The 72089-nt window shown below is 39.1% G+C and overlaps 2 protein-coding genes and 1 pseudogene across 2 annotated transcripts; all 3 read left to right on the top strand.

The window, feature by feature from the left end:
• Window positions 1–25667: 25667 nt before the first annotated feature.
• Window positions 25668–60785, top strand: LOC145769008 (disabled homolog 2-interacting protein-like). The gene is made up of 17 exons (XM_082580608.1): window positions 25668–25911; window positions 26654–26687; window positions 27948–28058; window positions 35643–35817; window positions 36150–36248; window positions 37653–37795; window positions 38008–38178; window positions 41262–41508; window positions 48051–48192; window positions 49337–49484; window positions 49571–49807; window positions 50035–50236; window positions 50479–50633; window positions 51321–51537; window positions 52206–52431; window positions 60497–60621; window positions 60681–60785. Exons 1-17 carry the CDS (start codon window positions 25668–25670, stop codon window positions 60783–60785), a joined length of 2781 nt encoding a protein of 926 aa, XP_082436734.1.
• On the top strand, window positions 43019–43840 carry LOC145768246 (uncharacterized; annotated as a pseudogene).
• Window positions 60786–60801: 16 nt separating the features above from the next.
• On the top strand, window positions 60802–71726 carry LOC145769670 (uncharacterized). The gene is made up of 3 exons (XM_082581344.1): window positions 60802–61279; window positions 61760–61935; window positions 71097–71726. The coding sequence occupies exons 1-3, from the start codon at window positions 60928–60930 to the stop codon at window positions 71220–71222; spliced, it is 654 nt and encodes a 217-aa protein (XP_082437470.1). The 5' UTR covers window positions 60802–60927; the 3' UTR covers window positions 71223–71726.
• Window positions 71727–72089: the final 363 nt, after the last annotated feature.

The raw sequence follows: 72089 nt of genomic DNA, 5'->3' as shown, positions 1-72089 counted from the left end.
TAATAGCTCTGTTTTTCATAATGTTGACACATCAACAACGTCTTGGTACACCGGCACTTTTGTGTATTGAAAGCGATCTACTCCGTAAGATTGACCTCCAAAAACTAGTTAACGCGTTTTTAATCGCAAAAACGCGCAAAGTTGCTATTTAGTTAGGCATATGACCAAGTTTTTGCACGGTACCCTGTGTTATGGTTGCTACAACGATCTTCGTGACAATGATTTGGCAATAGCCTACTAATAAATCTAATTTTTTTAGTTAGCAACCCTGATTTTTGGGCCACTTATAAAATGTGCCAGCAGGCCCTTAATCCTGCACTGCACGCAACATATTCTAACTTTACTCCCGTGACTTGTTTGTGAGAAAATATTGCCTTCATTAATTTAAAAAAATGCAAGTTGATTTCTGTGTGTCAGCTGGCCTAAAATAACACATTGTGCACAAACACAGGGCGGCCAATCAAAAACGTAGCGTCTCTTGTTCCCCGTATTGCGAGGTTTGGACGCCAGCGAAGAAATAAGAAACCATCATTGAAGTCCTTTTTCTAATCACAGACAGTGCAGCAATTTGTTAAAACAAAATAGACCACTGCACATCTGCAAGTGCGTAAATGCAGCAACACTTACGTCGAAGGTATGTTACTGTAACTGAATCCCAAAACACGTTAGTCACCTTCCCCCACAGAACTTCTGTAATTGACCTTCGGATATTAGACTTATTAAATAGCGCAGTAGGCTACGCAACCGAATGCGTCATCAAAACATTTAAATAATTTACGTCATTCTCAAGGACCGGAAGTGAAGATTGAGAGTTGGAAACAACGAAATCATTTCCTGTTGGAACTTAACAAACTCCTTAAACAAACAAACGCGCAAAAGCAACAATAACAACGATTGATTCGACGTTGTTGTGACTTCTCTTGGTTAGAAATGAATTGCCGGACGTGATGAATTATGACGTCACACGTCAATATTGTTTATTGGCGTTTGTTTCTTTCACTGTGAGCCGCATAGCAACATGATAAAGAAAGGAATGTTCAGGTCCAGAGTTAAGACATGTCCTAGTCAAATATCCGGGGATCCTATATCTGTGTCCTCCCATCAGAGTGGGGCTAGTCCCTTGAGGAGGAGGTTTACGTACTCCGAGAAGAGGTTAAGTGGAGATGCAGCTGCAATTCACAAACTACAAAGAAACTTAAAAAAGGTTGCTGAGCACTGTTGTTCTCAATGGTGTAGGGCTGTAGGCTATAAAATTTTTCACGCTAGTGGTAGGCTAATGTAGTTAAGATGTCATTCTGTTGACTTAAAGGTGCTTCAGTTTGTGAGGTTTGGCGACGCTTATTTGAACCTATCTTGTCTGATTTAGATTATAAACAGAGGTAACCCAGCAACAACATCACATTTAACATAATAAAAACAATAAGCTACATTTTCTAAAATTTTCAGCGCTGTTTGCCCGTCAAATTACAAATCTGCTTTAAGTGCCTTATATCGCGAGCTCGAGACATCGAACAATGACTGTTTTAACAATGAAATCGATAAATTACGCTTGTACAGTACTGTAGTGCTAATCATTACCCGACTTGGTTTTTCAATAAGGTTCTTAGAGGATTTGTGAATTCGGGTTCTACTACGTCTCCAGTTGAGGAGCCTTATTTCAAGAACTTTCTAACAATCCCGTTTATTGGTAAGGAATCCAAACGTTTTGCCACAAGTTTGTCCAGATTTATTGCCCTGAAGTTTAACGTTAAGATTTTTCCCGTCTATAAAACATTTAAAACTGGTTTCTATTTTCAGTTGAAGTCTAAAACTCCATTCCGTTTATGCTCAAATGTCGTTTATAAGTTCACTTGCTCGCATGATCGGCATGATGCGAGTTCGACATACATTGGTATGACCACGCGACATTTGGTGACAAGAGTGGGAGAGCATCTGAATTCAGCTAATTTGAATCAAAACAGTGCGATTAAAGATCATATTAGAAACTGTCAAACTTGTTCTAACAGTAAACCCTCATTGCAGTCCTTCGAAATTGTTCGTAAGTGGGTGTCTGAGTTCGACACCAAGATTCATGAGGCATTGATAATCAAATCTTTCAACCCAGGGTTCAACAGGCAATTATTTGCTGGCGGAGCTTCCTATCTTTTAACAGTTTTTGATTGATTTGTCACGTCTTGTGCTTCTCGTATTTTTACTTTGTTTGTGCCACTATCTCGTGCTGTGCTTCTGTCCATCTTGCGTAATCTGCTTGAGTCCTTTTCAAAACAATTAATTAATTTCACCTCTCAAATACTTGACCCGTCGTGCTGCGTAATTTTTAGTTATCTTATCAGTTTGTGTGAGCTAGTTAAGTAAGTTTTTCAAATGTTTAGATTTTTCCATATTTTGTTGCGATAGTGTATTATTCTTTAGTATTTCTTTTAAAAATATTTTTCTTATAGGCTTGAAAAGAGCTAGCCTATATGATTAGCCGAAAACGTTAGCTTATTGTTTTTGTTTTTATTTTGTTAAATGTAGTGTGGTTGCTGGGTTACGTCTGTTTATGGTTTAAAAAAGTTACTTCCCAAATTGTATGATTTAGATTAATTTTGTAAGAAACTTTGAGCTGACCATGCAACTAAACAAAATTTTATTACAAAAATAAGTTTGTTTTGGTGGGTAATTTGAACAAATAAGGTTTGGAAGATGTATAATAGGCTATCCCATTACCATGATTACCTGATAACAAATTTTCAAAAAGAAATTACTTCAAGTGAACCACAATGTGAAGGTGTAAAGTGACCATGACGGTATTAGAGCCAAGCAGTCACTCTTATAGCAGGCCCGTAATTATACATTTTAGCTTGGGGAGGCTCAAAAGCTGTTGCGAAGTAAAAGGCTATGCACATAACATTTGTAGTTGCAATGAGTCTAATTTGCGGTTTTTCGTGCAAAGGCACGGCATATGTTATAAGTCACAAGGTGCTAGATAGCAGTAATTTGGAATGATTGGGATAATTCCAACCAAAACATGGGTAATTCCAGCCAAAATGATTGCAGAATAGAATAGATGCAATATTTTTAACACACAACTTTGTCAGGAATGACCCTCGTGACTTTGTCTGGTACAGGTCTCCACCAAACCAATTTATCCCCTTTGGGGTGTAATATTTGGCAGTAAACGTCAAAACACACTAACAGCTATCCAAGCTGATACCAATAGGCTACCAATGTTGATGGATTTGTTTTTAAGAGATATTCATGGACAATATTTCCAAAACCAGCATCTTACTCCATTGTAATTGCTTTTACCTGAGATGCCTTGCCAAAAAAACTCACCCAAATTTAAAAATCATTATCGTGCAATCTGTCTGGAATAACCCTATAACTATTACCCTACCAGTACATAACAACCACAAAATTACAAGTGATTTTATTAAGGGGAAGAATTGAAGTAAGCGTTTTAGCTCAGTCTACAATATGTATCTCTTACTTTGAGCTTGGCCGCCCCCCCAAGCCCCTCCGGCAATTACGGGCCTGTTGGTCACAGCGGTAAACCATAATTCTTCGTGGGAAAATTGTAACATAAAGTTCCCGGATCCGTTTGTCTGTACGTAATGACCGAAAAATAAACACACCTTCGAAACGTCTATTCAAAGTGTATTCCAGTAAAATTAGCCGCGGCTATCGAAATGACTGGTGCAACGCCGTACACCTAAAAACTGTCACTACAATACAGATTACTTGGATAAAAGACGGAACCTTTGTCCAGCTAGCAAGCACTAAGCCAACAGTTAAATGTGCGGCCAACTTTCAAACAATCATTTTACGAATGACCAGAATAGATAGCAATATCTCAAATTCACGTATGCAGTACTGTGACGCAATAAATGAAAGACAATTATGAAGTCATTCCAACAGGTGTTTAAAGCTGATGTAATATTTCCTGTTTAAACAGGCCCAAACAAGTTTGACACAAGTCTATGAACGATGGTGCAATTTTGGCACATTTTCTAGCAACTTCCATGACGTAATATTCAGTAGACTTGAACGGTTTTATATGACGTTTGATTTGTACAGAGATTGGCCGTAACATAGCGGCCCCTAGTTATGACAGTCTAACATGGCATAACTAAAAAAGAATTGAAGGACAATCGTGAGCCAATGAATAAAACACACGATACACAAATTTTTTGAATCACTCACGTTTAAGTTAATACGCAAATACAAAGGGCATGCAAAGAATGAACAGCAATAAGAATAAACACGACGATACATGAAATTGGTACCATAGGTATTAGGTACACGCAAAAAATGACGCTATATACCATGGTTGCGATAATAACCGACTGTTCTGGGCTCAGACAAGGGTCGGCCACCGCAGACAAAACCAGGCTCAAACCCTAACACTTAGGTGTTCTTTACGGGGGCGAGGCACGAAATATCCCTCAACACGTAGTCTACTTTTACTTTCCCCGTACTCTCATCATAGTTGCAGACGGCAACTTTGGCTCTACGAACCACAGGCTTCCCTTTCCTAATTTGTGGAACTACCTCATGCACCCTCCCAAGTTGATACTTCCCACGTTTACCAATGTCTTGGAGAGAACCTACCACTACAAGTTGACCAGGCTCCAAATTCTCGGCCATTTTTAGCCATTTTTTCCGGCCCTGAAGACCTGGCAAGTAAAAATCGATCCATTTATTCCAAAACTGCTGAGAAAGTGACAAATTGAACCGATAATCCCTTCTTAATTGGTCACGATCATGTGGTTGCCCAACAGCACAGTATGGGTCTAAGTATGGGGTCAAAAGTGAGGCAGGGGTGATGACAGTAAAATCCCTAGGGTCGTCACTCAAGGGAACCAAAGGGCGTTCGTTCACGATCCGAACGGCACTGCTGGTGTACATAAGCAGTTCAATAAAATTGGGCTTACGAATTGAAGAGTCCAAAATGTGAAAAAAGTATTTGGTCACATCAGCCATGAAACCAAATCTTTCAAGCCGAAATCTAGCCAAGACATCTGCCAGAGGGTTTAACAAGTCAGACAATTCAGGACAAGAAGACATTACATCATTTACACAAGTTCCTCGGAATTCAGATTGTTTTAAAGCCTTCTTCTTTAAATCAGCAGCTCTATCTGACGCCAACACAAAATTGTTAGGTAAATCAATAACTTCCTTCAACGGAACAGGTATCTCAAATCGACCATCTTTCAACTCAATATTCGGTTCGACAAGTTCTCTAGCCAAAATATCATTGCGAGACAATTCACAGGTTTCATTTTGCAAAGTCAAATCCTGAATGATTTTATTCAGGTCTGCTATTTCCATATCGCGAGACTCAATTTTACGCTGAAAGCCAGAGATGACATCCGACTCTGAAGACGTCTGCACTCTGCACACTTTAGCAACGCTTTCAACTAAGGGTGACTTACCACCACAAGCCAACCAACCGAGAGGAGTGAGTAAAGCATGCGGTTCACTGCGATTTTCACCAACACGTTCTTCTTTTGTCCACATCAAATAAGCGTTGTCATTGCCAATCAGTACATCTACAGTACTACAATCATTCAAATGAAACATATTCACGTCATGAAAATGACGGAAACCACTTAAATCTTGTTTATGGGGTAAAGTTTTAACATCGTCAGCCCAAGCTGGGTTAACCACCGAGGTTATATCACAAAACAGTTCATTCGTCTCTAACGACTGGATGTTGAGTTTAACAAGGTCAGCACAAGTAGCTTTCTGACCAGCCAGAGTATCCATTTTAAACGACGCTTTATCATACGGTTTAAGACCAAGTTCGCACACCAAGTCACTCGAAACAAAGGTCAACTGCGAACCAGGATCATGCTGACAATACACCAACTTCGATTTGCCAGTCATTGGATTCAAAACACGAGCAGCAGTAACGCGGTTAAAGGCTGCTTTAACATTTCCAATCTTAACATTACGCACAGGAACTCTGGCACCATCCTCATCTTTACCGACCAAATCCAGAGAATCACGTGACGTCACATAAAAATCATGCAGAAGAAAATAGTGTTTCCTATCGTTGGTAGGTCCACACTTACGACAGTTATTTGCATGATTACAGTCTCTAACCATATGCTGGCGCAAACAATTCAAGCATTTGCCAGCTTTCACAATGACATCTCTCCGATCTTTAGGTGTCAAGCGCAAAAATTCTTTACAATTAGACAAAAAATGATATTCAACTTGACCACGTGACGAACAACAAAAACACGCCGGTATGTCACTATGTCTGGCCACACCGCCGCGCGGTGCGCCAACAGCAGTCGAGTACTGCGAACTCCCTGAAATCACATTATCATGGGGTTTTACCGACGTCTGCCTAACCGGACATGAAGGCAATTTTCCTTTGCCAAACTTTTTAAAATGCTGCGACTCACCAGAATCGCCCATTAGCATAATGCTAAAATCAGTCGACTTGCGCGTTTCCTCCCGTACTACAAAATCAAACAAACTCTGAAAAGTAGGTTCCTCAGTGCTACCATACTGATCACCTAAAAAGTCAAGATAACGCTGCTTAGCGTCAAACGGGAGTCGTTTAGCCAAATCCAAAACAAAACGTCCTTCTAATTTATCACGCTGACCATAAGCTTTCGCGTAAAGCAAACACTGCGACAATTCATCTTTAAACTCTTTCAAATCACTGGAAGAGATAGAAGTCAATTTGCTACCATAGCGATACTTTCTAATTTCTGGTTCTGCGAAAAGACCTCCACGAACTCCAAAACGTTGGGACAAGCGAGATAACGACATTTCTATCCTGTCTTCCTCTGACAAGCCAGGGGTGTCGGAAACCAAATTAGCAATCGTTTGTGCAGCTGTTCTAACACAAGCTGCTTGCAACAAAGTCAAACGAGTTCCCTTAAAGGGCGAAGCTGCCATCAAGGCCATAACACGATTTTTAAAGAAGACAAATGGCATATTATTACCATCGTAACCAATCAAGGCCGCCTTATCGAAGAACGTCCTACTATTTTGGTATTCAAAAAAGCAATCCTGCTGTTGAGAACTCGATTTAGCGGGAGAAGACAAGCTATATCCCTTAAGGGGCTGAGTGGGCTCAGTCACATGCACAGCCCGATCACGATCCTCACACACGTTAAAATCAGGAGACGCGATACGCCTCTCACAACCACCCAAATTACGTGTAGCTGGGCGATCAAAAACTAGCGGCGCTGAAAACTGTGAAGGGGGCAAAGCATTACTGCTAATGGCGGCCCCGTGACCTGTATGCTCTGGGGGAGGAGTTCGGTTGTAATTTGCAGGCCTTGGCTCTACAGCCTTCGGAAGACCCTTAGCCGCGGCCCCGAGACCTCCTGAAACAGCTGGAAAACATGTGGATTGTACAGGTCCACTTACGGATTGAACAGGCGTCTGGAAAAGGTTAGGTAAATTAAACTGTGATTGATGTTCACTTCTGGAATGCCTAGAAGAGCCCTTCCTAGAACTACGCCGGGAGCCCAACTCAGAACGATATTCAGCTAAAACTACCTCTTTACGTTGTTCGGCCCTCAACTGAGCGTCTTTGAGTGCGAACTCAGCAGCTCTAGCTTCGGCTCTCGCGGCGGCCTCAGCAGCTCTCGCTTCGGCCTCAGCTCTCGCGGCAGCCTCTGCTCGTGCGGCCTCAGCAGCTCTCGCGTCGGCCTCAGCTCTCGCGGCAGCCTCAGCTCGTATGGCTTCAGCAGCTCTCGCGTCGGCCTCAGCTCTCGCGGCAGCCTCAGCTCGTATGGCTTCAGCTCTTGCGATGGCCTCAGCAGCTCTTGCTTCGGCCTCAGCTTGGATCTGGAGCTCCTCTCGTCTTAACTGTAGGTTAATTTGTGCAACTATCCGTGACGAGCTCTCAGACATCCTAGTGCTTACATTTGAGGCGCTATCCTCAGGATGTATGTCAGCATCCAACCTATCTGAGAACTCACTTTCTTTTTGTTCGAAGTTATTTTTTAACGAGTTAAATTCGGGATCTACCCTATCACGAAGTTCTGCCAAGATTGCAGAGTTAACAATTTTACTCAAAAGAGCATGGAAATGCCTTAATTCCTCTTCTAAAGTAGATAAGTTAGATCTAAAAATTAACAGTTCCTGCTTATCACTCAAAGAACCTAGGGCCACAGAAAGTTTCCCAATTTGAGTCAAAATATCCCGTCTAAGATGCCGGGCCTCTCGAACTGACTTAGCCTCATCGTTAATGGGTCCCTCCCCAGAATGGCCTGCCCGACCGCAAAGAACATCATCAGGCTTAAACTCAGTCGAGTCGACGGCGGTCGAGTCCCTGTCACCACCGAGTGTAGACATATTAAATGTTAGGGCTAAATTTAACAATTAAAAAATTAAGTTACACAAACACACAAATTACAGTAGTTATAAAAAACTTAACTGCAAAGACCGTAAAAATACAAAAAAGAATTTAAATGCACGATACCGTAGCTGTACGAGTATGTGAAGTCCAAACGTCCACAAAACTTGCTTGGATTCTTCCACTTGAATCTTCAAGCACAGATGGATTGCCTTTAATCTTCTTTCTTGCCAATAAATGTCAAAGTTATTTTTCTTCTGTACCAAACTGAGAAGAAATGTCTTTACTTTTTAGCTTAAAGTTCTTCAGTTGCCTACCGAGAAGAAATGTCTTTAATTTTCTTTGCTTCTTTAGACTACCAACCAATAAGATCTTCTTTTATTATTTCTTTGCTTCTAAGTGCTTCTGTGCCAAACACTAGACAGAGAATCGTCTTTTATTTTTTTTATGCTTCTAAGTGCTTCTTGGCCTACCAGCTAACAAAATCGTCTTTTATTTTTTATGCTTCTAAGTGCTTCTTGGCCTACCAGCTAACAAAATCGTCTTTTATTTTTTATGGTCACAGCGGTAAACCATAATTCTTCGTGGGAAAATTGTAACATAAAGTTCCCGGATCCGTTTGTCTGTACGTAATGACCGAAAAATAAACACACCTTCGAAACGTCTATTCAAAGTGTATTCCAGTAAAATTAGCCGCGGCTATCGAAATGACTGGTGCAACGCCGTACACCTAAAAACTGTCACTACAATACAGATTACTTGGATAAAAGACGGAACCTTTGTCCAGCTAGCAAGCACTAAGCCAACAGTTAAATGTGCGGCCAACTTTCAAACAATCATTTTACGAATGACCAGAATAGATAGCAATATCTCAAATTCACGTATGCAGTACTGTGACGCAATAAATGAAAGACAATTATGAAGTCATTCCAACAGGTGTTTAAAGCTGATGTAATATTTCCTGTTTAAACAGGCCCAAACAAGTTTGACACAAGTCTATGAACGATGGTGCAATTTTGGCACATTTTCTAGCAACTTCCATGACGTAATATTCAGTAGACTTGAACGGTTTTATATGACGTTTGATTTGTACAGAGATTGGCCGTAACACCTGTCTTATAGTCAAGTCGATGAGAAACTTTTAATGTTGGCTACCTTATACAGAGAAGCTTAGAACACCATAATTGCTAGCGATTGCATCAGATCAGTCACATAATCATTATCATACTAAAATATCTACACAAGCAATCAAAGTCAAAACTAACAAATTTGCTCTTTATAATAAATTCATAATCTGTCAAAATACAAAGCTCTATTATATTTAGCTTCTGAGGCCGAGGGTCTATCCTTTTATCACCCCAGGGCCCAGATTCACGATGTTCCTGGACTGCACTGGAAGGCTATTACAAAACAGCCTGTTTTTTGTTTCATTATCCAAGACGCGCAGACTGTCCATTCTCTTAGGTGACTTGATTACGGTACAGTCGATAATGATGTGGTCTGCGGTCTGTTCTTAGGCACCACATTCAGAAGAGGCCATTCCCCATTGGTGCATGATTGAGCGAATAAGTCCGACACCCGTGCGAAGACGGTTGAGGCGCACCCACTTCTGTCTTTGTAGTGTCAGGCCGATGCGACGTGTGTCGGGGATGAACGAATGGAGTCTGGTGCTCTTGACTTTCATTCAGAATTCTATTAGCGGTCCACTCAATTAGCCGCAGAGATGTCTTGTCCATCAGCTTCGTTAATCAGAAATTTCTGTGTCTTGATTTTAGTTGACGAAGGTGCTCGTTTGAAGAAGGAGAGACCTTGGAGTAAAGAAGATGGTTGAGCTCCAATGCCTTCGACCGAAAAACAGAGTGGCTTCTTCGCGTCGAAGCTCACCAGGTTGGATGCCAGCAAGAATGAGGAGATTGTTCAATGGTGTGAGACGCAGGCATCCAGTTACTGTGCGTAGGGAGCAGTTGATGGAAATGTCGATATTGCAGTGAGCACGGTGGCACCAAACAGATGTACAGTACTTTGCTGAAGAGTACACAAGGGCTAAGATTGCTATATGCAAAGCGCCAACCCTCACTTCCAGCTGGATGCCGTCGAAGGCTTGAGTAGCGCAGGTTTTTATTTAGGTTTTATTACGACTTTGAAGAGTGGAGAATTGCCAGGTCGTCTATGTATACATATTTTGCGGAGACTGTGGTTGACAGGTCGTGAATGTAAATGTTGAAAGGACGTCAACCATAATGAATGGACCATATGTCGGTCTGGAAGCAACTTGCAAGTAAAGCCGCGGTTCCATATGGACATGGTGTCGCAGGATGCTGTAAGACCAAAATAACAGCGCCGGCCTCCTTTTTTGTCTCAAAGCGATACTCGATGTCTTGGATCAAGAGTGTGACCTAATCTATGGTGGATTTTCCCCGCGGGAATCCAGTTTGATCCTTTAGAAAAAAGGATCGATAATTGGGTTGACGCCAGCATTGACCAGCCTTTCGAGGATTTTGAAAGGAACATAAAAGAGGGATATCGGACGATCACTCCTTGGGTTCACTGGTGGTGGCTTGTGAGGCTTAGGGATCGCAACTACTAAAGCTTTTCTCCAGATTTTTGGGATTGTGAGGTGGTTCAAACAGGAAGAAAGGAATCTACGAAACTAGGCTTTAAGGACAGGGCCAGCATGGAGCACAAGCTCAGGGCAGATCTTATCCTGCCAAAGAGACTTGTGTGGTTTCACTAGGCGAAGGGCGACGAAATCTTCAGAGATTGTTTCTTTTTGTAGTGTTTCCACTCGTTACAGGGCAGATAGTTCCTTGGTGATAAAGCGGATGCCTTGCGGTCTGTTGTCTTGTAAACCCCAGTCTGCACTGGCTGAAAAGCGATGGCATTTGCAAAAATGAGGCACTGGCGAGAAGAGTTTGCTGAGCGCCAGTGAGATTGTTAATGATGCTCTATGCTTTGCTACTTAAGTGTGAGAAGTCGATGGCTCGGGCAGCTTCGTTCCATTGCTTAAGCGTCTTTGCGTCCAATCGCTCAAGTAATCTGGGGGCGGCGGTACTAGAAGCAGTACCAGGTGTGGCGTTTAGGCCTAAGTAGGAGCGATAGTCTTACACTCAGAGTTCCAGCATTGACGATTTTGTAGTATGAGATGCACACCCACTCAATTTCGCATGTCGGAGATTGATCAACAAAGGTCCACTTTAGGCTTTGCACAAACGTGGCAATGCCATGCTTCCTGCTGAGGGTGGACCCTGCTAAGAACGTAGTTAAAAATTGCCAGCCTAGGTGCAGAGGTGCCGTGTGTCTCTTGGAGGAGGATGACGAGTGCCCGGTTGGTATGGGCAAGCTGCAGCACAACTTTGAGGTGCAAGATGGTGGGGCGTCTGAACTTGTCCATTGCTCCCTGTAGCTGTGCCGTCCGGGTGGAGGCTTTAGGTAGACAAGTTTTATTTCTCATCTTGCTTGGATACAGATGTTACTCATAAGATGGGGCATGGGTAACCACTTGTCGTCCGTTCATTCATAACAATGAAAAGTTCAAAGAGCATAAGTCCACATCAGCAAATTACACTAAAATCATCTCTAATATTTTGCAATTAGATAATTTTTTTTAAAGCTTCTTCAGTTCAGTTTTTAGACCACAGTCCTAAAAAGGGCCGTAGGCATTTCTTTCTAGTGCAGCGTACCACTTATAGCCTAATCATGAAATAAATCAAGGGCTATAGTTAAAGGGTGCCATTTCGCAATCGACGGCATGCCGTGTCTTGCCATAGACACAGCCTCAAGCTCTTAAAGCGGTGTCAAATCGGCGGCCTTTCGAACGTCGAAACATGGCTCTCACCACTCGACTATGCAGCCGACTTTCAAGTTTCTTAAATGTATGATATTAAAACAGAATTTTTTATATTTAGCGGATTGAGTTCCATGTTTTAATTCTACACAACTACACTTCCAATTTTTGTGTCAATTTCTTTCATAGAAAATCTGTCATCCAATCATGGGAATCCGAGATATAGCCTATCACATATCAGCATAAATGCGAGTTTTACCACCACTCTCTGCAAACCGTAGCCTACAGTTCAACAAACATTAACTTGAAAAAGCTGTAAAACTTGCAGCCTAACTTAAAAAGTAAGTTCAGCGCTTCTGAAAGCTGGACCTAAGGCGGCTGCCTAGTTCGCGCAATGGAAGCGCCGGCCCTGAATATCGTAACCCATTAATGGCTATGCCCATAATAAGCAATATTTCAGTAAAGTAACTTTGATCACATTATGTTTGCAATCACAGCAGGGATGGCATTGTGTTTTGGTTTTCCATTTGGCTAATAGACTAATTGCAAAGTTTATTTCTAGTTTTTCACCGAGGATTCGACCTACTCTCCTAAGGCAGAGGACGAAGTATTTCATTACATCTCCTTCAACGAGGAGTTTAATGGTGAGTGCTACACAACATCATAACACAACTACATAACCTAACAACCTGATTATGGTCACAAAACACGACGCATTTAATATTCATTTAACATATTGACGCAATATTTTCAACCTACAATGTACAATTGTAGCCTACATGTTTGACCCGCCAATACTCAGGGAGTCTATTATCCAAAGTTGAACTTGCTTTTTATTATCATCCACTCACAATCGTTTGAAAAAGGACCAATAATACATCAAACTATATGCTCTCCTGCAACATTTTTTTATTAATGTAAATATCTTATGTGTCACTGATGTTGTTGGAAAGCGATGGTGCAAGGAAAACCGCTTTTTAAACGTAAATAACTTTTTATGAGAAAGTTTCTACAAAATATTAAAAATTGCAACAGATATGGGTTAAGCCTAACTAGACTAAATTGATTGATTGTGGCAATCTTTATCCTCGGACAGAAAGTTTCTTTGAAAGGTTAATTCTGCAGTTTTGCATCCTTGTATAGAGGCTTTGAACTACTGACGCAGGCCGGTCACCGAGAGTTTAACAGAGTAAAGTTTCTGATTAACAGCTGTCGTCTGTGAACTTGTTCTTCCGCTAGATGCCGCTGAAGGAGGGCAGTGCTTGAAATACGTTGCTTGAGCACGCACGACAGAGATTCGAACCAAGGCCGCTTGATCTTAAAGTTTCTTCGTTCGTAAGTCAAGCGCCAACTGAGCTATTGAAGCTTCAAAATATTCTCTGAAGATTCTTACCCAAGATATGACTAAGATGTTCGTTAGCTCGGTGGTTAAGCGCCGGACTCAAGATCACGCGGTGCTGTTCAGCTCTCGGGGTGTGCGTTTGAGCAACGCATATTCAAGGACTGCTCTCCATACAGCGGCACCTAGTGGGTGGAATAATTCCCTGGCAACAACACTTCAACAATCGGAAACTTGACTCTGTCAATCTCGGTAACCGATCCGGCGTCAAAACATTTAGGCTACAAGTATACAAAACTACCAGTAATAACCTATCAAGGCCTTGTCAGTGCGAGGATAAAGATTCAAGACCAAGCCAAGTGGCGACTGAAGTTCAGCAACATTAAAAGGGTGTCGACTGCTTTTCATCTGAACAACAGAGAAGTAAAGCATGAACTGAGATGTGGTAAAGTTCAATGTTGGTAAATTTCAAGCCTATCAAGTTCGTCATTTATAGGCACACAAATTTGTTGTCTGCTTTATCCAAAGTTTTATGTTTCATCTGTCAGTTTGTTGCTGTACGTTACAATTTTGCCATTTGTTTTACCTTATCGAGAATTTGAAAGATGTGCTTTTTAAGTCACAGTAGGTCTATATGGTTATACATTTGCGTCAGTCAAGCTTTCCATATCAAACCAAAAAAGAAGTATAAAGTCATAGTGATAAAATGGAACGTATTGTTTTTATCTATTTGAACTTGTCAAAGTAGGGGAGATAATTTTAATTTCAATTTTGATTTTAGAATACAACAGTATATTATAACTAAGACCTCTGGTATAATATTTTTGAAATTTTTGTTTACCCCCCTTTACTACCCTGCATCCTGTTAATTGCATTTCGAGTTAAATTGCCTTGTATTGCATGGACGTCATTTTTTGTTTATGGGATAGGTTCAAATATTGTTTGCTACTCTACTAAATCACGTTAAAAATGTTGCAAAACAGCGGTAAAATTTTTTTTTGGTGTTGGTTTTTTCGTAAAACATGTTAAAGTGGTCATTTTAATTTGTGCGCATGACTGTACGCGCCTGCGCAAAAGTGTAGTCGTAGGCTACCGAAAATGCAGATAAGCTATTAAGGATATAGAGAGTAGGCTGCCACAGTAAATTAATCCAATGGTGTTGCACAACTTTTGCCACACAACAATGACTTCATCAGTCTGTATCATTCTTACAAAAGCATATCCGTTTTCGGTTTACTCCAAGGATGTGGTCGGGCGAAAAACATTTTACTCCAACTCCTCAGTTTATTACTGACCAACTCCACAGCCCTGATACAGCTGTGGAATCGAAAAAAATATAGCCTAGCTACGACTCCGACTTCTCGATTTATAACTGGGAGAATCCAACTCTGGACACATCAATATCCCTCCGGTTTCACGACTCCGACTCCACAGCCCTAGTTTTCTTGAGTAAAAATTCTCGTTTTTTTCAACCAGGATGAGAACAACCAAATCCAGCTGGTTCACTACAATCAAATATGTGATGGCCATTCTGAAAGGCTTCAAGCACATATTCCTAGGCATTCCCCAGACTCACACATAGTCAATAATGATAGAAGGGGCCGACAAAATGATAAAGCAAGATATAAGATTCTTGGAAGCTGCTGAACAGAACAAACTGGAGCAGCCTTTCAATGTTTTATTAAGCTTTCCACCAACTTCAGAGAAGGCAGAACGAGCATTTTCTGCTGAAGGATTGTTCGCCACGAAGCTGCAATCACGGCTAAGTAAAAAATCTATCAATGCTCTGTATTTTTCAAGCAGTCATTAGCCTTCATAAAAATTAATTAAAACAAGCTTGGGTGCAGTTTTCGTTTTATTGATTCGATATTCTACGCCCTAGGCTAACTGTTTATATTTTCACATTGTTGATTTACTGGTATCAGTTGTTTACCTCGGTAAAACCTCAGGAGGCGGGGTGACCCAGTTTCAACATTGTATTTACTCTGTAGGCCATTTCTGGTCATAATAGGATACACTGGTAGATTAAAGAAACAACGCAAATTGAACGAAACAGCATTTTTTATAGGCTACTTCATGGCCACCTGGAGATGCGGCCTGATTTGTCACATTTTGCAGATTTTGATTACAGCTACTGCTAGTGCTTGACTGACATTTTTTGAGATGTTTTCACTTTTTGCGGTTTCCTCATGGCATAAAACTTTTTTGTTGCCTTGGGGAAGCATTAGCAAATGAGAAAAAGTAAGTTGAAAAACGCTAAATCAGACTGTTATTGAAAATTAACAGTCTGACTAAAATCTTCGAAACCAAAATTTCTTTGTTTTTCAACATCTGATGATGTTAAAACCTATTGTGTCATCTGGGAAAAACAGTAAAGAAAGTGTAAAAATCTAATTTAAAAAAAAATTATTTAAACGTTCGCCCAAAGTTAGAAAAACCTGGAAATTTCTGCAAAATGTGACAAATCAGGCCCTATCTTTAGGTGGCCATGGCTACTTTTATGTTATTGAATAAGCATCGTTGCGGATGCCTACTCTCTATTTCTTTGATTAGTTGTTTATCGCAATACGCACAAAAGAAGAACGTTCATTTACGTAGTTTTGTTTTCAAAATTTTGTATTGAGCTGACTAAATTAACAAATAGCCTATGGAAAGTTAAAATAGGCCTACATGTAGGCTAACCAGGAAATGGAATGGAATGGAGTGGAAGGCAGATTTTGGGACGTAAGATGGAAAATGTCAAGGATGGAAAGGAATGGAAGATTTGGATGATTGGATGGAAGACAATCTTCCGTCATTCCATCCTATTTCTATTACAAACTTTTTAGTACCTACGAAAAGTTCAAAATTTGTTACCAAGGGTCTTAAAATATACTGTTGTATCCTAAAATCAGGGCTAAAGTTGAATGTGAAAAAAGCCGATTAACCTCCCCACCCCCTTACTCAAAAACATATTTAACATATATGACGTTTTTAGCCTAAACATAGACTTGGTGTGAACCTTTGTGACTTAAATCGATAGATAGTTATTAGATAATAATGATGATAATAAATAAGTTTTTTGGGTCATCGTTAAATTTCGTTTTAGAACAAACGAGAGATAAACCAACAGGATATGCAGAAAAGACTCTCAGCTCGGCCAAAGATGACCTTCCGGTGAGTTGGATTTATCACTCCATTTTTATTAATGCAAACGCCACAACAACAGAGATTAAAGGCTCGTTACAAACTTACAATTAGCAGATCATTCAAAAGTTTCGTTCTGTATTGTTAACTTATTAGGAATCTTATTAAATAAGCTTATAAACCCTGGGAGATGGTATGATAAATGCTCAAACATATACATTTCTGTGGCGGTGAAAGTTTTCCCTCGAAAATTTTCAGCTCGTAGGCTACTTGATGGGAGTTGTCGTCAATTCTCTGATTAAATTGAAAGCGATTTCGAGATTGATGGATTAACAACATTCAGCTCCGTTCAATTTTTTTCTGGCTATTACAACGAAAACAATACACACGGAACAAAGTAGAGGTCTAGAAAACCGTAAAAGCGACAAAACGGGAACATTACACGACGCTTCAGACCAAAATAGTATATTAGTTCGAAATTTGGCAGGGTCGCAACACCTTGATTGATTGAATCTTTATCCTCGTCATAACACATGACTAGGGAACTGTGTTCCGAAAGCTAGTGCAAGCCACCACGTACAGCGAACCAGCAGCATCAAGCTAAAACAGTTCATTTGTATCTACATTTCAAGTTAATACTGTACATGTTAACTAAACAATGACTAGTTATCCGCCTATCATTTGAAAACGATGATCAGAAAAAGGAAGGTTGAATATATAAACATCAAACAATGTAAAAAGTTTAACGTTCGTGCTTTTTTTCATAAAAGTGTTTGAAAGGCATCTGTTGGTATGCTTTAGCATAATATTTGCATTCATTTAGTGTAACTTGGTGATGCAATAACGTACATGTAGAGAATTTTTCTATTCTCGCTGTTGACCAAGCGAAAAGCATTGAAATCTATTACTGGCTTTAATTGCTTCCTGTTCCTGTGTATTCTCAATGGAACCTGATTATCATTCTGTGTCAATAGCTGCTCTTTTATTTTAGCTTGCTTTTTCAAGGATGATCCAACGTAAAGTGAGGCAAAATTTAGGAAAGCCATCTGTCCATGTTGCGTTCAATAAATTGCTGAGGCTGCTCACCAAGTTCCGGGCATGTATAAACACAGATTGTGAAAATAAGTTGCGACCTCATTTGAAGACGTAAAGTGTAATTTTGGGCCGCTAAACAAATTCAAAGCCATGGCTTGATTTATTAAAAATAAAAGTTTTGACACCTTCACAAGCAAAATTACAAGTATAGGGGTGTAGTGAAATTATTTTCAATTTTTAGTTTTTTCAGTTCTTCAGTTTTTAGAAGAAATCCCGTTTTAATGTTGTCAGTTATTTACTCACAGTCAGTTAGCCCAGGCCAGTTCAAATACATTTTTAAACACAAAAAGCGCGATACTTAGGGTTAGTAGATCTTGGTGTTCTGATCAAAAAAGGTCATTTTTAAGTTTATATGAATGTGTGTGCTAAAAAATGTCCTAAAAGTTTCCCAAAACTTACCTTAGACTTGGGACCAGATATCTGAAAATAAACATTTTTTACCGCATTAGTATTTGTTGAAACTCTTCCCATAAGCAGTGATGCAAGCTTATCGTAGCTGGTAGTTAACTTCTTCATCGTGTGCCTTCTTCTGCCCTACAAGTGGGGCAAAGTGGTAAATAAGAGAACCTGACCATAGAATCGACACGAATGAAAGTATAAAGTATGAGATGTAAGGAAAAAAAGTGTGGGTTTCGAAAGGGAAATCATTACACGATTATTAGAGAAGAAAGAGAAGCGTGAGCTGTAAAAAAAAAAAGTGTGGGCTTTGAAAACTGGAAATTAAAATTTCTTCCTTGTCGATTGCATTGTCAGGTTCTAGTTTTACCGAGTAAAGTAGGAAAAAGAGTGCTTCTCCAATTTGTTTTAATATTTAAATAAACATTTTTTCTTTTCTTTTATTGTTTGATATGTGTGGTTATGTAGTATGATGACCGGCCTTTCTGAAAAAAAATGTTGTTATTGAACAAGCATTTTACGTTTTATGACTGTCTTGGCGTAGAAGTAGGCTATCCAGTTTAGATTAAAAGCAAACGATGGGGTCAAAGATTCAAAAAGTAAGTTGAAAAAAGAGATTTAGAGGTGGAATTGAATGGAATATAAGGCGAAGCAAAGCGGAGAAACTCCGATTTGCATCGCGACCAAACGTGAGAACAAAGTCAGAAGAAGAAGTTGTTGCGTCACAATAATTGACTTGTAAGAGCAATAGAGATTAGAGAGTTTGATGTTTCAAGTTCATACAGTTTAATTTTATAAAACAAGAAGTTTGTGTGGACGTAGGAAAATCGCTAAAGTTAACTGTGCGTCATCCCACATCTGTTAACAGGATATCATTTTTACGTTTCATTTGGACGTAACGCGCACCCAGAACTCTTCTTTCGAGAAGTGTCAACTTGTACAATATTTAAATTTCAGTATAGTGGTTAAAACTTTTCAAAAGGACATTTCCAGTGTTAATTCTTTAATTTAATTCATTTTAATATAAAATTTGCTTTTTTTCCGAATTTCCGGTTGAAGTCAGCATGAGTAACTTCACGCCGTGGAAGTATTCAAGAAATATTTTTGGTCTTTTCTTGTCCCGTGACATCCTGTTTAGAGGGCATATCTGGTGCCTGTTTAGTCCAGTATTTCAAAAAATGACCATAACCTCTTGTTCCATTAATCGAGAGTTTCCATAATACACATAAGAATAAAGCTGCCTAATCAGAAATGGTTATCGAAAAAATAAGTTTTATCGCAGTACTAATGCGTGTATAAGCAGCACCAGGATTGTGAAAGTAGATTTGAAGGATTTTTCTTTTATGGGCAGAAAACATCGACGAAAACCGGTTGATTAATTTAGACTGGAATATTTTTCAGCGTTGTTGTGTGATCTTCTAAGCATGATGTGACGTCGCTTTGTTGAAAGGACTTGGGTGCTCTTTTACTGAGATAAAACATAAACGCCTGTTATGCCGCTAATTGTAATTTTATGTTAATGGAAAAACTTCCGGGTCTGTGAATAGAACAGCATCGAATATTGAAGTTTGTAGGCTACAGTGGAGATAGCCTTTAAGCGGCTTCTGTGATACGAAGGCATTCATGACATCAAATTTTGCAATAACCTTATTCATGTCATGCCTTGTTTCATCACTGCCTGTTTATGACTAATCTTTGCGCTTGTAATAGGCTATATTGCTAGCTCAGCAAGCACCAAACCAAAAACCCTTCTGCTTATTGGATCTTGTTATTAGGCTACTTATGGCAATTCTAAGGCGTGGAGACAGAGTTGATAAATTTTCCAGGATAACGTCTGGCTACTCTCTAGCAATGCGAAAAATCTAATTGTTACCAAGGAAGCAGAAAAAGAAGGAGCTAGCTTTGACACTTTAACTAAAAGGGTTGTTACCTATCTGGGCTGGGGAAGGAAGGGGTGTTCAATATATACGCACAGCAAGCAGCATTACTAATGTTATATTTAATAAAATCGACAATAAATATTAGAGTTTATGTTAGAAATCTGGTTTCAAAATTGTTTACGTGTCGCAATTGAGAAGCATTGTCGAATATTATGTGAAGAGCTATGGCGATGATAGTTGGTCAGATTAATGTTACAAGATTTTAGTGTTCTTTTTGATTTGGGGTTCTTTGCAAGCTTGTGATTTGATGGTGGATCCTTTGGTAGACGTCCGATCAGGAAGGTTTCCTAGCGTTTTTTTGGAAGCCCTGTCAGCGTCTAGTTGTGCCGTAGTATGCTGGCTGTACAAGTAGTAGGAATACAAAAATATGCATTTCCTTCAATATGCTTTGATACATGGAGGCTACACCAGTCAGTAAACTGTTATAGTGACACAGTGATAGTGAGACTTAAACGTGACATTACTAGGAAACAAACTGTTAAAAAATGGAAGTATGCAAAGATAAACGTGTTTCAAGTTGGCATGGATGAGCTGATGTAGAACAAAAAAACTGGTACATGCACACATATGCTTTGGGCTAAAGTTATCTGATGGTGATGGGCGCCTTGGGGTTTTGATTTTAACAGGTGTAGCGGTCTAGGAGTTACATCAGATCTGGTAGCTACTTTACATTTACAGCAAAAGAGTTTAGAGATGTAAGCGAACAACTTGTAAAAGCGATTTGATCGTGACTAGACGCAAGGAATTAAAGCAATGTACGGTTTTGTGTTGTAATGATGCATAATTATATTTGCGATGTTGGGTTTAAGTATATTATTAAATATATATAATATAATTATTTTTTACGAAAATATATTAAATAAAACATTCGGCAACTTCAGCAACTTCGAGACTTGTTAGAAGAATCCTGGACCGTGATACCAGTAATTTCTGCACAGGCGATCGACATTGGAATATTAATTATAGGCCTACACTGTAAAAGCGCTTTCAAATGTAGCAAAGGGAGCTACTCCTACCAACGTGTATATTATGTGCCTTGTAAATATTATGCCAGGATTTAGGATTTGGAGTCAACATGGCCACATTAGTCTAAGACTCTAAAGCAAACTTGAAACGAACAAGGAATAAAAAATAAGGTGTAAAATGATGCCAAATGATTCAACTGATTTGACTTTTAACAGTTGTTGAAGAAGAATATTATGATTTCTAAGGTGATAAAGACTCCTATTTCCAAGGTTTCAGTCTTGTATAAAAACTTTGTATAGGCCTACACGCAAGAAGTTGCAGGGGTAGTCAGAGCGTCTGAGAGAAATTTTCACTAGGGATACGAAGAGTCATTCCGGGCCCCCCTCTCACTCCGGGCCCTCTTTGTCTTGGGCAAAACGCGTGATGTTTGCTTAGGCGTATTGCACACCATATAACATTTTACTGCAGAATTGGATATACAGTATGTGCGCAATAATGGTATCAGGCTGCAATAAAACTATTATTTAGTGTTTTGTGTTGTGCATATTATGTGATCTGTCCTTCTCCAATTTGCGTATCCTGCATTGAATTCATGTGTCAGTTGTTGATGGTGCTGTTGAGAGGTGTCGCTTGTACAGCTTTAATGTAAAATTTTCAAATTCATTTATTTATTTCTCTTAGATGTAGCCTATAATTATTCGTGATGGGGACACTATGTGGTGTCGAAAACGTTGGATTAAGTAGTTTTTTCTTGTTCTTTTATGTGTGTTTAATAAAAAATGTTAAATCCGTTAACCTTCCTGAGTGTTACAACAAGTCAAGCTTTCTACCAAGGCTCAAACACAATATCTTGTTCAAACATAATCAAATTAATCATCTGACCAATAACCTTTCTTCATTAACTTTTGCATTCACCACATGCCTAGCAAACCTAAACAAAGTCACTTTTTTTTAATTCCGACTGCGTTCCTGTTCCGAAAGTATTGACTCTGGCTCCTGCTCCAACTCCGAAATCCATTTTTAAGTGAAATATGCGTGAAACTACCTTTTTCAAATAGTGTCTAAAAAACACAAAAAGCCGGGCTTTTTTCAACCCTGCTTTAGCTACACTATACTTCCCCCCTGGATAGGAGAATAACCAACTTTTATGACTTAATTTAGGGTTCTTTCAACAGAACGTTTTTGCACGTAAAGCATTAAATCACCAATTTTTGTCCCTAATTTGCGCGCAATGCACTCAATTACCTTTCCGAGCCCTTTTGCTACATTATGGGCCTTCCAGGACTAAAGAATAACAACTACTGTATTATGTTTGAATTTAGTCGTTTAGGATGGTTTTAACCAAACATTTTTGCGCGTAAACTATAAAACCACAACTTCGAGTCCCCAACAATCACAGGCCTTGGCCCCCAAGGGTACGCCGTACCCTCTGAACCCCCCTCTCATAGACCCTGGGGGTAGTAAGTGTGATGCGATTTCTGATCGCTATAAAAAACATTTCTAGAATGTATGAATAGTTTATCATCATCATCGTGTTTCTGGAAGTCGGCTGCAAGATTCCAGCATTTTCTGAGTTGATCGCTATAAAAAGCATTTCTAGAATGTATGAATAGTTTATCATCATCATCGTGTTTCTGGAAGTCGGCTGCAAGATTCCAGCATGCTTCGCAATTGTAAAGGATAGATGGCCTACCTCACTTCAACTGTTTCTTTTTTATGTTCGGCAGCTAAATGTAGCAAGAATTGGACAGCGTTAGACTCCGGAGCGTTCGGTATTCGGCTGACCGTTAGAACTTCGTCCATCATATTGTTCACCAGAATTATGGTGTAAAAGTTGAGTCACTAACACCAAATAAAACTGAGTTGCAGAACTTCAATGTATTTTCTCTTTAAGTGAATATTTATGAAGATAACGCAATGTTGTTACCTCATGCATAGAAGTAATCAAAATGAACTTCTTTCTAATCACTATGAGCCTACTCTTTATGAAGTAACAAACAAGATATTCACGAGGCGAGACAGTTGGTGCATGAGGACTGTATTGGTGTACGGGGAGCATCATTTGTGGTTGTGTAACAAAGTCAATTCCGTGCCTTCCAATGGTGGTTATCTTCTTGAAAGATGCAATGAGCTGTTATAGCCTATACCACGTTTGGTGCCATTAGTCAAGAATAATGAGAGATCAGCCATTAATGCAGAGATCAGCCATTAATGCAAGCTAACAGCAGAACGGATTTTTAAAAAGAGACTTGTGACGTCGTATTCTTGTGCCAGTAATCTTTGTTCTTACTTTGTAATATTTTTTGCTGATATGCGACTGCTGCTAGTGTTGTTTGTTCTGTATAGCAAGGCTGTAGAAATATCTTTATAGAAATAGGAAGAACGCACAGTTCGTGCATTGACCTAGTCTTGCGTCACGTATCATTTTGTTTGAGATGATGGCTTCTTGCAGTAGGCTACCTTATTTATGGCTTTTGACGGATGGGGTGATAATGCAGCAGTGGACCTATTGTGTTTTGTTCTTGCATATCACGCTGCTCATATCAGCAACTTACTGTTGATGTCTATAGATTATCTAGTGTTAACGGCTTTTGAGTAGCATACATGCAGGTGGTGATTAGAGATTCTGTCATGTGACATTTCAGCTGATGCTAATGCAAATAAATACATTTCAGCCTTTATCAAATTTTTCTACGTCAGTTAGGCCTATGCCTTTGTTTGTAATATCTGTATATTCTCACAAGGTTTAAGGATTTTCGAAGAATGGTTAGGTTAAGCTCAAGTAGATTTACGTCTTTTAAAAGTTCTCACTAATGATAACACGCGAATCTAAAAAAACACACCAGTAGTGTGTTTGGGGGTCAATTGTCCATATGCCTTATGTGTTATAAGGGAATATGGAGATAGGCTACAATGTCGCACGAATTTTCAAAATTTTAATGCTCAGTCTAGCGGAAAATGAGGCAAAGTGAGACGCTGGGCAAAGTGGAATAGTCAAATGTTTTCACGTTTCGTTCCGTTTGGCTCCATCTAACTCAAGAGTTTTTAACCAAGGTGCAAGTACCACTAAGAGGTGAGAGACCTGTTTCCAGGGATACGTAGATACTTAAACTGGTTGTCAATTTCAAGGTGATAAGAACAAGAAAAAGTTATAAGAGCCACTGGCCAGAAGCATTAGTTAACCATGAACTATGCCTGCAGTAAAGAAACACCAGCAGCGCAAGGGCGTGTTTCGGGAAAGTAAAATCTCTTTTAGCATTATTTGTTCCAAAAAACATAGGGAAAAGTAGTTGCCACATGCGTTAACAAAAGCGACTTCTTAGTAGCTTGGTTTTAAGCAAACTTTTTAGCTACTTCTACAAAAATGTAGCTTTGATTTGTTTACTATTGTCATGTAGCCTAGCCCACAGCGCCAAGCTATACAATACATGCAGCAGGGTTTTTATACTACGGATAAATTGTAATGTTTTGTTATTTGATAAATATGATATGATCAAAACACAAATATGATCAAACACAAGGGTATAATATTGCTAAACAAGCAACATTATTTAGCCAAACTACGCAACAAGCGACCAAAACAAAATACATTTGTTAACAATTTCTAGGGGGCAACTCCCCAAACCCTTAACTAAAGTATTTGCTTCTTCGAAACGCAATTTTTACATTTTTGACTTATTACCAATTAGAATCTTTCTTTGTCGGAAGGTACGGTGCCTCCAATGTTTTTCTAGATAGTAAGAGAATAGACGACATACCAGTGATTTCCCAAGAGGTATTGAGATAGGACAGGTTATGGAACTGAAGGCATGTTTCGGCAAGAAATTGTACAGTAACAAACTAAGTTATAGTTTTTTTGTTTACTTTTGATCATTTTTGGTCTCTCACTAAAATCAAAACAAATTTCTGATGAGAGAGCATATGTTTGTGTGGTATTTTATATTAACACCTTGAAGGCTTCATCTCCAAGATCTACTATCGTATTGCATCAAAACATTAAATCTCCGTATGATCTTCGTCGATGTAAAAATACAACCACTAGATTATTTCGGCTGGCTATATGGTTCAAGGAAAATAATAAAAATGCTGTCAATTATAGACGAATATGCCACTCTAATTAACACAGAAGACCATTGAACAACTAAGTTAATTAAGTCAGCCGCCACCTTTCATAGCTTTTCATCACTAAAAAAACATTTTTCTATCAAACTCACAATTGGAGTAACTTGCTACATCTTGCGTAAACAAATTTCATTTTTTTGTTGATTTGAGGTAAAAATATAAAATATTTCTCGAGCGTAATGACATGATTAGCACAGTTTACTATCCAGTAATAAATAATGTTAGTGAGAGCGCATAAAAAATCAGTAAGAGTAACAAATTTCAAGTGGAGGAATTTCAGCAATAGTCTTCATAAAAGAAGATTTTCACCTGGTTTTTTTGAGAACACGGTAAACCAAATACAGAACAGTTTCCTTTACGCCAGTAATAACTTTTATTGAAAAGTTATGCCTTCCTGGATTATTTATAGATTGTAGAAACTTTGCTATCTTTTCGTTAGATGTAGCATGAACAGCATCTTAAAAAGGGAGAGCAAAATGTATAAAAAGCCGTGCTTATTGACAGCATTTGGGTTTGTGTTTTCAGAGATTTATTAGGAACTATTTTATATTACCAGTTTTGTGAAAAAATTGACTCTTCTGTTCTCACATGGCGTCCTCCTCCTCATATTCCCTGCAGCATACTAATCCTTTTAGTTCCTCCAACCACAAAGCAAAGTTAAGGAAGAAGAGCTTTGAAGACGACGACTCACCTATTTTGTACCGCTGCTACACTGCCCCCCAATCTAGTCATAAGCGTTACAGTCTAGCTGTCCCTGGCACCAGCAGCATTCCTGTCATCTGCGGATCATCCGTCAGTCTCATGGGTAACGATGATTTGAACTCGCTTGAAAGTATTAATCTGCCGCGCTGTGCATCGGAAAATAATTTCGCCACGCGCACCACGAAATCAACCATTGACTCGAAGCGTAACAGCTCTCTCAAGGTTTGTTCATCGGGAGTCGTTCGTTTCGAAGATTGTTGCCTTGAAAATAAGTTTAATGTTTTTTGCATGCGGTCTACATGGCATTGACCACACAGCGTTTAGATTTCTTTTCAGGAATAATAAATGACATCATAGAAACAATATTTTAAGTTTTCTCATGAATCATGATATACTCATAGTCATTTATAATTTTATGTAGAACTAACTGTCTGAAAATGAGCCATTGTGCGAACGAGTTTAGATAAACTAGAAATTTATTGGAAGAATTTTAACAATAATTTCTACAACTTGGTAGTCTGATTATAATCATAGGCTACTTGCACGTAAAGTGATAGGATGTCGCAAATAACAAGGCCCTCGTGTTCATGCGATTCTGGTTCGACACCCGGTTTAAGTTGGTTGTTGATGAAAAATCACCCCCTTTAGCCAGGATGTAAATAATTGGTGGGCATGCAGTAGTTGCTCTTCTTTCCCTTTACTTGCATGTACTCGCAACTCGTTCCTTGTGGTGCTACGTGTGATTACAGTAGGGCACTGACGGTCATTTGCGAGGATGGCTGGACGAAAACCCTCACTGAACTTGATACTTGAAACTTTAATGTATCATTGTTTATATCACTTTTGTACTGGTTGTATTATACTTTTTGCAGTCACCGTAGTCTATTTTATTTTGTCCAAACCACGGTGAGAAAAAATGCATGTTTGTGGTCATTTAGCTGCAAAATCGTATGCGCTGCAACCAAAGTATGATACGCTGGGTCGTGTGAACCGCCTCATACCCCAGTCGGGTGGCCACTACCATCTAAGAGCCCACTTATTCCTAGTCTTTCCAGTGCTTTTTAGCCATTTGAAAAAAATAGAATGACAATTTGAAATCAACATAACTACAAAATCTAAATGTTAGCCTATTTTGTTAGAAGAAAAATTAGTTTCAAAAGTGTTTTCATTGAGCTTTTTGTACCTCTAATCACTCGTGAAACAGCAAAGATTTTGAATATTGATATTCAGTAGCGTTGATAGAGATGGTCCATGGTAAAAAACAACTTCTGTTTTATTCCTTTTTCTTAATGTAGCTATGGCCACCTAAAGATACGGCCTGAATTGTCTCATTTTGCAGAAATTTTCAGGTTTTTCTAACTTTGGGCGAACGTTTAAATAAAATTTTCTAAAAATTATATTTTTACGCTTTCTTTACTCTCTTCCCCAGATGACACAATAGGTTTTAACATCCTCACATGTTGAAAAACAAAGAAAATTTGATTTCGACGATTTTAGTCAGACTGTCAATTTTTCAATAACAGTCTAATTTTGCGTTTTCAACTTACTTTTTCTCATTTGTTACTGCTTCCCCAAGGCAACAAAAAAGTTTTATGTCATTAGAAAACCGCAAAAAGTAAGAACATCTCAAAAAATGTCAGTCAAGCACTAGCAGTAGCTGTAATCAAAATCTGAAAAATTTGACAAATCAGGCCGCATCTCCAGGTGGCCATGATGTAGCCTACGTACTCTTTATTTTTGAGGATATTGCGATTGTAATTTTAAAAGCCCGGGCTTTTCATTGGCAAATATCCCAAATCCTTTGAAAACGTCCCTGTTGACACCTTTCTTTAAAACCTGACTGGTAAAAAGGATCAACTATTTTGAAAGAAGATGCAGAGTGCTATTTGAATAAGCTAATTATTAAATCCTTGAAACATCAATTTGATACAAGGTACAATGTAACTGATATTTTTGAATTTCTTTTTATCAATAAAAGTTTTTTGAAAGTAAGAGAACACATAATTTGTAGGCTACAATGCTTACTGAAATTACTATTGAAGGTCAAAAATTAAAAAGTTGAAGTTCTGTCATGTAATCACCCCACGCGAGGTGTTCGTTTGTTGCGTTTATTTCAATTGTGACGTCATTCCATTTGTATTTACGTGATCTACATTTGATTGACAGCTCGTTATCTGTGCAGACGTTCCTCCAGCGACGCATCCCTCCCTCCATGCGAAGAGTGAAGAGTTCGAAGATGAATCACGGAAAAGAGAACAGACCGGTTATGGACATAACGTAAGACACGTCACAACAACTTAGATGTGCATGCGAAAGCAGGAATTTTAAAAATAAATTCTATTTGACTATGGGTTGCTATAGAAACCCATAAAGAATATCACTCAACATAAATTATTATCCTCGGAATGACAAAGCCTTGATAGGTTATTCCTGGTAGCTTTGCATACTTGTAGGTAGAGGCTTTTGACGCAGGGCCGGTTACCGAGATTGGCAGAGTGAAGTTTCCCATTGTTGAAGTGTTGTTGCCGGGGAATTATTCTATTAACTAGGTTCCGCTGAATAGAGAGCAGTAGCCTACTTGGTATGCGTTGCTCAAGTGTACATCACGAGAATCGAACCAGCGCCGCTTGATATTGAAGCTTCTTCGTTCACGAAGTCACTCACTAACCAACTGAGCTATCGGGGCATGCATAATTTGCAATCCACCTTGAGAAATGAATACTGCAAATTTGATACTGTATGATTATCCTGCTCCATTCTAGGTTGTCCAGCATTACAAATGCAAGATTAAGTGTAAGAAACCAAACTTTTAAGTAATCTCCAATGAAACCCTTTTTCCAATGCTCTCACTAAACTTGAAAACTGGATCGGTCTATAGCTGGTGAAGTTGTGTATTAAACAACTGTTTTGGCTTTTGAACTTCCACAGATTATAAGAAATTGGTTTAGTGCTTTGCCGATTCCAATAAGTTAACAAACCAGTTAAGCGTTTTTTAACACAAGTGATGAAGCTGGAGACTTGTATTTAATTCGGTTTTCATTTTACGATCGACACACATTGTAATTAATTGAAGCAACATAAGTGTCCCCATCCCGTTAAAAACCTTATCGTGTTTATTAGCTTTTGCTTTGCTCTGATTGGCGCTTGTGGCGGTGATTTTTTACTTTTTTCTTTTTACTGATTTTTAAAGAGCCACCAATTATCAAAAAATTGAGAAGGATTCGCAATGCAAAATTTTGGAAAGTTTATAAATCGCTGTTCTGAACAAAAAAAACTTCATATTGCACATTCTTCAAACTTTAATAAAAAGAGCTTCACGGTTTTGTCAGTAGAAGCAAGACTGTCATCAAGTCCGCTGTGTTGCTTGGATGGCTTGAAATTTTAGCTCGTATATTATGCCAACAGTAGCGGATCTAGAAATAAAATCTGGAGAAAGGAGATCAACGTTCCGACAAATTAAAATTTTGTAAGAAAAATGGACAATATAAAAGTTGACGTTCCATAATAGCAAAGAGCTTAGTTGGAATGTAGGGCCTTGCCATGGATTGTTTGGAATGTAAGGCCTCAGAAAAATGTCACAAATTTTATTTCAGTTAGCTCACTTTTTGTGTATTTAATGGTCCATTGAGTTATGACACACACTTTGTGTTTGACTACACTTATCCCAGCCAGATTTCTGCCGAAGTTGAAGTTAAAAGTTTTAGTTCTAAAAATGAAGTTAAATTTCAAGTCATTTTATGACGGCATAAGGATTTCAATAGTTTAATTATTTTTTTAAGAAGTATGTGATCAGGGGAAGGTATGTATACTTTGAGCAGAGTGAGACGTCGGACACATGACATACTTATCTATTTTTGAATATGAATTTGTTGTTATTCATGAGATTATATTCTGTCATAGCATGCGTCACGCATCGATTGTGATGCATGAATAAGTGAATTACATCCGCCAGCCTGCCTCTGCTTCTCAATAGAAAGGCTTGCTGCCAGCGTGTGTTGTTCACGTTAGATTGTATTATCATTGTTCGACGTTGGATAGGTTTATACGTGCAGTTAAACAGTAATCTGCCTTCTTTGCTTCCTGGGATTGTGATAATACAGTAGAAATGTTAGGTTGTGTTTAGACTTCAGCGTAAGAGATGTTGAACGTAAAGTTTGTGATGAATGGTAGTTTTGCCTCTGTTCTTGTGGTTCAAAGGAGCTCTTGCGTTTTTCAAGGTTAATTGCACTGAAATGTGCGGTGCAACATCTGGGACTACAGGCACGCGAAAGTTTATTTGATACTTGAAATACTACGCAGGATACTAGAAATTATATTTAAAAGGTGGCTTTAGAAGAATTAGAATGTGTTTACCTTTTCACTAGCGCAATGTTGTGTCTTCAAGGTTCGACGGTAGAAGAAAATCTCTGCTTTTCACTATTAAACTGCTTTGGGTGAGTTTCGATCAATGTCCCTAGTTTCGATTCAGAGACAGCCTAGTAACCACCACTAGGTTGAAGAATCTATCACGTTTATGTATAGTCAAAAACGCTTTTATTGTTTGTTTTATTCAAGAAATCTTTGCTGTTCGTTGTTCATGCAGCCGCTGCTTTATCCTATATCATACTATAGGCTGCAATAGACGTTGCAGCAGCGCCAAGATTGATTGATTGATTTGTTTGCTTTTTTGAGAGCTTAATCCTGGCAGTTGGTTCATGGCATACTTGTAAAGGCTTTGAGCCACTGACGCAAGGCCGATCTCGAGTTAGACAAAGTGAAATTTCCGTTGGTTAAAGTGTTGTCTGTAATGTAAATTATTTCCCACCAGGTACCGCTGAACAGACCTCGTCCTTAAAATGCGTTGTTTAAGTGCAAATTGTTTGACTTCTTCAAATTATGAGTTAACAGCTATCGCGATACTTACAGCAGCCTAAACTCAAAAAAGCGTTTTTTGCATTGCTTTAAAAATTAACTGCTTTTTCTTCTTTCGTATGAGACAGGATTGTTTAGATTTTAGGGTAGGTGGTGGAAAGGCAGGTGAGTGTAGCTTCGTTTAGTTCTTGTATACCAGGGGCGTCCAACCCGTGGCCCGCGAGAAGATTCTGGGTGGCCCGCGTGATATTTTTCGAAATGACATATTATATAATCAACTCAATTGCCAACGTAATTTATGGCGAACTTACATTCCAATAAATTGGCATTTATTGTTTGCTTTCTTTCTCTATTACTCTATAATCCCTGGTGCATGGGGTGCTCAACTGTTCAAGTTAATTTTATTGTATCACAATGCACATTGGTTACGCATCACATTTTCCACATTGTTGCGTCCACCCTTTTCCACATAATAGTACTGGTGCTTCAAGAGTCAGTCAATCAGCAGTATTTCTTGCTTTTAGCGAGAGAAGTTCAAAACTTTCTATTGCTAGAATTTTACAAAAAAAATTGTTTCTTAAGAAAAAGATCAGAAGATTCATAGATTGGCAGTTTTCGTGACATCATTCGGCAGCACTTACTTGTGCGAGCAAGTTTTTCGTGGATGAACCTAGGGACAGCCGGACAATACATTACGGGACGCGCAACTCCGCTGTTCTGGCAACATCAGAAGGGTCAATTGCCAATTTGCCATTTTGTTAACTTTGCTGCTGGCTTGCTTTCAACTAAAAACCTTAAACCACTTTAAAACCAACTTCACTCTTCTTATATAACCCATAAAATTTACAAGCACATTTCTAAGATTAGAATTTGGGTGTGAGGGTTTTAATTAGAAATTATCAGACAGTCATTTTTAAGATTACAAATTAGCAGTAAATACTCAAGTGGCCCGCGCAACCATTCGTAAACTACATGTGGCCCTTTGGCCAAAAAGGTTGGACACCCCTGTTCTATACCATGCATTCCATTTGGTGCCTTGTAAATGGGACATTCAAGAATGACATGGTCAGCAGTTTATTCCACCGCGTCGCACTCGCAGGCCGATAAGAGAGCCAAATCCCGCTTGTAGATATTGGAATGGAAGCGGCCGACTTCTGTTTGAATTCTGTTGAGCTTGACCCAAGTCGGCCGGGGCACGTCCATACCAGCAGGGGGTGCGCCACCGGGTGAGGTTTAAAACCATAAAGTTTGGCATCGGTGGCACACAATGCAGTGTTCCAAATGTCTTCCATATAATGTGCTGCACTGGTGGTATGATCACTGAAAGGCTGTAATAACTCAAGAGCACTTAGTAAAAGGGGGTGTCTTGACTTTAATCGCCGGAAAGATTCCTGAAGTGGGACGCTGAGTTTTGCGCAGGGCAAGTGGTCAGGATTTTCTGCCCAGCAAACCAGGCATATAATCTCTCTTTCGGCAAAGCTCAGCAGGTTGAATGCCTTCAAAGGTTAGTAAGTACACTATTGGAGTAGGGAGCAGGCATCCAGTCTCATCCAGTACGCAACGCGTCGTTGATTGGCTGGTCGATGAGGTCGGTATGGGCACCAGGCAGGGGCGCAATATTTAGTGGTGGGGTGGACCTAAGCCAGGGTTGCAGTGCAATAGGTGTCAGCACTTGTACCCCAAGCTGCGCCTGCCAAACGACGCGAGATGATAGCTTTTTGCATAGTGATTTTAGAATGGTCACGGTGTGTGAGTCCATGTCGAGTGATACTCCGAGGTATGTAGGCTCTGGGCAAGACGGCAAAATCTTGCCGTTGATGGTCACTTTCAGACCACGTTTTGCCTTCCTGTTGTTGAGATGGAACCCTGCCGTCACTGTTTTACTTTCGTTGAGCTTCAGTTTCCATTCATGGAAGTATCTGTATAGTCGTAATGTATTGGTTCAACGTCGTTTCTAATGATTGCCAGTCTTTCGCAAAGTGCAAAATGGCCAGGTCATTAACGTATGAATATTTGTTAGATGTTGTAGATCGTGCATCGCAGGGATGGAGAAAACACGTGGGCCTCGTGGGCCTGGGCCCACCTACTTTATTTTCTGGGTGGGCCTGGCCCACCCACTTGTAAAAGCCAAATTTCTTTGAAAAGGTAGCGAAAACGGCAAATTAGAGAAGGAGTTCCAAAAAAAAGCTCTTCACTCATTTGATACACACTAGTTTGATTACACAGGTCAACAAAAACATTTTGGCACAAAAGGTGAGAGTCAATTTAGAGTATTTTAGGGCCCCTGATTCCAAACATGCACTTAGTTTTTTCGAATTTTCGAAACTACCAGGAATTGAATTTCGAACCAAGATTACGTTCTTCCTTAACAAGGATAAAATTTTAAGCAGCTACTTCATTGAAGAACACAACTTTGTATTCTGTAATTATATAAATGACCTTCGTACCTTGATGGGTGTTGCTCAGTATAAAAGGCCTACCATAATAAAGAATTGCGTTTGTTCATCGATGGCTTTGTTTTGCTTATTCGTCTAGTTTGTTAAGCAAAACAATGTATGCATTTTGTTGTTTGTACTTGGTAGCTTAGTTAGTAAGTCTGATACTGTTGAAGTCAACAATATATTAACACAAAGCACAAGTTATATATTCTACATCTTAATTGTGTCCTAAGGCTGGCTTTATGTCGTATTTTGATTGTTACTAGGCCAGTAAACGTTAAATAGCCGTTTGTTTGGGTTGTAATCAACGTGATTGGTTCCAAATAGCGTTTATAAAACTCAGAAACGCACCTGGGATTACTTTCAGTTTTGTCTATATAATAAACGACACGACGTTAAATCTATAGGGGCTCAAAATTGCAAAAAAAATGTTTTCGTTGTAGGCTATCTCAAAAATTAGAGCAAATTGGAAAAAATAAGTGCATTTTCGGAATCAGGGGCCTCGAAATACCCTAAAATGACTCTCACGTGCCGTGCCTTTTAAAAAAAAAAATTTTGTTGGCCTGTGAATGATGAAATCTAATCTTCAAACTTTTCTGTTGAGCCCAACTGTTGATGGGCAGCACATGTGGGTGTGGTTGCGTGTGTGATTGGTGGAGTAATCTATAAATGAATCTAATTGTTCTCTAAGGTTAAAACACTATTAACATTACAAATTATGCAGTGCATGCATGTAGGCCTACTGTATAATGCTGCAGATTATCTCTCCCAGGATGGTATTATAACTGTGTGTGTATTTTGCCTTTTTATTTGTGTGTACATCGCCATATTTTACACAGAGCTATAAAGCAATTTAATGATTTTGTAATTTGTTTGGCCAAATCGGGCATAAAAACGGAAATTTTTTGCTAGTTGGTACAAAAGGCAATCATGAAAACACAATGTATAAACGATTTGAAGTGTTAAAAATGCAGCAATGTTATGGGGGTCTGGGGGGCGAAGCCCCCCCAGAAGTTTGATTAACTTTGAATGCTACGCCTTTGGGCCCACCTACTTTTAAAATGGTTCCTCCATCCCTGGCATATAGGTGTAGAAAAGGAGGGGTGCCAAGACTGATCCTTGTGGGACATCGGTTTCGAGGCGTCATAGTCTACTAAGTTTTTCGCTTCCGGTGGTAAAGGTAAAACTTCTGTTGTGGATGAGTTCCATGATCATTTTAGCCAACTGCTATCAAACGGCTATGAATGAGAATAAAATTGAAAAAGTCCTACACACAACTGAAAAATGTTCTTTTGAAGCAATTCTATGCAAAAAATAAATTAAAAATACCCTATCCCTGAAAATACCCTACAAAAATTTTGTAATTATGCAGGTAAAACACAATTTCTTTGTTGAGCTCGCTTTTTATTGTTGCATTGTGACATCATAAAGCCACTGCAAATTTGATTGTTTTTTTAGAACATTTCCGCAGTTAAGGAGCAAAATGGTTGGAACGCGTGGTTAATCTAATCAAGAAATATAGAGCCCAAAATGTAGATGCTAAATTCACGTTCAGCTAAACAAGCGTTTCAAAAGCTATTGATTGATTGAATCTTTATCCTCGGACTGGGAAAGCTTCTTGCAGAGCTTAATCCTGGCAGTTTCGCATACTTGTAGAGGCTTTGAATCACTGACGCAGGCCCGGTCATCGAGATTGACAAAATGAAGTTTCCGATTGTTGAAGTCTTGTTGCCGGGAAATTATTCCATCCATTAGATGCCGCTAAATGGAGAGCAGTCCTTAGAATGCGTTGCTCAAGCGCACACCCCGAAAGTCGAACCAGCGCCGTTTGATCTTGAAGCTTCTTCGTTCCAGAAGTCACGCGCTAACCAACTGAGTTATCGGGGCGGACTAACTATACTGTCTTCATCTTCAGTGCTATAAATATAAGCATATTTATAGCCCAGCCGGGGGGGTTGAGAAGCAGTAAATACGGCCTTGCGTGATTTAAGCTATTGATTATTAAGCTTCTGTAACAGCTTTTTTCAACCATCAAAAACAATCAGCAGACTAAAATGAGTGGGTCTCTAAACAGTCGTGGTCCCCTCGGCCAGAGAGCACGTAAGGCGGTTAACACGACCCTCTCCTCCTGCTCCTAGCTTCAGATTAAACTGACAGAAGTACAATCATCCATAGCCTATGATACAAAAAAAATATTTTTTCTTAAACAAGACATTCATTTCTTTCAAGTTACATCTATCTAAAGAAATATCTTGAAAAAATGAACAAAAAACTCTACTTCAGGAAGATATCGATCAATGCTAATTAATCCATAATTGCCAATTCGACATTTAAGTCTATTAAAAAATTGTATCTTATTCATTGAAATTACTGCATGAAATATTTGACAACTCTGATAACTCCTGGATTGTTACAGAAGATAATTCATCAAGTTACTCAGTTAATGCCACAAAAAATATTTCTTGCTTTAAACATCACTTGCATTTGCTCTAAATGCATCTGAGATCACTGACATTGACTCCACTATCAAACTGAAATATCAGATAAAGTTGAACGAAAATTTATCTCGCAGGTCATTGATGGCCCAAAGCAGTAGTCTTCGTAACGCTGAGGTGGAACTCCCATTCTTCATGCCCGCCATTGAATCACCTGACGTCATTGATTTATCAAATTGTGCAACCGAATTTAAAGGAGCTCTCGTGCGCTCTTTACACCAAAGCATACTAGGAAAGGACCACTGTTTCGAGGTGATATCCTGCAAAGCGACTTCTTTATTTTGTCGTTGTCACGCATTGTGAAGTTTGCAAGAATTTTTTAGATCCGATTCCTACAAATGTAACCCACTTAACGTTGTTCAGTACTAACGCTGGTTACTCTAACGTTGGAATGAATAATTGTGATAGAATTTATTGTTAACGTTTCTATCCAATAACAGTGAAATGTGCTTCCTCAATGCATAACCTATGTAACTTCTTAGAGTTTACAATTCGCCTGTATCGTTGCACATCGCCATGTGATATTGCATACACTTTAAAGGCGCTTAGCTTTAAATTAGAACATTTATCAGATTAGTATGCAGATAATGCTTGGGGAGACTTCAAGATTTTTCGGGTGTGCCTCTGCTGGTGAACGGGAAGCGTGGATTGAAAAGATAAAGCGAGCAATTGACCCTACCTTGGTGAGGAAGGAACGTTATGCTGAATAGTTGGCTTGATTTGATGTCGTTGCAGTGACGATCGGTGAGGGAAAGCAAGGAAAGCAGTGCTTACCTTAGCAAAAACTATGCAAAATATAATGACTAACTTCTAGGTTTAACTTATTATTTTTATCACGTCTATTTTAACTTGAAAATTACTGTATTAGTGACTAGAATTACTCGTAACGGTTGTGAGTAGTCTAAGTCCTCACCAAACCGCATGTCTTGCCTATAAATGCCAATTGACGCAAACGCTTCTGTCAGAAACAATCATTGAGGCTCCAGGTAAGCAACTATCAAACTTGCTTTCCCAGATTCAAAAATGTCAAAAAACGCCTTCGTTTTAACCAATCCTCACCCGTTTTGCAAAACGTCACCAGCTGCTTAGCCAATCAGATGTGTTATGGTTATGGTAGGTTAGTTGTGCTTTCCCAGTGACGTCAATGCGTACATTCGCTAGAGCGACTAGACTAACTCGTCAGAATGGTATCTCGTCACGGTACACGCACAGCATCATAATGCCAATAAGCTTGTTGCTGTTTTTTGATGTCTCCTCGCCATGTACTTTAGCCTACTGTACTAGCTTTCATAGTCATGCCTTTGCCCTTTTTACAGCGTTGATATAACGTTACTTCGCCAATGAACGTTCAAGTGCGGATGCAATATTTAGTTTGTTAAGCTTCTATACGCAGGAGGCAAACTTATCCAGCTTTTTGTACAAATTGCTTGCGGTTGTAATGTTTAGGCCTAAGTGTTAGTTTTTGTAGTGTAGGCTTAACTGAATATCTGAGAATGAACATTCATGACGAATTAAACATTTAGACAACTATTATTCCATGTCTAACACAGGATTTTGGTCCTGCAACGTTAAAATTAAGATTGTTCATGACTTCTAAACATTAAATGGATGTATAATCACGGCATAGGCGAAGCACAATTTGAAAGATTTTTATTTTTGATTTGTTTTGGAAATGCTCTCAGAGCGCACCAAATTGGAAGTGTTTTTCAAAAATTTCTGGGGGAGGCCCTCCAGACCCCCCGCTGGAAGTGTTGCCTTCGGCAACACGCCTTCGGGCTTCGCCCAACGGTTACGCCCTTCGTGCCTACTACCTTGCTGCAGCATATTTCCAAGTTGCTTTCCCAACGGTTTAAGCCACCGAACGTCACTGTAGTCGTTGGCATGGCTTTGTTTTAACTACTTCCTTCAATTGCGCTTATCCCATGATCGAGTCACAATTATTCGATTAATCAGAGCAGAACGTTAATTATTTGAATAGTCGGTATGCGGCAATTGCTCTTTGGTTTGTGCCAGATGTGCTAAATACGTCAGTGAAAGTGGCTGAACAAAAAAATTCTGGTCATTTCGCTCACTTCATATCCTAACAGGACAATAGTCACCGCATGGAGTACCAGCTGACACTCTTTATCCAAGAGGCTAAAGGGGTTACAACCAAGAAGAAATATTTTGGAGAAATCTGTCTCGATAGAAAGCTCTGCGCCAAAACAACATCAAAGTCCAAAAATGACTGGTCGGTTGTTCTTTGTTTTTCGTCGAATTAGTAGCCTACTACTGCATGTTGATTTTGTGTTATCAGTTTTACTAGACATGGAATTTATAATGCGCATTATAATCTTAGTTTTTCTCTGTACCTAGATCGGCCTCAAGTCCTAGTCTTGCTCTCAAAAAGCTTTTAATGCTTCAGCTATATTATGTTTCATTGAATATTTATCTTCAACGCAGCACACTATTCTGGGGAGAACAATTCGAGTTTTCTTCTATGCCCAAAATCCAAGATGTAACTGTACATTTGTATAAAGACTCAGATAAGAAGAAAAAGAAAGACAAAGATTACATGGGGTTAGTGAACCTCCCGGCTGCATCCCTGACCGGTCAACAAACGCCTGAAAAGTGGTAAGTGCTGACTAGACTGCAATGTTTGCTTTTAGTTTTCATATTTTTATTTTAATAAAAAAAAAAACGATATTGTCGTCTGTTGCCCAATTGATGTGTGAAGCTTCAGTACTCCACAGTCTACATTGTGGACTTTTTGCTACCTAGTCTATTTTCGATCTATTGTTTGCATTTCATCCCGTTTGTGTTGGTTTGTGCCATTGAAACATATCAACACAGGTCATGCCAACGTGCAAGCTTTAAATATGACTTGAAGTTCATCTGTTGCACTTCAAAGAAGTCAGAGTCGATAGCATGTGTTAGTCTAAGAAGTAGTTGGTAAATATAGCCGTTGTGTATTGTAGACTACAATGTGTGTGATTTTACCTTGCTTTTGTAATACTGTTACCATGCAAATATTGAAATAGATTTTGGCACTTGTGCTTTGATTCCAAACAACATCTGGAAGTACTAATAACAGGAAAAGTTTTGTCATATTTTTAAAGCAAAACTTAGAGTTTTGTAGTGATTTGAATTCACTGACTATATTTTTGCAATTTTGTTTCTCAAGTTTACCGTATTTGAAAAAATATAAAGCATGTTTTGGCTAGAATTCTATCCCTCGTGGCCGCTCAAACAACTACAAGTCGTGTTGGGATTCAAGGTGTGAAATTTTATTCAGCTCCCATCTTCGCGCCGGATCAGGTGCTGCCTCCAATTCAGAAGCAACAACACTGCTTGATCGGTTGTACTCACGGAGGATAGAGCGATGGAAAGACACTGTCAACACTACCGACTTTACACACTTTGACCAGATGGCATGGAGCATTGTCAACAACCTTACAGGAACCTCAGCACACTCGCGCCGCCGATGTCTCGTCACTGCCAATAATATCGCATTAAAACTAGTGAAAAACGGGACCTATAGAACAGGCGACCGCAAGTTCTCCTAACTTGTAAAGAGGGAAGCGTCTGATCTCTGGAAAGTTCCAACACCAGACAAGGAAAGCATTTTCGGTGATTTCACATCGGAAGAGTTCACCGCTGTCCTCCAATCAAATAAGATCAGTAAGGTCCCTAACCCTGACAACATCTGCCTTAAATTTCTTCATACTGGCACTGCTATGAAGTCTTGACTGTGCAAATTCTTGTCTTCCTGCTGATGGCAACTCAAAATCCCCAAAATCTGGAGACGAGACAAAGTAGTCGCGATCCTTAAGCCTCACAAACCATAAAAGGATCTGAACAGCTACCGACCTATATGATGCTACATCTGTACTCTGCACCCCTTTTAAAATCCGATTGTCTCATCTACACTCGTCTAACCAATTGTAGATCCACTCCTGTCCCAGGAACAAGCTGATTTTCGACGTAGAAGATCTACAGTAGACCAAGTCACTCTCATGACTCAAGATATTGAAGACTGCTTTGAGGCAAAGAAAATGACCGGTTCTGTGTTTTACGACCTCACAGCCGCCTACGACACTGTATGGCACCAAGGCCTCACCTCCAAACTGCTCCTAGTCAGGCACATGGTCCGCATGATCATGGAGCTCGTTTACAACAGAAGCTTTACCCTCACCACCGGAAGTGGTAAACTAAGCAGGTTACGACGCCTTTAAAATGTCGTCCCTCAGGGATCTGTACTAGCTTTTCTTCTGTTTAATATCTACACCCATGACTTGCCAAACACAATATCCGCAAAGTAAGCCTATGCCAACGATGGTCATTCTACACTAGTGAAATGATTGAAAAATATTAGAAGGAACTCTAAACCAGGATATGTCGACACGTTAGGCATACCTCCAGAGATGGAGAATGAAGCTCAGAAAAACCAGAACAGTGACGACAGCTTTTCATTCAAACAACCGGGAACAGAAGCGTGAGCTCAAGATTTACACCGATGGAAAAACCCTGTCTTTCTTCCCAAACCCTAAACATCTGGGAGTAGTCCTGGACAGGTCTCCCACTTACCGTCAACTTGGAGTCACTACGCAAAAAGATCTCAACACGCACAGCATTGCTAAAGCGACTGGTCGGCTCTGGATGGAGAGCCGGTGTTGACACTCTGCGCATTGCCACCATCGCGCTAGTTCATGTTCCATAGCAAAATACTGCGCATCTGTTTGGAGCCGCAGTGTCCACTGTCATCAAATTGACACTACCATACAAAATGATGCCTTGCGTATCGTGATTGGATGTCTGCGACCTACACCACCGGGTAATCTTCCTGTCCGTGCAGGCATCCAACCACCAGAGCTTCGTGACGAAGAAGCCATCATGTCTCTTTCTCGCAGCGCTATAAACCCCAACCACTTGCTCCGCTCAAGTCTCTAGGAATATGTAAGCGAGCAACCCCGGCGACTAAAATCTAGACAGCCATTTGTACAGGCCTTACCACTCTTGATGAAAACTGTTAAAGACCAATCCATCAATGCGGCTACCTGGGCGGATTACCAATTGAGCTCGGAGTCAGATATCCCTGCTTGGAGTGTAAGAAGAACTCCTCAAAACTCCAAAGTTTCATCTCCGACACCGGCCCCCACCTAACCGCAATGCTCTTGCCAAGGAAGGCCTGGGTGCGGCTCAACCACTTGTGCACTGGTATTGGACTATGCCTCTCCAACATGCACACATGGGGAATGGCTCCATTCGTGATCTTTGTGCCAAGTGGGAACAAACCGCAGACCAGCACACCATCTGCTACTCCGCCATCTATCATTCGCCAAATGGTGTGAGTGGTCTGCGTGAACTGGACATCTGCTTCAGCTCGACATCCGCCCAAACATCTTGACCGAGCCGCCACCACTGCTCAAGAGCGGTAAAAGACCGAGCCCCTCGACCCTTAGAGTGGTGAAGAAGGTTCATACGCAGAAGAAGCAGAAGCCTAGAGTTCTAAATCAAAATTTCATCAGCCGCAGTCGTTACTTCAGGTTCACACGTTGGCAAGGCCTGTGTTTACAGTATATGTGCTATTGCAAGTGTATGCTTTTTTTCTACTTAGCCTATTTATGCCATTGTTTAGTTGCTAGTGCAAATGTGCAATATGAATTATCGGTGTTCGAACAGTTTATAAGCAAAGCTCTCAATACTTAATTTTTTAGGTATACATTATCAACACCTAGTGGAAATAACAAAACCAGAACCGGTGAGGCTCTTGCTTTACGAATTAAAGCCAACTACATGTCAGTAAAAGTCCTGCCTATTGATCAATATACGGCTCTCCAAGAATACATTTCCAAAAATTACTTGAACATATGCCGAACTTTGGGAAATCATATCTCCGTGGCACGCAAGGGCGAAGTAGCAAGGACATTGGTTCATATAATGCATGGCACTGGCCATATGAAGGTTCGTGACTAACAATATTGAAGACTGAGGTATCCCTTTAACATGTGCATAGATGATATAACTAATTTTTCACTTTAAATTTAAACGTCTTTTTGCTGTAGGCCTACTACCGCTCAAAATGTTTTGACACGTTTGTATGGTAACATGGCACAAAGAAAAACAGGAAAGTTCCCTTTTTGATATTTTTTTTATGTTTGTCGGCTAGCATCAGTCGTTAGTTGCTCTACAATGGACGTTATATATCAGGGGTTTTCAACTTAAGGGTCCATGGACCTCTAAGAGTCCATTGTGATTTATGGAAGAAGTCCACAAGGTTTTCCTGTTAAGTAATTCCTTCGCTGCTGACTGCGACTGGTGATAGCCTCTGGTGGAGCTTTGCACGATGTAGTCACGTTAATTTTTGTCTGCTTTTTAAAATAGAATTTGGCATCCAGCGATTCAAAAGATTAAAACATTGGCCTGGAAAACCACTGACTTAAATGCGTTGAGAGACCCTACTATAAAAGACCGTTGCATACCAAAAATATGTATAGGCTACTTAGCCTAGGTACCTTTCTTGCTTGCTGAATTAGTGCAAGCTTTGAATTTGTGTGTAGGCTATTGCCTATTGCATATTGCCTGTATTGTCAAAAAGTTTCATTGCAACAACCTTCGGAAATTCTAAGTGTAGCAGTTAGGGCACGTCATGGTCGAGCTCATAAAGCAGTGACCTTGTATTGATTATATCGTTATTCTAAAATCTTGATAGTTTTCAACCCTAGAGTTGTTGATGTCCCTGATTAACCCTACGCATCAAGCACATTGAAATCTAGCTATTTTTCAAAATAGACAAGTCTATCGGAATCCTCCATTCACAGGCCAACAAAATCTTCCTTTTTTTCAGAAGGCATGATATGTTGAATCAAATTAGGAAGTATATCAGGGGCCATGAGTCCAAAAATGCCATTGCTTTTGCTGAATTGGCTCTAGTTTTTGAGCTATTGCTTCTTCATACATACCATGAAAAGTTAGAAATGTATGCTATTGCTAGTGAGTAATATAGGTTAATAAAAACTGAAGCCATGTGAAGCAGCTATTTAGTTTTGCCCTAATGTTGAGTTGTCTGGCAAAAATTTCTCGCTTGGGAGGTAAATAAGGCCTTAGATTACTTTATCATCTTCCATCAAGCACTAATATCAGCATTATAGCGCACTGATAAGGCAATAATTAGTTTTATCCTGAAAATTATCAGTTAAAGGCTATTTTGCAGAATAGACAGCTTACGCTAATTTATCCTCCCACTTGACCTGAAAAATTATGTCAAATGACAGGTACCTCTTCACCGACGACGTAAGCTCAAAATTAACATGCTTTTTAAAGTCAGGATATACTTTAGAAAAGTTTACCGTAAGCCATGACTTATAAACCAGAATAATGGAGGTTATTCATTGACGGCTCCAAAATAAGTTTGCATGTGTTCCAATTGGCCACTCAGTCGTTTTAAAGGAACTCTACCAAACTGTAAAGATGGTCCTGAAGGAACTTTCTTATACTGAGCATTACTAGGAGATATTCTCTGATTTGAAAATGGCCAACTTTCTCTTGGGACAACCAGGCGGCTACACTAAGTATCCCTGCTTTATTTGTTATTGGGATAGTCAGGCCACTGATCAACACTGGATTAAAAAGGCATGGCCCATACGTGAACAGCTTGTGCACGGAGATAAAAAGATTGTAAATGAACCTTTGATAAGTTGTGATCGCATCATTTTACCCCCATTGCACATCAAATTCGATTTGATGAAACAATTTGTCAAGGCCTTAGATAAAGATGGTGCTTGTTTTGATTACCTGTGCAAAGTATTTCCTGGTCTGAGTATTGAAAAGCTGAAAGGAGGAATTTTTGATGGCTCACAAATATGAAAATTAATTAAAGATCAGGTTTATCCATCACATATGACTGAAGTTGAGAAGGCAGCCTGGCACTCTTTCGTTGCAGTTGCAAAAGGATTTCTTGGAAACACAAAAGCAAGCAACTATGAGGATCTCGTAGAAGTGATGCTTACGAACTTTCAAGCTCTTGGATCAAGGATGAGCATAACATTTCACTATCTATTCAGTTACTTGGGTCGCTTCCCTGAAAACCTCTGAAATATGAGTGAGGAACTAGGTGAAAGGTTTCACCAAGATATCAAAGTAATGGAAGAGAGATATCAAGGTAGATGGGATGCTGAGTTACTCACATGATGGCAGATTACTGCTGGTGCCTAATGCGAAGCTCTCCACAACGAGACTACAGGCGAAAGTCGCAAAGAGGACTTTCCTGCATATGACTTCAAGCAAATTTGAGTAGCCCAAATAAGTAGAGTCGCATCTAAGAACTTCACTAATGCACATCCTGAGATGAATATATTTCTTCTTAAAGTGTTTTGCTTTGAATACTCTGTGGTTTATGAAAAACATTGATTGCTTGTTCATTTCGTCTGTTTTTACAATTTGTCGTCTTTCTTCTGTAGGCTTAGGCATACTTGGTTTGTTATACCAAATTACTGCTATTTATTGTTCACTTCAAGCAAGTTTTAATGTGGTATTGATTGATTGATTTGAATTTTTATCCTCGGACTGGGAAAGCTTCTTGAAGAGCTTAATCCTGGCAGTTTCGCATGCTTGTAGAGGCTTTGAATCGCTGACGCAGGCCCGGTCGCGAAATTTTTTTTCCCACGAGATTTTTGTCTCATTGATTCTAGTCACTCTAAAAGTAAGATTTTCCGAATGTGTTTTGAGAGATTGGTTGATTCAGATTGCGAAATAACTATTTGCCAATGAAATTGTGCAATGATAATAAAATATAAGCTTTCCCTAACCCTACTTTTTTGAAAAGCTCTTGTGCACCGCAAAAATTAATTTAAAGAAAGAAAAAGTTTGACTACGACGGGCGTCGAACCCCCGTTCTCCCGATCAGTAGGCAGAGGATGAAACCACTGAACCAACCGTACCAACGAGAAAAATGTTGCATTCACACGGTTTTAATACAAACTTTTACCAAAATATGTAAATGAGACAGAAATCTGGTGGGAAAAAAAATTTTGCGGCCCGGTCACCGAGATTGACAGAGTGAAGTTTCCGATTGTTGAATTCTTATTACCGGGGAACTATTCCATCCATTGGATGCCGCTGAATGGAGAGCAGTCCTCAACGTGCGTTGCTCAAGCGCACACCCCAAGAGTCGAACCAGCGACGCTTGATCTTGAAGCTTCTTCGTTCCAGAAGTGACGCGCTAACCAATTGAGCTATCGGGGCGGACTTAAGAAGCTTAGTCTTAAGAAGCTTAGTCTTAAGAAGCTTGTTTCAGAAATTGCAATATGTTAGGAGAATCTGATGAAAATACGAATAAATGGAGCATTTTTGTATGGAATATATGGAAAAAAATAGATTTATGCAGCACTTCTTCATTTAGCTAATCTCATTGTGTCTTTAGCTTTTGCTAATTCTTGTGATTTTAGTGCAGACAGACTAACTACAACATTAGGATGTTCCTTGAGATAAAATGCAACCAAGCTTCAACTTGATATCTGATATCTTAAAAACTTGAGCCAATTTGCTAAAGCTGATGGCATTTTCGAGCTCAGCGCCCCTGATATGCTCTAAAATCGTTCTTACCTTCCATGCCAAAATTTTTTTGTTGACCTGTCATCTGTGGCAGGCATGTTACCGTTGCGGGCTGCGTCTGCCAGTCACGCATTAGACATTTTAGCTAGACGAGAGCCTGCAAATGACGTAACTTTGAAGTACACTTTTCATTTTGAAGTTGCCTACTGCCAGTGATGGGCATTATCGGCGATAATTCATCGGCGATGATTATCGGCGATAAATTTTTATCGCTTATCGTTATCGCTCAATTATTTTTTCAGCTATCGTTTATCGTTATCGCCAAAGGCAATGTTTGATTATCGCCGATAATTAATCGCCGATAAATTTTATTTCGGATCAACACAAGTGGAAAGACCATGAAAAGTAATATTTTTACTAGCCACCTAGTTAACAAAACTAAAATTAAAACCAGTTCTTCTTCAGTGCCTGAAGTGTGTGTGCACAGGTCGTTATCAGGGGAGGGGGCACGCCCCCCTGCAGCGACGGCCCTGACAACACAATAATTTTTAGAGTTGCAAATTGCAATGCAATGAAATGCATGCAACAAGTCACTTGTTGTTTTGCTGCAATGGGCGAGTGAATTTCGCAAGTTAAAATTCGCGAGTGAATTTTACAATTAAAATGTAAGCGCACAGGTGATTCCTTTGAAGCGAAAGAAATTGGCAAGTGGTTTGTGAAAGTGTCGCAATACGAGGCCGCTTTTACATCGGAAACATGGTCTTTCGCGCCACCTCACGATCAACTATTTTATTCTTGTGTTTTCTTTTTCGTTGGAGGTGTTAGTTTTTAGTAATTGTCGTAAAAAAATAAAATCTCTTTCGTCAAAACATGAAACTTACTGTTTTTTTTTTTTGGTTTTTTTTATTATCTTTATTCTGCATTGCGGGAAAGCGGACTTGAGCGCTATGCATCGGTGTACGCCTTCCGACGTACACCTGACCCACGCTGCAGCCGACGGCAATGTCTGTTTCCGGTTGTCTACTCTACTTATGACTTAAATTTGGTACTACCCATTACTCGAAATCGATCACTGGGTAGAGGCAATTATCGTAAAGTTTCTTGCCCAGAGAAACAACAGCAAGTGCGGGTGGCTGGAGTCGAACATGCAGGCTCTCGACTGCGAGCCCAACGCGCAACTAAAATTGCAAGAACTTGCCTTGAGACGTGCGGTTACGTCACAAACTCAGATTAAAAGACAAAATTCACACACAATAACAACACAAGATCGGTTGTAGACTGTAAGATCGATTTTTTTCTAGCTTGGCGATATAACTTTAATCCAAAAATAATAACCAAATGCATAAGTGCCATTTAACTCAAAAAGTTAACCCATTTGTGCCGAAAGTGAAAGTACTTAAAAAAGTTTTCGGAAAATATAAATATTGCATAATTATGACCTAAAAAACATATCACAATTATTTTTTTCCTAATTGTGTTTGTACTTTTTGAGAAAAAAGCCGTCCTATATATAAGACGCTAAGCAAATCAGTTATCAAATTTCACAAGTTTCTTGTGCGTAATGCTTAAGCGTTATTACATTTTACTTATCGCTCAAAGTGATAAACGGGAAATGTCTTGTTCATGTATTGTTATGTCATTATTGTCATCGAGCATTTTATTGAAATGAAAGTTCAAAAAATATGAAGATGAAAATTAGCAAAGTAACACAACATCACTGAAACAAGTCATTGCGGAATATGATATTGCTTGAAGCATTTGACATGCAGACCGACATCACATGTTTTGCATCTTGTAGTAGTTTTTGCATGACAATAGGCGCATCGAGTTGCGTGGTAAAATTATGCTGAATACAGTAGGCTATAACCTTTCTCATTTACTGTACCTATGCGACATAGCCTACCTCAATCAAATATTTTTATTCCCACTAATACAGTGCCTACATTGTAATTCTTATCTCAACAACTCAGCGTTCTGCCAATCCTTTAATGATGGTGTTCACAAAGAAAACAAAAAAAATTATCTGAAATTATCAGTAAATTACGATAATTATGTTATTGTTCTGAAACAAACACGACTAATTTGACAAGCTTGATGGATTTCACAGTATGCACATTTTTACTACCAATAACGCTTAAGATTACTGATAAATTTTCAAGCATTTTGCGTTTTTGGGAATTTTTTCAATTATTGCTGACTTTGTTGTAAACAGCCCTTTAAGCAGAAAGCAAAATACAAAGTTTGGAATTTTTTATGGTAGTTTTATTTGATTTAATTATTTTGCCTACTGCACGTAAGCGGCAGTGTAACTCAATTGATAAAAGCATCCAACTGGTATTTGAAGGTATAATTATAAGCACGGCGGTTACCTCAGTGGTTTGATTCTGGATCAAGAGGTTGAAGATTCGATACCCATTGCAGCTATTGCGATTCTATTTATGCATAACTTACAAAAAGTTTTGTCCCTTTACAGTATATTATGTTCGATTTTTCGTCATGTTAATGAAAACAGTTCGTGCTGTATGGGATGGGGCAGCGCTAATCAAGAAAAAAAAATTATCGTTATCGGACATTATCGGCGATAATTTATCGTTTATCGTTATCGCTTAACTTTTTTTTGATTTATCGTTTATCGTTATCGCTTTAGGCATTTTTCGTTTATCGATTATCGTTATCGCAACTGAAAAATGAGTTATCGCGCCCAACACTGCCTACTGCCATGTTATATTATTATGATATTATATTTTACGTTCATGTAGTTGCAGGCATTTTCTGAACTATGACCAGTAAATCTGCGGCCAAATTGAAATAAACTTAACAAAGCATTTTCGAAAACAAATTTTCGAATTGAACAATTGACGATTTGCACAGTTGTGCATCAATTTTGTTTTTGACTCTATCTATGAAAAAATTTATATCTTTGTATATTTTTGCAATATTGTAAACTTCTTCAGGAGTATATGACAGATGTCGTCATGGATGAGGTTCTAAAGGTTGAAGAAGAAAGTCTCATTTTTCGGGAAAACACGATCGGTACGAAGTCAGTTGAGGCGATGTTGCGTCTAGTTGGAATGAAGTATCTCTCCGATACTTTAGGTACAATCAACATTTTTTGATACGAGTTTCCTCTTAGAAATGACCAATTCATAGCATCAGTGGGTCTGCACCTTGATGGAAAAGTTTATTCTTGACTTGGTGTAAATAGATAACAATTGATGAAGACTTAGCCTACGCATTTATTTAATTTCCAAGCTGGTAAATCTATTGATGGAACGTTAATTTAATATTATGCGGTACTGGTAATAATTGAAAGAAGACGATATCAATTCATTGATTAAAACTTGGACAGACATAATAACATTTGCTTTGGTAATTTTATGTTTTCGTTGTTATTGACGACATTCCCATGGAGAGTAATGACCAAAATGTATTTTAGTATCTTAGGGTATTAAATGTTACCTTGATTTAGTCTGTTATCATAAAACCTTGAATTAATGTCTAGTGTCAAGAAGTATTATGTTATGACGTCGCACTCAACATTTGTAACTCTGGACAGACGTAACAGAATCTAACAGTAAAGGTTTAGCAAGTTTCTAACACGAGAAGCAACTTATGACATGTTTTCTTAAATTATGTACAGAACATTTGATGCACGCTTTTAAAGGGATACTAAAGGAAAAACCTGACTTGGTTTAACTTGCTACCATAAAACGATTTTCAATAAAATTTTGCCCCATTGCGGTCTGACCATCATTGCGCGCGTGCTTTTGTCAGAGCTTTCAAAACCAGAATGGGCCTGAGCAGCGAAGCGTGCGACTGTACAGTCTACGTAACAAAAGACGCGCAATCAGCTGATCACACAACAGTTGTTACTGCAGGCGATTTAACTGTAGGCTATGTAAGTATGTACATCAAAACATCAGATTTCAACGTCAAAACATCAGACAGTTTGCTCAAAACCTCAGATCTGATGTTAAAACATCAGATGTTGTAACGTGGCTTTTGTTATTGCTGCCTTTTGTGACGTATTCTCGAGCTGTGTTTGCCACTTTTTGGTCATTTTGAAAAAAAATGAAATTAAATGAAACATTGGACTTTGGGCCTTTCCAGCGCCATTAAAAACAAATTTTTTTCGGTAATTTTTTTTGAAATGTATCCTTGAATGTTCAGTTTACGCATTTTAATGCTTAATTCCCGTTTGAAAATTTCATTTAATATGCCTTTAAAACTTCATTTCCAGGCGACTTTGTTCACGCTCTTTTCAACATGGAGGAAGAGTGCGAGGTGGACGGTGGCCGACTTCCCCCTCAAGCTTCCCTAGTGGCCAATCAAAATAATCTACACATGAGCTGCGATGTCGCACTTGGAAAAATTACGGCATCAGCGAGGTTGGTGGCATAAACTTGTTCTTCAGTTTTACCATGGAAATCTTTTGCTTTTATTTGTAGTCATCAAATCTGTTTTGTTCCATCAGCACCCTCCCTTCTGAGCTCAGAGAGGTCATGTCGTCTTGGAGAGTAAAATGTGAAGAAGCAGGTAGACCTCGCATTGCAAACAGACTTGTTACTGCATCCCTGTTTCTTCGCCTTCTCTGTCCGGCCATCCTCAACCCGAGTCTCTTCGGACTCGCTAACGAAGTTCCAAACAAAAAAGTGTCCAGGAGTTTAACTCTCATTGCGAAAGTCATCCAAAACCTTGCAAACCGAAGCAGGTAAGGAGCTCTTTGATTGATTGTGACCACAAAAAACATTCTCGGGAATACGCGGTTGGTGATGGGAATGTTCTCAACGTTGCAGTGTGTTTGTGTAAAATGTTTAAATGTGGCGGCCGAATTCCTGTTTTGTTATTTTTGATTGAAGAAATTCTCACGTTATTTCTTTAATCTTATAAGCGAAGCTGGAATCGTCAAGGAAATAATTATGGCTGCCCTTCTCGTAGGTTTGGCAACAAGGAGGAGTATATGCAATTCATGGATGTGTTTGTGAGAGAGAAGTGGGACGACATGGGATCGTTTATCTCTAATGTTTGTGACCCATCGATTCCACACGTCCGCAAAGGATTTGAAGGGTTCATAGACTTGGGAAAAGAATTCGCTAAACTTCATGCGTTTTTCGTTGAAGTGCTTCCAGGGTTGGATCAGGTATTTTATTTTACTAGACTAAAGTTTTGCATTCTGTAAGTGTTGATTGATGATGATTAATCGATTGTTTTCTTGTTGTTCGCTTTCTTTGCTACTTTCAGAATTCTCAACAGACATAGGTATTTTGTGCTAGCATTTTGTGTACGCAACTGGGGAGTTTTGGCGACCTTACGTAGGATTGTACTGTTGAAATGTTTTCATGTTATCTAATGATTCTTTTTTTACGCCAATTAATTTTCTAGAAAGTGGTTGGTAAACTTGGAGATCTTCCATCAATTCTAAACGACATCAGCGCTGCATCCAACGAGCCCACAACAACGTGCGCCTCATTTACGCGTGATCACGTTGTTGAACAATCCGATGCAGCTCAAGTAGCCAAAAACCCTCAACTGTTGAAGTAAGTTATCGCTTAGTCAGGGCCGTGTGAGCACCATCTCGGGCCTCCCCCCACCGAAATCCACTAGTGGGCCACAATGTTTAGTGATTGCTTTTAAAAGTAGGATCAGAAAGCGTTTAGGGCCGCAAGCTCTTTCAATGTGGGAAAACGATTTACATTTATCCTTTTAGCAAAGAGTAGCTTTGAGTAGCGTAGCAAAGAGTAGCAAAAAACAGCTTTTAAGATTTTATAGAAAAAATAGTTAATACAGACAATGCAGTAGCGGATCTAGAAAAAAGTTGGAAAAGAACCAGAGTTCAAACTAAAACTTTTCATTCCCTTAATCCCCAGCTATGTTTGTCCAATATTGCCGAAATGAACGAAATGTGGTTGAGCGAGCGAAGCGAGCTAGAAAATTTTACAAAAATGTAAATTACAAGTCCGGAAAAACGTAGTTGAGACTCAGGGTAGTTTTTTTTTTCTTTCACATCAAATGGATTGTTCCGGCCTAAGATATTGCTCCAGCACAATAAATTCTCTCAGCCACTAAATCAGTTTTGTTTTACATCAATTTCAAAAAGACTCATTTTTTGGCTGGGTGTGTATGTATAATACTGTGACTAACGGAAGATAGTATAAATATATGAAAATGACTTGTTTTTCATTATTGTGTATCTGTTATAATATAAATACATTCTCATTAAACAGCTGTAGTGATTCGGAATTCTCAGCACATGTCACCTGCTGCAATAGCACCCCTACCATTGATGAGAGAAGTTTTCTCTCAACAGCTGGAGCATCTTCCTTGGTTGACCTGCGTGACTTCATCAACGCCCATGAAGATGCAGGGGATAGTAATGCTCCCACCTCTTCACTCTCTCAAGATTTTTTCCCTCTTCGCCAAAGCAGTAATCCAGCTCTTCCTGTAAGTCGACGCTCTTTAATTTTTTTTTTGTTTTTGCTAATGATGACAGTTTTTTGAATATGTTTGCAGAGTGCGGTTTGGTCAAATTTGATAAAAAGTAAATCTAATTTGATAAATAGTAAGGTGGCGCTGACGACAAAAACGGTTGCTTTACACTTCATAACGTAAGTAAAATCAAGGTAAAGGCGAGTCCCATACTTGATCCAAGCATCGGCGGATGAAAAGGTAAGGTTCTCATTATACAAAGTCTTCGGCACTAACGAGAGTAGGGTGGCTAGTTCCTTTTTCTCGGCCGCCTTTCCTTCAGCAACTACACCTGTCCAATTTATCCTGGATAGATGTGAACGGTGGTTTTCAACAACCAGCTGAAGCGGGGAGTAGAACCGGAGTTGCACCCGCTGCGCCATCCCACTTTATATCCTAGTTTGGTTTATTAGGCAATTTACCCAGATTTACGTTTGTTGTTATTTTGAAACAAAAAATAGTATGCGTAAGACATAATTGTTTTAGTTAATATTCATTGATGCTACTAAAACATGCATATACTTGTAGGCTTTGTGCATATGATATATAACATAAATAGTATTGTGTGTGAAACGTTTGCGCATCATGACTTCATGTTGCCTAAGCGGTCCTGGCAAAATTTGAGTTTGATATACTTGCTTTAGATCACTTGCAGCTTCAACAACAGCAACAATACTGATATCAGTTGGAACAAACTAGCCTTCACCTCGACCGAGAACATGATGTCTGGTGTTAACTACACTCCACAATCACAAAAAAGGTCCCCTCTCATGGTCAGCCAATCAGCTCATCGAGTTCTCAAACAATACTACTGTACGACGCATGACTTACTTTGTTCCAACAAAGCTCCGGTCCAACAAGATTCCAATGGTATGCCTATCTCTTTGTTCACTAGAAACGGTGACGCAATGTAGCAAACGTAATTTTTGAGACAACCAAAAGTCACCAAAGTGAAAACTTTAGGCTATTGCTTTGTTTTAAAGCTTATAAAACGCCTACGACTTAGGTTCATTGAAGGTCTTAAAGTTATTAGCCTACGTTAAAAAAAAACTCAAAGAATATTGTTAGGTCAGGATCTTTGTTTTATCACAGTTATCTCTTTTTCAATATTTTTTATAAGTTCAGCAAATTTCGATTTGTTGAAATTGCAGCATAACAATTCATTTGTAGCATCATTCCAGAAGCGCAATGGGTAGGCTATAAAGGTCACTTAACTTTGTTGTTGGTCACTGCTGATTTGGGAATATTGTACAATAAAGAAAACAATATCAACGAATGACAAGTGCATTGCAAACATTGGACACTTTGCCTCATTTTTACAGCTTTTTCAGGTGCACCAGCAACTTGCGTGCTCGCCCATGACTGTACTAGGCTATTGTATCAGAGATGACCGGCTATGTCACATTTTGAAACCAGGGATATCTATAACTACTTCTTCCATACAGAGCAATGTGTTTATGGGGATTGTTTGTTTGAAACCTAACTAAGTGGGCCAATGGTTTTGTAACACATCAGCAAAAAATCGTTATTTTTGTATTAAACCTCTGTAGACATGAATCACATGTTTGTCAACGTTGACACAATACAAGAAAGAAACTTTTGCAAATTAGGAGTTGAAATACTGCACAACCAGACATCTTTCTCACTAGAAACCAGGGATGGATTTCAGCCGGAGCGGTCCGGAGCGCCGCTCCGGAAACTCGATCAAAAAATTGACTTCTCCGGAACGGCGTTCCGGAAGCTCAAATATTTTATACTCTTATCATGCTTTGCCCTGTTCAGTAAAAGTATATATTATTCTTGATGAGTCGACCACGTTAAATCGGGTATTCACTCTGATAATATAATATCTTCGTACCAGTCTTGACGGAAGCGAACCTGTGAATGTATTTGTCTTGTTGAGCTCGCTAGTCTTACGGCGAATGGTATCTTTGAAACCCTGAAGAGCTGCCTAAAATCATATGGCATGTCTACAACATTTTTATCTTCTTGTTTGATTGGTGTTGTATGTGATGGCTCGGCTGTGATGATAGGTCGCAAAAATGGTGTAGCAAAATGGCTTCGTAATTAATTTCCAGACATTGTGGTGTGGTATTGTGCCAACCATAGATTGGAACTATCGGTTCGTCATGCTGTAAATCACTCAGTATAATTTGAATCGATTTCGATCTTTTATGGACAAACGCTATAGCCTTTACCACGCTTCTCCTAACAATAGCAGGGAATTGGGTGAATGTGCAGCGGCTATTGAAGTGCAGTTGTTGAAAATCGGAAGGGTATAGGCCTTCTGGACACACATCGGGTAGCCTCGAGTTTCCGCACAGTTAGTGCCGTCTGGAATGATTTCCCAGCACTTTTCGAATTTTTCAAAAAGGGGGCTGTTAGCGACACAAGAGATTCTCGGGAACGTACGAAATATCAAGGACTCTTGTCGAAGATAACATCCACGGATTTCTTTTTGGACTTGGCTTTGATGTACGAATACTCGCAAGAATTATCCGAAATAGCCTAATCCTTGAACTGTAAAACAGAGCATGTAGGCTACTATTTGAAATGCAGATAACAAAATTAATAATCTTGCAAAATTATTTGAAACACGAAGGAACGAACCCGGACGACATTATGGCATTGCTAAGGATGCTGAAGAAAACTTAGAGTTCAAAGGTGTAGAATTACATGTAGCCTAAACAATTGCAGAAATAGCCCGCTAATCAATCCCCGCATCTTCTACACTGTAAATCAAAAATTGTAGTTTTAACCACTTCTAGGGGTGGTCTAAAAATTCCACTTCTACTTTTTCATTCCCACCCCATATAGCCTATTGGGAAAGATGGTCATTTTCACCCTACCAAAGGGTGGTATTTCCCACCCAACAGAGAAGGGTGTATAATCACTCAGGAAATTCCATCCAAGATGGCTTGTTGAATTCAACAGACTTGTCATTTATTAACCGCTGAAAAATACTTGATTCAACTATTTGGCCAGAGGACACAGTAATGACACACGGAGAAAACGAAATCGTTGAAGTGGCAAAGAGATTGCGCTTAGATGAACGCGAAGCTGCTGTTAGAGGACTTCGTGAATGAATATACAACTACGAAAAGAAGATCCCAGAGTCTTCAAAATTTGATAACGTCACTATAATCCCTTCCAATTTCATCGAGCGAGTGTGAGCGCGGATTTTCACAAATGAACCTCATACTGACATCTGACCGTGCTTCTCTACACACTGTAACTGTTTCAAGTTTACTCTTTATACGAATGATCCGTCTTCCACTGAGAAATTTTTAACCAGCAAAGTATGTTGGATCCTGATTACGCCATGGACGTAACCCGGCAATTGAGACCCGAAGTCGCCAGGGGTTTTATGATTTTGAATACGATAAGTGTCTTAAAAATTGAATACCCGAAAATGAGAAGGGCCCAAGTCCACATTTTTGGCAAAATGAGTTATACCCATCATCGTAATACTAACGCCTAGCGCTACCTTATGAGCAAATGAAAGGTCCAAATCCACGCTTTGAAACGAGTTATCAAAGGCAAATAAATTTGTATGATTAGCTGAATGGCCCAAGTCCGGGACTTCGGCCATTCTTTCATAATAATTTTTTTTATATCTTACATTCTTAGGCCATATACTGTACATTCTTATTCTTAAGCCATTCTTTCATAAATTGACGTTTCAAAGAATATGATGGGATTCGTTCGAACTAAATTTCGGATCCTTAAGTCTAACGCTCTTCCTACCTTAGAAGCTAGTCAGTGCTATACTAGCCAAGTACCGATTAAGGCTGCGAAGAAGCAAGATGTTATCAAACTGAAAAGCTACTTGCGCCAAGAAACAAGAGACATGATAGACCAACTCGTTACAACGGACGATGCATTCTTTGATGCACAAAACTCAGACTATGAAAACTAAAGAGTTACTTTTTACACAAACTGCTTTTATCTTACGCAATGAACTGGAAAACTGCTGTTACTGTACATAACAAAAGTCTCAGATTTCTTTCATGATGAATGTATTTTGATATGACAATGGGGCAAGGTCAGTGGCGTACCTAGCGAGAGAGCGCCTCCCCCCCCTGCGTGGCTTTTGTCACTGCATCTTCAGCTAAGAAACGCTCCATTTTTTGTCCCAAAAAAGTTGTTTTTCAAAGCAAAAAAGGTCTTCAACCTCGAGAGGGGCCCTTAAACGTGGGGCTCTTTAGCTGTGGGCCCCCCTGCGACTGCAGGTATTGCAGGGGGGTTACTACGCCAGTGGGCAAGGTGCTATCTATCAATATATCCAAGCAAAGCGCAGTGCATTATAAATTTGTGAGGTCCTGAATATAAGAAGGGTCCAAATCCAGTGAGTTTGACGATCCGCACCGCATAAACTATAACGCACAGCAACACACAATACAGCTTTTTTGTTGTCGATTCCCATGAGTAACTACCCACATTAACCAGGCTTTGAGGGGGGTAAGGGGGTAGGGGGGGTAAAAGCTCTCTCTTTAAAAAAAAGTATGAAAAACCTTGATGACTAAATTGTACAGTAGATAAAAAGATTTTCTACAGAAGCAAAGATATAGACTTTTTAAAGTTTTAACTAACGTCACATTGATGTAGAAAAATAACAACCTGTTAAATTTTTGATACCTCACACTCCCATGACTTCTTCCGCGCGCATTTTGGCATTGGTTGCTTGCACTGATTCTTTCACACAAAACGTTTTGTTTCAGCAGTTTTGAGTTGTTCAATTCTTAAGTTGTAACGGAGACTCAATTTCTCCAATATTTATCATTTATGTTTCTTCTTTAATCTCAGCAGAGTATAAAACTTGTAAAAGTTTTTCATCCATACGACGTCATAAATGAAATTATATCTCAAATCGGCGTAATGACGTGACATCATCTAAACATTTTACCGAATAATAAATTAACAAATTCGATCGTCAAAAGTGGTTTGGTGGTGGTAAATATTACGTAATGAAAAAAATGTGATAAGGTTGGAAGACATGACGTCATGTATTTTCAACACAAATTAAAGTTTAAAATTTATTCTTTTGCTCATAGTCGTAACTCGTAATCCACCTTCAAAGCGGTACTACAAAGAACAATTTTCGATAAGGGGGCATCAAGAATAAGTCGACATGACTTTTAACCCTTAGAAGGTTGGGCTCCTGGAGTCTTGCTCAGTTTGGGGGAGGGGGCTGTCGATTCTTCTTATGCTTTAGGAGTGATATCTCTGTTATTTTGGCAAGGTTTCAAAATTTGGGATTCACTTTGTAAAATTATTCACGCTGAGCATATCCGAAAATTAAAACTATGTGAATTTTAGAACTGCTCATATACGTTGAAATAATTGAGGTCACTTATGAGTGTAATTTGTAGCGTAAGTTTACACATTATTTTTTGGTAGAGTAATGAAGAACGTGCATTGTAATGTTGTGATTAATTTTTTTTTTACATTATTTTACATACAGCCAATGCCCTTCACGCTGTGAAACAATTAGGATTAACGAGACATGGGCCAAATTAATTACTTTCATCCAGCTGGTGGGAAAATGTTTCACAATAGAGTATGAAATATTTCAGAGGATGTGCTGAGAAATGCCTTATAATATCTTTCAATTTATAACCTTTATTCGCTCAAAATTTCAGCTCAATAGAGGTGAATAAAAGTTAGGAAAAGTCAAGCAATCTCGTAGTCGCAGCCTCAGTGGTTTTAGAGATACAACTGTTGATACAAAAAGTTGAATTGACAGCCCCCCCCCCCCCCAACCTTCAAAGGGTTTGCTTTGAGTCAACAGATCTATGCCTTAAGGTTTACGTCAGCTCCGGAGATCGGTAAAATATAAGGTTGTCATCTTCGGTGCAACAAGACCTTTGATTGATTGGTTTAGTGAGGATGCGTAGTCCCATTGCTTTCATTTTGAGTGATCATACTGATTTTCAATTTATTCCTACAAGACGTTACGTAATGAAAAGATATATAACTAAGGTTATAACTAATGACTTTTCAATTCAAAATGAAGTTTAAAATTTATTCTTTTGTTCATAGTCGTAACTCGTAATCCTCCTTCAAAGCGGTATTACAAAGAACAATTTTTGATAAAGGGGGCATCAAGAATATGTCGACATGACTTTTAAGGTTTACGTCAGCCCCCGAGATCAGTAAAATATAAGGTTTTCATTATCGTGATTGTAAGCCGAGGGAAATTTTTTCTCTAAAAAACAGATTCCCGGGAAGCTAAACATTTTTTCCAGCCCTGGTAGAAAACAAGAGAAATTAAATAATATACCACTGTCTTGCATGTCTTGCACCAGTGGCGTAGCCAAGGGAGGGGGTTCGGGGGTTTCAACCTTTTAAATTGAATTTACGGATGTTAATACATTGTTTACAAGAAAAGCTTTAGCCTGTGATGTAATTTCTCGTCAAACTGTGCAAGGATGCAAGCCATCTGCAACTGCTGAGATCGCTTGTTCGATCTAGATTAACATCTAAACAGCTATTCGTTATGCAAAACTTGAATATATCAGAAATAGCCTAAAGTAACTTCATTGTCTCAAAGCTTTTTGTTTGACACTCATCAAGATGTATGACCTTTATGACGTTACATTTTTTAAACTTTGGGTTGACTTCAGAGCATAAAAGTTAGTGACTTACCGAAATAAGATCGTTTTTTGGATCAACCAAGGAGAAAATTGATAAATAATAAAACTGTAATAATCTCGCAAAAAAAAGCAATCAACCTATGTCTCTAAAACAAAGTTTGCCTAATTTTAAACGAAACTGCATTACAAGAGCGAGTTTTGCCAATACCGAACATTCAAATATCTCAGTCTGGAATTAGCAACAAGAAAACATAGAGACTTAGCTTTATTTCCGAAAAGTGCCGAAGAAAACATGATCTTATCCTTTTGCTATGCCACCGGACAGCACCATTTTACAGAAATATTCATACCCACAATTTTGTTGAAAATGCTCTCAGAATGAACCAAATTAAAAATAATTTTTTAAAATTTTCTGGGGGAGGCCCCCCAGACCCCCCGCCGCTAGGTGTCGCCTTCAGCAAACACGCCATCGGGCTGCGCCCGCCGGCTACACCCCCCTTTCAAAATTTTTGACTACGCTACTGTCTTGCACTGTCAATATTTTGTCCCCCCATTGTTGAAGGTCTGGCGGCGCCACTGATTGTTGGCTATAACTTGAAAAATCAAAGTGGAAAAAACTAAAAACAAATTTTTTTCTTTTTTTTTTCTAGGCTATAACTTGTATTTTTTTGTATTATTGTTTCACTAAAATATGAATATTTGCATTGAACAACGCTATACCATCTATAAACCATGATACTTACTTTAGCAACGTTTTAGATACATCAAGTGTGTTGTTTCAAAGTCTTATAAAAACATATTTTTGAATTTCTTCTACGACACCTAGCGCATTTGGAAAGTAAAAAACTAGCGCTCCGGAAGCTAATCTTCTGGATATCCACCACTGCTAGAAACTATACCAGAACAAAGAAATCTGATGTCATGCTATAAGAACTACTCCACAATTTTTCAGAACAATGTTAACTTTTTTTCGTCTACCTGTATAGCCTTATAGTTGGCTAGCGCGTGACTTCGTGAACAAAGAAGCTTCAATATCAAGCGACTCTAGTTCGACTCTCGGGGTGTGAGCATGAACAACGCATTCCAAGGCTGCTCTCCATTCAGCGGCACCAAATGGATAAAATAATTCCCCGGCAACAACACTTTAACAATCGGAAACTTGACTTTGTCAATCTCGGTAACCGGTCCTGCGTCAAAAACCTCTACAGTAGGCTACAAGTATGCAAAACTATCAGGAAAAACCTGTCAAAGGGTTTATCAGTCCGAGGATAAAGATGCAAAACCAACTAACTTCGCTAATATCAGATAGCCTACGTAGGTTGCAACACATTTAAGTAATTTTATTATATATTTACAAGAATAATGATTATAAACTTTTGGGTTCCTTTTAAGCTATTTTTTTCTGCGTAAGGTTGGGCTACTTTTGGGCTAAATTTGTCGTCAGATTGAGCGGATTTTTTTTTCTGAAAATCTAGCGCTGACACTACACTCGTTGTTTGTTTCCAAACTTTGGGAATAATCAGCAATTATTTTTCAAAAATGCATTTTAACAGTTTTTTTTTCACCGTCATTATTCCTTACAAGGTACTTGAGTACAGCCTTTAGTGTCAGCTCGCGACAAAATGTAGACAAAACGCAACGCATGTAGAAGTTGTGGCAGCGCGTTGTTTATCGACTGGCAGCGAGCAGCGGCAGCGCTGTTCTTTTGGTATGTTATAGACTTATAGAGATAGCGAAAGTGCGATTTTCAAATTAGCCAACTCTGTGACTACCCACATTTCACACGCCACAGGATATCGCTGTATGAATTATGATTTGTACCGTAACGTTTTTAGCTCGGGTGAACGTCGCTGGTTCCCAGTCCTGGCAGTCCCCATATTCCCAGTCTAATATCTTTCAGTTTGAACTTTGAAAAATAAAAATCGTTTCATTGACTTCCTATGTTATATCGCATACGCTTCAAAATGTTTTAAATATAAAAGAAAATTAATAAAAAAAATAAAAGTAAAATAAAAGTCTTGCATGGTTTTGCGTGGCCTAATCACCTTGCTGTACCCAGAATAATCCCAGATGCATGGTTTTTGCGATAGCTGTGTCTCTACAGTATATAGCCTAAATGCTATTATTAATTAACTAACAATGGATAAAACACTAGCAACACACACAGAAGCTGTCAGGACTGATATTGCAACAATGCAGTAAAAATCAAAATTACGTCTCTCCCAAAGTATTGCGTTTAGTTACAAAGTTGTGTTCAAGGGTTCATGGTGATGGAATTAATGATGCCATCAGAAAGTGTGTATAAGAATGTCAATTAAATGTAGGTTTTTCTGTTGCAGATACAAATCCGACTTCTTCTGCGCATCCAGTTCAAGCTTCGTATCACCAACAACTGAAAACTGTATTAACAACTGAGGCTATGGTGTACCTCACCCCTACACACCATATGGCTGCATCAAGCTCGGTTATCACTAGTCAGGACGTCCAGTTTTTCTCCGAGCTTTGCTACAAACCTTCATTAAGCCTGCTCTCTGTTGTTGGCACGAACAACGACATCTCACTGAGAAACAGTCAGTCACCTCCGACGTCATTCAACACCAAAAGTTGTCACAGTGGTTCAAGCAGTAACGCTTGCATTTCGAATCGAGATTATATTTATCGAAACAATGCTGACATTTCTAACACTGCCCTTGGAAACACTTCCCTTGTTATTACTGCTTCCTATCAATTCAATACAAAAGCTTCACTCGTTTCACCTGATCATGAACCGATGGAAGATGACCATTTGTTGCTTCCTGCTCTCCGACCATCCACATCACTTTCCCAGTGTTCCTTTAAAATAAGCAACTCTCGTCAATCGGTTTTTCGCGGCAGCCCCTCTGTCTATCAGTGTGATGAAACATTTTTGGCCACAAAAACATTAGTACCCGTTATGACGTCACCCATTAGTAAGGTGCGAAACACGCCGCCAACGAAATGCAGCAGTGGTGACGGCGTCCAGATGACAGCGAAATCGGGAGAATGCAGCATATATCCGAGAATCCTCCCTTCACAGCTGAGCAATAAAGTTTTTATCGCAATTACAGCGTCCACCAAGAGTATCAAGCGTCATATAGACAATGGTAGGAGCTTTTCCTTATTTTGCTAATTTCTATGTAGATTTCCATTTCCATTTTACAACCCGTACTGCTTCCATGCTGACTCAAGGCAGGTTGGAAGAGAATGATTTGATTTTATGTCACCATCACTAGAAGATGGAGTTACTAGAATAGAGGGTTTTTCTGCCCTGGTCCGGGAACTACGTATTGTCTGGTCTCTACCTTTCGATCAAGTAGGCTTGGGTGGCCTTTCAGAGAGCAAATGCCCCCACCAGTATAGCTCTACAAGTCATTGAGGCACTGAAACGTTCACCGTGTTAAGGTAGAAATTCGAAACAAATAACCCAAGTTGATGCACAACATAGCCTACTGCAAGCAGAGATGGCGACTGATGATGATGTAGATTTCCACGACAAATTTGACAGAATGTTTTATTCATTTATTTCATTGTGCCACGTCGTAGTTGTTTAGAGGCATCCTTAATGCTGCACAATTGCATTTCAGCCATTTCCTGTGAAATACTCAAGGAACAAAAAAAGCTCTTTTATTCGGCATCGGTGGCTAGTTCTGGTGGTTTGATTCTCCATTGGAATGAAGGCAAAGCAAAAATCTGTACACAAAGGACAGCGTGTGGCTCTTATAAACAGTATGGTGCATCACGCAGTGGCGCCATAGTGCAGGTAGTTATTCAACACTTTACAGTGGGGTAGTTCGGTTTCAACTTTTTAAGTTTCGCTAAAGGTTAGAATAGTTGCTGAAGTGCAAATAGATTTAAAAAAATAATTAAAACCAGCTCTAACAATTAGTTGCTTGCGCATTTAAATTCATTTAAACTTAATTTACGTTTTAAAATCTGTCTATTAGTATATAATGTTTTCAACGGTTTGGCGCCGAATTAATTGTTACTTTACTGGCATATCACAAGCTTGCCAGAACTTTGCGTTCCCAGCGTCAATTGCTCTGATGTAATCCTTTATGTAAAGTGCAATATGGCAATCGCAGCTTTTCTGTTGTTGCTGCCAGCTGCTGGCATAATTTATCTGGTTGTTTAGTTGAAAGTTTAAACAAATACAAAACTAGCTTGAAAACATTCTATTTTATTGAACATTATGATTGAAAGTAGGTCCCATATTATTTTATCACCATTGTCATGTGCAGCGCCCAGAAGCATAGTTTACACTGTGGATATGATGTTTATAAATGCCGTTATATTATGTTTGTTATAACTAATCTGGTCCTTTTTTATTTAAAAGTACCCAAAATTAAGGATGCAAATGAAGCTGTTTTTTGGCATTAACCTTAGCCAGTAGGCTTTTACATACCTGCTTATCTAATGACAGCGGAATTGATAGACCTAAATACAAAAAATGGCCAACCTTGATCATCAAATGCTTAGAAACAAATTTAGACTACATTAAAGACAGAACACTCTGACGCAGTTTAGGCTAAGCTATTGCCTTAGTAGCCTACTTGAAGTAATTTTATTTATTTGAAATTCATTTTATGCTTATACTGTAAGTGACCTACTGCAGAAGATCTTACAGAAACCCGCAAACGTAAAGAAATTGAAAACAGGTTTTAATACAAGTAGAGCTATGAATACAAGTAATAATAATGTAATGGTATTTTTATTGTCGTTCAACTGCTAAGGTCTTTTAGTGACAGGGATTGTTTTTAAATTAGTATCAGATTTAGAATGTCATCACTTACAAAATTACCAGACTTATGCCCACTGAGTTGGTCAATAGGTACAAGTGCCAAACCACCGTGTACTCGCCGTAGTCCGCCCCGATAGCTCAGTTGGTTAGCGCGTCACTTCTGGAACGAAGAAGCTTCAAGATCAAGCGGCGCTGCTGGTTCGATTCTCGGGGCCTGCGCTTGAGCACAGCACGTTAAGGACTGCTCTCCATTCAGCGGCATCTAATGGGTGGAATAATTCCCCGGCAACATGACTTCAACAATCGGAAACTTACTTCACTCTGTCAATCTCGGTGACCGGGCCTGCGTCAGTGATTCAAAGCCTCTACAAGCATGCGAAACTGCCAGGATTAAGCTCTGCAAGAAGCTTTCCCAGTCCGAGGATAAAGATTCAATCAATCAGTACTGCAGTTACCTAACGTGGACGTCGCCATGTGAACTGGAAGCCAAACACTGCCGCCCAAGATGAGACTCAAAGAGGAATACAATATTGTCGGTTTTCACTTCAATTTGACAAATTAGGCCAAATTACATTCGGCCTTCTTCGCTTTCTTTTACCAACTTCCAATTATCTTATTCTTCTAAAATATAATCATCATCATCTCTCCTTACGATGTGACCCAACCATTTAAGGCGGTCTCTCTCTGCTTGTCTTCCAGCTCTCCGACTTGCATTCGTTCTCTAATGATTTCATTTTTTACTTTGTCAACTTTTGTCAATAAAAATAAACTTGTCTTACTACTGTAAATGTAAGTCACAATCAATGCGCGTAGCCACGCCGCAGGCAGGGGCGCCGGAACGATTTTTGACTGGGGGGGCAAGGTTACAAAAAAAGGGCACTGTTGTTTTCTAAAAGGCCAATTTTTTTTCAAGTTTTCAGATAAGATATAGCGACAATGCTAATCTATCAGCTCACTATGTATTGAGTACCGCTGTACCGGTAATGATAGCCTACAAGTGTCCGGTATACAAAAGAAGGGCATCATGCTATGTTATAATGATGCAACCTACTGTCAAATTAGCAGCCTGTGGCCATGGCCGTTAAGTAGTGCTTAAATGACAGCCGGTGCTACCTCCTCAATCGGCCAAGTTTGGCCGCCGGTCTCTTCAAGCCAATTATTTAATTTCGCAATAGAATGATCGTGGATTTTACCTGTCGAAAATATGTAGTAGTATCAAAGAGTGACGCAAAATTAGGTCAGCGCGTCTTAATCGCCACTGTTGCATTGTGCGGGAAAATTTGTTATTAGGCGGGTCAATATAAGGTTTGACCCCAAAAAAATTTATACAAAAGGTTTTTTTGTTCCAAGTGTATGATTAGGTTGTACTATACCCCAGAAAAAAAGTCTACAAAAACCTGACCCCGGGAAAGTAGTCAATTTACATAATTTGAAAATGGTGACCCCCAAATTTTTCAATGTACACAAAATTTTTTTTTAGTTCAATTAACACACTATAAATGTATTAAACACATATAAAAATGGTATCTATGCACCAAATGAACATATCAGAAACCGTCTGTGATGTCACTATGATGTCATGGAAGACATAGGCGTCGATTATTTAACATTTAAGAAAAAATCTGAAGGGGCAAGATGATAAAAAGTGTGAAATATGTACCCAAATTTGAACAGTTCCATAAAATTACACTGTCAAAGCTACAAAAAAGAACAGAAAAGCAGGGTGGCTGCCTCCCCAAACAATTTCTACTGAGGGGCGCGCCTCCCTGCCTCCCAGGAATCGACGCCTATGATGGAAGAGTATATGCACTAAACGTCAGAGAATGTCAGAGATGAAGTACCATTTTTCAAGTTATGATTGTTACATACTAGTAGTCGTCACAATTATCATCGTTAATGTCTGTGTCGTCTTGATCCAATGGAAGGACATTGTTTGGGTTTTCACAGGACACAAGTTGGCATTGTCCACAAGCAGAGGTACACGGAAATCCGTACCTCCTACATGTACATCGCCGTGTTGTGCAAGCGATCGTGCAATTACAATGCACAATCTTTAACAGATTGTCCGGTGCAGGGTTTTTCAGAGTCATTACTGGTGCGAAATGTTTGTCCGTAATCTTCCAACCCCAGCCAGTAGGGTCCAAATTGATTTCTAGTCCTAACCATATCATTATTTGATAGTAAGCACGCAGGAAACGGAATATTGTAGAAGATGCAGTTGGTCGGAGTCGGGCTGGCGCAACGAAGGATGACACTGAAACTACTTTCTTTTTCAACACAGAATGTCGCAAAGATGCCAGCGAATCGCTTTGCTTTCCAGCATAGAGTAGAACCATTGACTGTTTGCCATACTCTTCAATTGCATCCACCTTCTGGCCAGGTTTTGTAAATGCAAGTGCCAAGGATTCTAGCTCTTTGTCGCCTTTGGTGGCTTTCTGAAAGAGTGTTCTCTTTTCTATTCCGAAGATTCGTGAGGTGGTATCGCATCCTGTAAACGCATGGATGAAGAGTAACTGAGAACACAGCTGTTGTCCGAGACATTCCTTTAGGGTACTAATATTGTACACCCTCTGATCTTTTGACCTCTTGTCCGAACGAAAATACATTGTCTTCTTCCGACTGTCCATATGATAGAGGAGAAGGATCAAGAGATCTGTGTCTTCTCCAACCAGGGTTGTAGTGTGGTATTCAGAAGCTGCAATAGCTGCCTGAACAATATCATAGTCGGCATCTCCTTCAGCGTTTATAACTGTGGGGCCTTTCTCTCGCAGTTTGTTGCTTATCATATTGATCAGCCCTTGCTTATTGCAGCCCTGTGACAGGAATTCCTCCTTGTTTCCAGTGAAGACTGTTGCTGGAGTGAAGCTCACTTTTGGATGATTTTTCTGCTGACGGCGTTGGTGGGTGCAGTCCTTCACTGATGGTTGATCACGATAACCGTCGAAAACGACTGTCGCCATCCCGTAATTGCGTAGGGTAAAGTCGACATAGCCATCCGCAATGGCACCGTATGTGCTTCCCTTCGTCCATTGTACGCGATGCATGAGTGAACCACCATCAAGGACATACTTCTCGGTCTGTGGTACTTCGTTGGTAACAGCCTCATCAGATAGGCTGCTTGCGTACTCATTGATTGCTTTAGCAAGCTGTGTTTTCCCTGGCTTCCTCATAATGTTGCTTGTCTCAAACAGGGCAGGTGGGAATGGGCTCAGTTCGTATTCTAGAACCTCCTTTAGAGAAAAGTCACCTGCATTCGATATGACCAAAAGTCTCTGAAAAAGTAGGGCGGGATCGATGGATCTATCTTGGGAAACTTTGATGCAACATGAATCATGTAAAGTTTTCACTTTGTTCTTCCGTTTACTTGCATATGTAAAAACTGGCTGACCCTCCATTTTTTCTAAGATTTTCCTCCCGACTGTTCGATAGTCATCAACATTTACGCCATCTTTCGCAATCACTCCAGTGATGATTTTCCTCAGCGTTGGATCCGCACGAAATGGACTGAATGATTGGAGCTTTTCTTTGAGTTTCGCGAGGTCGGCCTGATCTCTCTTCATCTTTGCCCCACTCATTTCCTTATGCTGTGCACTCGTTGTAAATGCACGCTTGTTTAAGTCCTCCATCGCATGATTGTACTCTGAACAACCTGGTGAGGATAACACTCACAAGGCTCGCTGCTCCTCGCTCATTCCACTACCCCTTGTCAAGCCACCGGTTGTCTTTAGCGATCTCATCAATGTCTGTTCAATTACAAGGTCCGAACCAAGGCGAGCCTACACTTTATCGGTTCGCCTGATGACATGTAATCCATCCTGAAATTTCTTGAAGACAGCAGGGTCCTTCATTTTGAGGTTTTGCATGTTTTGCAAGTACAAGTATGCTGATTTCAAGTAGTTGTGGTGCCCTGCAGCAGCAAGTATTGGTAAGCACTCGGCAACAGCACTAAGATGTCTATCCCAGGAACCAATTCGATCTGCCATCAGCAGCATTCGTGTACATTTGACCATGTTCATGTAAGAAATCCAAAGCTTACTTGTCTTAGATTCATCAGACAAGCCAAGTTTCTTCTTGTCAAGTGCTTGCTGAAGTTGACAGAGACTTCGGAGACAAATGCTAAAGTGCTTGCTGAAGTTTAACATTTGTCTCCGAAGTAGCTACTGTTTCCAATGTGGTCTTTCCTTCTATCAACAAGGTGTACATGTCCTCACACGACCTTCACTGAACCAGCTAACTCGGGATCACTATCCATCATTTCAGAGACCAGCATTCCATTCAAGTATTTTTCTATCAAGAGGTAGCCCCGCAAAACTCTCTGCACAGCTTTGCCACTCATCATATGCTTTACTGCATTGTCCCCATAAACAGTTTCGAGAATGTCCATCAGACCTGACCCTTGTGGACAATGTCAACTTGTGTCCTGTGAAAACCCAAACAATGTCCTTCCATTGGATCAAGACGACACAGACATTAACGATGATAATTGTGACGACTACTAGTATGTAACAATCATAACTTGAAAAATGGTACTTCATCTCTGACATTCTCTGACGTTTAGTGCATATACTCTTCCATCATAGGCGTCGATTCCCGGGAGGCAGGGAGGCGCGCCCCTCAGTAGAAATTATTTGGGGGGGCAGCCACCCTGCTTTTCTGTTCTTTTTTGTAGCTTTGACAGTGTAATTTTATGGAACTGTTCAAATTTGGGTACATATTTCACACTTTTTATCATCTTGCCCCTTCAGATTTTTTCTTAAATGTTAAATAATCGACGCCTATGTCTTCCATGACATCATAATGACATCACAGACGGTTTCTGATATGTTCATTTGGTGCATAGATACCATTTTTATATGTGTTTAATACATTTATAGTGTGTTAATTGAACTAAAAAAAATTTTGTGTACATTGAAAAATTTGGGGGTCACCATTTTCAAATTATGTAAATTGACTACTTTCCCGGGGTCAGATTTTTGTAGACTTTTTTTCTGGGGTATAGTACAACCTAATCATACACTTGGAACAAAAAAACCTTTTGTATAAATTTTTTTGGGTTGCCCCCATATTTTTCATATATTGACCCTCCTATATTGGTGGAATATATCCATCTGCGATCACCGGCGCTGTAAGTCTTGTTTGCAATTCCGGATGTTTATTTTAAAAAAGTCTTAATGCGAATTGCTAATTTAAATCGGCTGGCAACATTGTCGTTTTTATGTCGATTCGATGTTGTCGGACATTGAATCGTTGTTAAAAAGAAGAACTAGGTTAGTTGACATCCGAGGGGAAAACATTTTTTGATCATATTTTGCAAAAATTATGATTTTTTTAGTAATGTCCTTCACATCATTGAAATACTTATTTTATTACCTTGCCGTCATCGTCAACACATGTCGAACGTTGTTTTTCGTTGCTAAACAGAATTCTAGGGGAGTGGCGAACTTTTTTAAAATCAGCCACGTTGGAGACACTCGTGCGAGTGTCGTTAGATGGTCCCGCAGTACTGGATTACAATCCCGATATAGCAGTTATTTTGTGGTGCAATGATTCTATTGTAGGACGTCGCCCAGGCCCAAACTTCAACAACGCTAAGTGATCATTTTAGCATTGTTGCAAGCTTAATTCTATATACTTGTGCTATCGTTACTTTTATTTTGTATTTTGGCCTCCAAGCACGCAGATTTGGCCGCCGAGAAGGAGCTCCTGGTAGGCCACGATGGCTGCCAAAAAAAAAACGAGTTTTAAGGCCTGTACTGTGTTGCAAAATTTTGTGCCGTATATATTATTTTGAGGCAAAAATGAAAGATTATAATTACGCTAAAAGCGAATAGCAGAAATTGTTATATTGAAAAATGTCAGAGATGGGCAAGATCACCAGTATTGGTGATCTTGAAGATCAAGATCAAGATCACCAAGAATAGGTGATCTTGAAGATCAAGATCAAGATCACCAAACTATGTGATCTTGAAGATCAAGATCGTGATCTTGAAGATCAAGATCACTTTTAAGATCACTTTTTGTGCACTTGAAAAAATGAAGTTTTTGATCAATGATGTTGCAAAAATAATTATTATAAGCAACCTGGGTAAAGGTATATAGTTGGTAATGCTAACTTTTAATTTTAACTACTCGATCGCTGGCCTAAGAATTGTAATAAGTTAGTGACTGTTGCTATTAGGCCTATCAATTGTTGACGTAGTTTGCATAGAATCCCAACGTCACACCCAAGGCCGGGTTAATTACAATAGTAAGCTACTGAAAAAGTCGCACAATTTGCAATTAGTTTTATAGTTTTTATTTATAATAAATAAATATTTATAAAATAAATAATATAAAATATAATATAATTTATAATATATTTATAAATAATTTATAATATAAAATAAATATAAATAAAATTATAATAAATAAATAAAAATAAACTTTGAACTGCATCATTTTTTACCAAAATTTTGTCTGGTTCATGTGGGAGTTTTTATACGTGTTACTAAGTAGTTTTAACTTTCACTGTGTTATGTCAATGTTTATTGCACCATTTATCCATCTGGCAACCTTAATACTGTTGTCTGCTATCAAAAAAGTTCAGAGGTTTGAGGTCAAACAAATAGCTCCATACTCAGATCCTAAACAAGTCTTGGTCTGGTTGATTAGCTGCAATAAACCACTTTACATGACCAAAGTCGGCTAGAGTCCAGATTTTTTAACACCGCCATTCTAGACTTTCAAACATCAAACATCTAAAATTGGGTCAAAGAAAGCAAACATTTCTTTAAAATTCACACATGCAAATTGTGAACAAAGTTAGATCATTTTTATTATACGTCAACATAAAGTACACGGAAGTTGACTTCTTTATTATGACCAACACAGAAAACTTTTTCAATTTTTAAAATGGCAACACTGACCAGATTAGATGGAGACTTTAAATCACCTTTTGTTGGACACATATCATATTAACAGTGGCTTAACGTTAGTAGTTGCCACTAACTACTTTGTACAGTTTACGAGTTCTAAAAAAATGCCTCTATCTTGTAAGTAAACTTCAATTTTAAAGTGATCTTGATCTTATTGTTCTTCAAGATCAAGATCACATAAAAAAAAGTGATCTTGGATCAAGATCAAGATCACCAAAAAAAAGTGATCTTAAAGATCAAGATCACGATCTCTTCAAGATCACTCGTGATCTTCAAGATCAAGATCACGCCCATCTCTGCAAAATGTGCAGTAGCTTACATGACTTTAAAAGGGCACCATTGCCCCCCCTGCCCCTCGATCTGCAGAAAAATTGAGGGCAGGGGGACATCCGTCCCGCTTCCGGCGCCCCTGGCCGCAGGCTGCATTTTTATTCTAGAATGGGTGAACTATTTTATTGTGGAATTCTGTTATGGTGTTTCGACGATTACTGAAACCTTTAGTTACACAATTTTTTATTGTGAAATCTGCTTCTAGATAGTTTTTGTGTATGTAACATTGCGGAAACTTCTTGGACTTCTTGAAAGTATGAGTATTATTAGAGTTGTGTTGAGAGTTGGGTTTAGAGTTGTGTATTAAGGCCTAAGGGGATTAAAAGTTGTAATAAAAAGTATGTCGAACACGATTGTAGGCTAGAGTTTTAGCCGATATTGAATAGATTATTATAAACGTGGAAGTTATTCTTCGCTAGATATATTCAGGGAGCTAGACCAGGTAGTGACTACCTCTCTAGCATGGCAAAACACAGGACCATGCAGCTGAAATCAACTAAACATGCAAAATAAAAATTCCAGTTCTAGACAAAAAATTACCTTGAGCAAAAATTATCACTCCCCTTTTTTTCTAGTTCAAATTTTGCGCGCGATAATTTTTTGTCTAGAATTTGAATTTTCATTTTGCATGATTAGTTGATTTCAGCAACATTTTCTTGTGTTTTGCCATGCTAGCCAGGTAGTCACTACCTGGTCTAGCTCCTTCAAGAAGTCAGTCGTGTCTGATTGACGAAACGTCGGAATAAAAGCAGATTGTCACTTCATACATCTTGTGATAGTTTAGCTTAATTTGCACCAGTAGAACGCATCATGTTATGTACTATCAGTTGTGAAGCTCTGTGGGAAAATCGTTCCGAAAAGTATCTAAAACGAACCGATCTTCCTTTTAAGATATAGCGTTAATGAATTTCTAATAAACGCATTGCTTTTTGTTTACAGATTGAGCTGTTTGGAAACAGAGCAAACGAAGAAAAGAGAAAAAGACGAAAAAGAAAGGAAACGGTTGAGAGAGATAATCGAAAGAAAAAATTTGTCTGTGATAGAGCAACAGCAAATTATCTGTGAGCTGGAAAGAAAATTAAGAGTTTTTGTAGACTGTGATTGAATCAAGGCAACTCTCAAACCGACATAAAATCAAACCGCCTGTCCGCTCAGCTTCATCGATGAAACCGATGTTGATAAATGGCCAATGCGAACGAGCGTCGGAATCTTAAAAAATGTCATAACTTCTCCATGTACCGTAGCTATTGCCCTCTGAACTTTGACCTTTCCTGTTGGTCAGTCATGTTATTACGACTCGACACACATTGTTTTCAGTTCTATGTAATTTTCATTCAAATTTTGAACTGAAAAACGTTTTGTTTGCATCTGGTTGACTTGTTTCAACTTTTATGCTACGCGGAAACATCGTTTAAGTTTGGATATATAGGATATACTCTATAAACTGTTGCTGTATGTTTTACACTGTGGCTACAAAATACTGCATGTTTGTGGCAAAGACTTTGTGACTTGCGGTGTGTTTGAGATATCTGAGTTGTTTTTTCATTAAATTAGTGCAAACTAGAGAAGTTGCTTGGTTGGTTGCGCTGTAGGTTGGTTTCCATTCACAATAATATGCTAACATTAAAATCATATCGTAGCGAGCGCCTGAGGTAGTTAATATTGCCACAACGTACGAGTATGTCAATTGCATTGCAGATATTTGTCATGGTTAGAAAAACGTTTTCTGTCAATGCCCCCAGCATTCCAATATCGCATATTTCAAAACGGGCAACAATAAAGTTTCAAATATTGTTTCAATACTTATGTTGAACCAACGCTACTTTATGTTAGTTTCTTGAATTGAGCTAAACATGTCAATCTTTCTACAAACCATGGCTCTGTATCTTAGTAGTAATAGTTTATAAATATTTGAACGAAAGTGATGACACC

Source organism: Aplidium turbinatum, chromosome 4 (assembly GCF_918807975.1).
Source record: "Aplidium turbinatum chromosome 4, kaAplTurb1.1, whole genome shotgun sequence".
Lineage (NCBI taxonomy): Eukaryota > Metazoa > Chordata > Ascidiacea > Aplousobranchia > Polyclinidae > Aplidium > Aplidium turbinatum.
The sequence above is the reverse complement of the archived record's forward strand: the minus strand, read 5'-3'. Positions and strand labels throughout refer to the sequence as shown.

What these genes read in the sequence shown, in the direction of transcription:
- LOC145769008 (XM_082580608.1), top strand. Translation starts at nt 25,668, where the DNA reads ATGGCGTCCTCCTCCTCATATTCCCTGCAGCATACTAATCCTTTTAGT. An exon ending in TGATTTGAACTCGCTTGAAA is followed by an intron (nt 25,912 to 26,653) that starts GTATTAATCTGC and finishes TACTTTTTGCAG; the next exon opens with TCACCGTAGTCTATTTTATT. An exon ending in CAACAAACGCCTGAAAAGTG is followed by an intron (nt 38,179 to 41,261) that starts GTAAGTGCTGAC and finishes TTAATTTTTTAG; the next exon opens with GTATACATTATCAACACCTA.
- LOC145769670 (XM_082581344.1), top strand. Translation starts at nt 60,928, where the DNA reads ATGGAAGATGACCATTTGTTGCTTCCTGCTCTCCGACCATCCACATCA. An exon ending in CAAGCGTCATATAGACAATG is followed by an intron (nt 61,280 to 61,759) that starts GTAGGAGCTTTT and finishes ATTGCATTTCAG; the next exon opens with CCATTTCCTGTGAAATACTC. An exon ending in GCAGTGGCGCCATAGTGCAG is followed by an intron (nt 61,936 to 71,096) that starts GTAGTTATTCAA and finishes TTTTGTTTACAG; the next exon opens with ATTGAGCTGTTTGGAAACAG.